General features: G+C 37.2%; 1 protein-coding gene across 1 annotated transcript; it reads right to left on the bottom strand.

Moving 5' to 3' along the window:
* Positions 1-4,973: 4,973 nt before the first annotated feature.
* LOC145992005 (uncharacterized) lies at positions 4,974-31,354 on the bottom strand. The gene is made up of 3 exons (XM_083128012.1): positions 31,226-31,354; positions 20,134-20,655; positions 4,974-10,797 (listed from the first exon to the last, which is right to left on the bottom strand). The coding sequence occupies exons 1-3, from the start codon at positions 31,267-31,269 to the stop codon at positions 8,376-8,378; spliced, it is 2,988 nt and encodes a 995-aa protein (XP_082984138.1). The 5' UTR covers positions 31,270-31,354; the 3' UTR covers positions 4,974-8,375.
* Positions 31,355-60,948: the final 29,594 nt, after the last annotated feature.

Raw genomic sequence — 60,948 nt, 5'->3', positions numbered from 1 at the left:
TTTATGGAGATTTCAAGATAATAAAAAGGTATTAGTCCAATAGAAAAAAAAAATACATATAGGTTGAATGAGACATGATCTGTAAGGATGGAGATTATTCATACTTGTCAAAGTAGAAGAAGAACACGAAAATGTAAGGTTGGAAATAGGAAACTGAAACCAGTTTATGTACAATCACTTCTGTATGCTGATGACACAGCATTAATAACATCAACAAAACAGGAACTACAAAATACAGTAATACAATGGACCAGCTCAATACAAGATAGAGAAATGATAGTGAACCCAAAGAAGAGTAAAGTAATGCATATATCAGAGCTCGGAAATGAAGAGACATTGGAAATAAAATGGGAAGGAGAACAGCTAGAAGAAGTGAATAGATATGAATATTTGGGAACAATAATAACAGCCGATGGAAAAGTAGAAGAAGAAATAAATAACAGGGTTCAAAAAACAAATAAAATATATTACCAAATAAGTAATACAATAGTAGGGGAAAAGGAGGTACAAGAAAATACTAAATTAAGGATTTACAAAACCATAATTATACCAACAATGTTCTATGGCATAGAAAGCTTAACGCTCCAAAATAAACATAAAAGTAGATTAACGGCAACAGAGATGAAATACCTCAGAAGAGTCGTAGGAAAAACCAGACAAGATAGAATCAGGAACACTAAAATCAGGGAACAGCTACAAGTAGAATCAATTGAAGAGATAATAGAGAGATGAACACTGGGCTGGTATGGCCATGTCATGAGAATGGGAGAAGAAAGAAATGAGAATGGGAGAAGAAAGAAAACCGAAACAAGTTATGGAAGCGAGACCAGAAGGAAGAAGAGGAAGAGGAAGACCTCAGATAGAATGGGAGCAATACCTGTCAGAGATGGTTACTAAAAGAGGAAAGGCACTAATGGAAGTTAAGAGAATGGCACAAGATAGGAAGAGTTTTAGCAGATGGCTGAAGGACCCCGACGCCTAACAGCACGAAGGGGAAGAAGAAGTAAGTAAGTCTAAATTGAGTCTCAAGGTGGTGTTGTTACAAGGGTTGGATAAAAAGTAATGGCAACACTGGTATAATTGGTACTTGACTGTATTGGCAGAGGAGCACGTGTTACATTCCTTCAAAGTGATCGCCCCTCATCTCTACGACCTTCTGTCACACGTATGGAAGGTGTTGTACTCCGTCAGCACGTCCATCTCTGTCGATGTACCACAGTGACCGCCCTATAGCACGTATGATGGCTTCGCGCGTGTCGTAGTGCTTCCCGCCCAGTGGTTCCTTCATTTTGACAAAACGGTCGTAATCACACGGTCTCATACCGGTAAATACGGCGGATGATCCAGTACCTCCCACTACCAGTTATGCAGGAGCGCCGTCACATTGTTCGCAGTATGACACCTTGCATTGTCAAGCAGGATGATGGGACACCGTGCCGTCGCTTCCTTCTTAATGCGAGACGAAGGTGGTGTTGCAAGAAGGTGCAGAAGTAGGCTGCGTTGACCGTCTGCCTGAGAGACATTGCTCTTCTTGCCTAAACATATTGTTAGGGCACTTGCACTCTCGTCCTCTGCTTCAGAGCACTGCTGTTTTTGACTGAATAACATACAATCGCTCCCACTCACTATACTTCCTCGTCTGACATTCCTTTATCAGCCACGAAATGCTTGTGGCGCTGTGACTCACCCCTTTCACGGGACAGCAGTGTTGCCATTACTTTTTATCCAACCCTTGTACATACTGGAAATCAGTTTTCATCCATTCCAGTCGGGAACACTGTATATATGAAAGAAACATACCACAACGTAAGACACCTGCTGACAGTCTACAATAAAGCAAGTACAGCTGGCATATCTGTGGTGACTTGAAGATAGTGCTGGGTTCACACATGAAATAGAAATGCACTGGGTGTCCTCAAAGTCCTGTTACCATTACAATCAAACATAACTCTGCTGAAACGACATGACATAGAGGTGGGCTTCTTCTTCTTCTTCTTATTTTTTTTAAATAATGTTCTACAGCTCAAAAAGTTTATATTTTGTTTCCATTTGTGTTCTAGGTCCATTTTTCTTTTTGGACGACAGCACTGCATGGATAATTAACTGCGATATGCTTGAACAGTATCTACTCCCTCAGGTGAAGAAGTTGCAGCCATCCATTATTTTCCAAGAAGACAAGCACATGCACATCGGTCTCATAATATCCGGGATATTCTGGACAGACATTTTCCTGGGAGATGAATAGGCCGTGGTGAACGAATTGCCTGTCCCCCAGTACTCTCTTGATGTCATCCCCTTGGATTTTTTTCATTTGAGGTAAATTAAGGCTTATGAATATCAAACAACCATTGTCTTGTTATACTTCGCAGAAGGATCATTGCAGCTGTGCAAATAGTTGATGCTGATATGAGGCCCAGTGTGTGGGTAGAAGTGGAACATTGCCTTGACATCCTAAGGACAACCAGAGGAGCACACATTGAGGTGTGCTGAAGTATAGTAAAAAATATATATATATATTTTTGAGCTGTAGAACATTTTGCAAAAAAAAAAAAAAATTAAAAAAATAGGTTTGGAAGTTAGCAAAGACAAAACTAAATATATGCTTACAGGCCGAAACCAAGTGTTAGGTAATAATCAAAATCTAATTACACTGGTCAACAGCCAAAATGTGACATGAGTGACATATACAATTTCTAGTCAATATTGGTCTCCTAAATACGAAACTGTAGATAAAAATCGCAATTGACTAATTATAATTGAGTTACAGGGCATTGTTGATTTGGAGAAGTTCCCTATGTATATGGTATTGCATAGCTGTAAGAAGTAAATGTTGAGTTTTTTTTTCTTACCTTATTTTTTTTATTTGTTGTAAGGAAAGGGGGAACTGTTCAACACCAGCCACAAAACCTCTTTATTCATTGTTTTGTGAGATGTTAATTTGTGCAGATGTGATTGTGGCTTTACAAAACTAGGTTGATTGTGTGCATTTATCGAAGATCATGTTTGCGTATTACGTGGTCCGTTTCTGGTAAGGTTGACATTTATTTTCTGGACAGCGGAGAAATATTACCCCTGCTGTAAGAACAGCCTACAATCTATATTTCGGTAAATACTGCAAATTCGGAGATGAAGATAAGACTTGGGCTCCACATTTCCGTTGTAAGACCTGCTACACAAATCTGCTGGACTGGATGAATCACAGAAGACCATTGATGCCATTTGCTATTCCCATGATTTGGCTGGAGCCCACTATTCATACAGACGATTGTTTATTTTTTTGTATGGTCCCATCAATACAACGTACGTCCAATACTAAAAAGAAGACAATTGTACTTCCAAATATTCGTTCTGCTTCTCGTCCTGTGGCGCATAGTAATGAACTACCTGTTCCAACACCCCATGAATCTTATTCCGTAGACTCACAAGACAAACCGTATGATCCACAACCTTCCACATCTACAGATCCGGACTTTGAGGGTGATGTTAAACTTACAGAACAGAACAAGGTTAGCCAAGGCAGAGCTATTAGCCTCCAGAGTTCAACAATGGAATTTTCTGGCTAGTAATGTGAGGGTGTCATTTTATCGTGACGGTCAAAAAATGTTAGAAGAATACTTTTCTACCGAAGGAGATCTGATATATTGCAATGATATTGATGGTTTATTGATGGCTATGGGCATTAAGCGCATCTGCGAAGAGTGGCGGTTGTTTATAGATGCATCGGTATAAAGTTTAAAAGCTGTACTGCTTCATAACAGCAATCAATTGACGTCAATCCTTATTGGTTATTCTGTGTAAAAGAAAGAATCGTATGATAGCCTAAAATTACTCCTTCAATCAATTAAATACCACAACTAGGTACATACCTATGGAAAATATGTGCAGATTTGAAAGTCATTGCTATTTTAACTGAACTCCAACAAGGCTATACCAAATATTGCTGTTTCCTCTGCGAATGGAATAGCAGAGACAGAGCTTCTCATTTTATTAAAAAGGATTGGCCATTACGTCAAAGTATGGAAACTGGAAATATGAATGTACATAATGAACCTCTCGTTGAATCTGAAAATATTATACTTCCTGCACTTCATATGAAGCTTGGACTGATCAAAAACTTTGTCAAAAAGTTGGATCGAAACTCTTTGATATTCAAATATCTACTTACAAAATTTCCAAAAATCAGTGAACAGAAGATCAAGGAGGGAATTTTTGTGGGCCCTCAAATTCGACAACTTAACCAGGACGAGATCTTCGAACACCTGCTAAGTGATGTTGAGAAAGGTGCATGGAGTTCTTTCGGAGAAGTCTCCAACAATTTTTTGGGAAACAAACGTGCTGAAGACTATGAAAAACTTTTAAATAATTTGGTTTCGTCGTATCAAAAAATGGGTTGCAATATGTTCCTTAAATTGCATTTTCTACTCTCATCTCGATTTCTTCCCGAAAAGTTGTGGGGAGGTAAGTGATGAACACAGTGAGCATTTCCACCAACAAATATCTGTAATGGAGAAAATATACCAAGGGAAATGGAGTAGAGGAATGCTTGCTGACTATTACTGGACAGTAACCAGGGATGATCCTGAACTTCATTACAAGAGGGAAGCCAAGAGGAGGCGGATTTAATCCCACGTAAGTAGTAAAGAACACACCATACAGTAGTATAGTAGAAAATATTTATTTTGTGATTAATGTAAAAACTTTGATTCATTACTTGGAAAGGCAAATGGAAATGTACCCATGTTTTGTACTGTTCGCATAATACAGTTCAAGCGTAAAAGTCACATGCACACCAAGCATAAGTCATTCCACTACGTTAGAACATTGGGAAACCCGACTTTTCGACAATACCTCGTATAATTCTTAAACCGGAAGTCGAGTGGCATTTTCATTGTCAGTTTCGTGTTCAGCATCATGGATTGATAAAGAAAAGTGAATTTTCATCCATGTCGCAAAAAAAAAAAAAAAAAAAAAAAATGTTGACCAGTGTTATTAATAACAACTCGTTTGAACCAGTTTCCAAATTCAAGTACTTAGGAGTAATTGTAACAAATTAAAATTATATTAAAGAGGAAACAAAAAGCAGGCTTAATTCAGGAAATGCATGTTATTTTTCTCTTCATATACTTTTGTCTTCTCGTTTAATATCTAAGAAACTAAAAGTTAATATATACAAAACAGTAATTTTGCCTGTAATATGACATGGATGCGAAACTTGGTCCCTTACATTGAAAGAGGAACATAAATTGAGAGTATTTGAAAATAAGATCCTTAGGAAAATATCTGCGCCTAAAAGGGATGAGGAGACAGGTGAGTGGAGAAGGTTACACAATTTAGAACTACATAATTTGTATTCATGTCCAGATATTATTAAAATGATTAAATCAAGACTACTTAGGTGGGCAGGCCATATGGCACGAATGGGAGAGGAAAGAAGAGTTTACAGGATTCTTGTTGGGAAACCTGATGGTAAGAGACCAGTAAGAAGACCAAGACGAAGATGGAGGGATAATGTTGAGATGGACCTAAAGGAAATTGGTAGGGATGGAAACGAGTATATAGATCTTGCTCAGGATAGGGACAGATTGAAGGCCTGTGTTGATGCAGCCATGAACCTTAGGGTTTAAGAAGGCTAGACAGTTAGTTAGTTAGAACATTTTGCAAAAGACCGGACTGTTCTACATTGTGTAGTTTCAGAGTTATGTTTGATTATAATGGTAACAGGACAGGACTTTTGGGACAACCTGTATTTTCTCTGAGTTTTCTAGAATCTTAAATTTTTTCCATAGTAGTCAATACACAGTGCAACACTATTTTGAACTTATTTTACAACTATATTTCCCTTGTGACCTTACCACCCTCACCCTCTTTATTATTAAATTTGATTTGACTCAATTTTGTTATTTAGCATCACTTTTCTGCCACTTTTGGATAATGCAATAATGATAATGAGTGATGATATGATGAAATTTTATGCCCAGGCCAGGATTTGAAACCGGGACCTCTATTAGAGATGGAAAATTTTAATTGTTACTCTATTGGTATTGGCATATCAGTGTACCAGTAATATTAGTGATAATTTTACCAACCTGATATATGACAGAGGTCGAGAAGAAGGTAAAGAAAATGTTAAGATGAACTGTGGATATTGCTATTTGGAGATAGATCTTTGTTTATGTCTTTTATGGAGTTTTTGTAACATGAAGTTATAAGTTACTATAAATTATGTTTAATGTACCATTTTGCCTCATTTGCGTTCACTACAATTGGTGACGAGGATAAAAAGGAAAGGTAACAAGGAAAATATGCATAAGAAGATTCATGATTTGCAATGTAATGCACATACACCCAACAACTATATCTCCAAGCTGTAACTATTGGGTGTCTATTGTAATTGTTATCATCAACAAGGAGTATACTGTAGTCCTTCAGATGTACTTCATTGGGACTCACTGACCAATTAGATGATATCTGGAGGTTGTAGAAACACACAAAATTTTGCTATTCCCCTACACATAAAACTCGGTCTGATGAAGATCTATGTCGAAGCCATTGACCAGACTGGTCTACCTTTCAGGTAACTGAAAGACAAACTATTAGTGAGAGTAGAATTAAAGAGGGAGTTTTATTGGTCCTTAGATCTGGAACCTCTTCAAAGATGGGTGTGTACTTGACAGTGTATGTATTACAGGGTGATGAGAGGAAAGTTTTGGACTAAACTTCCTTGGAAATGTCGGGGCAGAAAACTAGAAACAACTGATTGAGAAAATGTTGCTTCTGTACCAGAAACTTGAATGTCATATGACCATAAAGATACACATGATCCATTCCCACTTAAATATCCTACCCGATATCTCTGGCATGGTTAGTGATGAGCATAGAGAACATTTCCATCAGGCAATCACATTGATGGAGAAAAAGAACCAGGGAAAGTGGATCACTTCCATGCTGGTTGGTTACTGTTGGACGATACCTAAAAAAAATTCTCAGCAGCTATACAAGTGACAGGCAAAGCAACACAGGGAGAAGCAGACAAAAACAAATATATGTGGAAATACATATTGCTAAATTATAACCGCAACTATTGCATATCCGTCATAAATGGTAGCCAATTTTAAATTCTCATTGTCACTTTAGCATTCAGCAGCTCAAAATCTACAAGAATTAGTTGTTTACATTTCAGGGGCAAACATTTTGTTTAAATTTGTTGCCTACTGTTATCAAGACAGTATGCTTGGGACAGAATGCTATTCAATTCTGTACTATGTTGAAACAAAATGACACACAGTGTGTGAATATATGGTTGTACCTTGCAAGAAAGGAGAAGTGGTGGATTATTATGGTCTGGGTTTATTTAATTGAAATTAAACAAATAATAATATTAATTCTAAAGACGTGATTAAATTGATACTAAATTACATTTGAAAACTAACAAATATTTTTGTGCTGATATTAAATTATATTTTAGACAAACAAAATTAAATATAACAAGAGATATATCTGTGACAACACTCCTTGTGACACTATTTTACGCCACTCTCATGATACAGTTTCCCAGTACTCTCATATTAAATTTATAATACCAAGAAAATATATAACAGTTATTAGAAATCTGCATCTTCCATTGAAAAGGAAATTATGTCTAATACGACTTGTAATAAATATAGAAACAATGTCAATTATTTTTGTAGTGATTTGCAGTAAAAACGATGTTTGATGCATTTTTTATTTATTCCACTGAATTCATGGATTTGTAAATGACAAAACAAGTTTTTTTCTAGTTTTGAATGCTTTCTTGTAACGAGTACACAAAAAACGCTAAACATCATCATGATTTTGTAAATGAGAGGTCAAATTAGATTTGTGTTTAAAAACTTTGTTACAGTGAGCACACAAAAGGCCCATTACTGTCATGAATCCGTAAATGATGTCAAATTATCTTTGCGTGTGAATGCTTTGTTGCAGTGAGTACACACAAAGAGGCGAATTCTGTCATGAATTTGTCAATGAGTGGTAAAGTTACTTTTCTCTGTGAAGGCTTTGTAACAGTGAGTACACACAAAAGGCCAAATTCTGTCATGAATTCGAAAATGAGAGGTCAATCTACATTTGCTTGTGAATGCTTTGTTGCAGTGAGTGCACACAAATGGCTGAATACCATAATGAATTTGTAAATGAGCGGTCAAGTTATTTTTCTGTGTGAAGGCTTTGTTGCAGTGAGAACACACAAATTTCCGATTACCATCATGTATTTGTAAATGAGAGTTCAAGTCAGTTTTCTGTGTGAAGTTACTGTGCTGCAGTAATTACACATGAAAGGCCGAACACCATCATGATTTAGTAAATGAAAGATCAAACTACCTTTTTGTCGAAATGCTCTATTGCAGTGAGTACACACCATCATGAGTTCTTAAATGAGAGGTCAAACTCCCTTTGCAGGTGAATGCTTTGTTGCAGTGAGTACACACAAAAGGCCAAATACCGTCATGAATTCGTAAATGAGTGGTAAAGTGACCTTTCTGTGTGAAAGCCTTGTTGCAGTGAGTACACACAAAAGGCCGAATACCGTCATGAATTTGTAAATGAGTGGTAAAGTGACCTTTCTGTGTGAAAGACTTGTTACAGTGAGTACACACAAAAGGCCGAATATTGTCATGAATTCGTAAATGAGAGGTCAAACTAGATTTGAGTGTGAATGCTTTGTTGCAGTGAGTACACACAAAAGGCCGAATACCATCATGAATTTGTAAATGATAGGTCAAACTCCATTTGCATGTGAATGCTTTGTTGCAGTGAGTACACACAAAAGGCCGAATACCGTCATGAATTCGTAAATGAGAGGTCAAACTAGATTTTTGTGTAAATTCTTTGTTGCAGAGAGTACACACAAAAGAAGACCGAATATCATCATGAATTTGTAAATGCGAGTTCAAACTAGATTTGAGTGTAAATGCTTTGTTGCAGTGAGTACACACAAAAGGCCGAATACCATCATGAATTCGTGAATGATACTTCAAGCTACTTTTCCGTGTGAAGGCTTTGTTGCAGTGAGTACACGTGAAAGGTTGGACACCATCATGATTTAGTAAATGAGAGGTCAAACTATATTTTTGTGTAAATGCTTTGTTGCAATGAATACACACAAAAGGCCGAATACCATCATGAATTTGTAAATGAGTGGTCAAGTTACCTTTTGATGTAAAGGCTTTGTTGCAGTGAGCACACACAAAAGGATGAATACCATCATGAATTTGTAAATGAGAGTTCAAACTAGATTTGCGTCTGAATGCTTTGTTACAGTGAGTACACAAAAAAGGCCGAATATCATCATGAATTTGTAAATGAGAGGTCAAACTAGATTTGCATGTAAATGCCTTGTTGCAGTGAGTACACACAAAAGGCCGAATACCATCATGAATTTGTAAATGATGGGTCAAGTGAGATTTTAGTGTGAAGGCCTTGTTACAGTGAAAACACACAAAAGGCCGAATACTGTCATGAATTCGTAAATGAGAGGTCAAACTAGATTTGTGTGTAAACGCTTTGTTGCAGTGTGTACACACAAAAGGCCGAATACTTTTATGGATTCGTAAATGAGAATGCAAGTAAGTTTTATTTTTGAAGGCTTTGCTGCAGTGAGTACACACAAAAGGCCGAATACCATCATGAATTCGTAAATGAGAGGTCAAACTAGATTTGCGTTTAAATGCTTTGTTGCAGTGAGTACACACAAAAGGCCGAATACTGTCATGGATTCGTAAATGAGAGGTCAAACTAGATTTGAATGTAAATGCTTTGCTGCAGTGAGTACATGCAAAAGGCTGAATACCATCATGAATTCGTAAATGAGAGGTCAAACTAGATTTGAGTGTAAATGCTTTGTTGCAGTGAGGACATACAAAAGGCCGAATATTGTCATGAATTCGTAAATGAGAGGTCAAACTAGATTTTTGTGTAAATGCTTTGTTGCAGTGAGTACACACAAAAGGCCGAATACCATCATGAATTTGTAAATGAGCGGTCAAGTTACTTTTCCGTATGAAGGCTTTGTTGCAGTGATCACACACAAAAGGATGAATAGCATCATGAATTTGTAAATGAGTGGTCAAGTTACTTTTCTCTTTGAAGGATTTGTTGCAGTGAGTACACACGAGAGGTGGGATACCATTGGGAATTGGTAAGTAAGATGTTAACTGGCTTTTGTTTGTAGATGCCTTACTGCAATGAGTACAAAGGAGAGATTTCTTATTGTTACTCTTCAAATCTGTTTTCATTTTTAATGCTCTGCCACATTGATTACATTCAAATAAATATTTACCTTCATGGATTAGTGCATTAGAGGTTAAGTAACGTTTATGGGTGAAATATTTATTGGGTTGAGTAGTAACGAAAGGCCAAATATTATCATGAATTTTAACATTTGCATTCAAATTTACTTTCTGATTGACTGCCTCATTTGATGATTTAGATTTGAAAGGACTAAGATCCTCGTGAATTCTGAAATGTTTGATCAAGAGAATTCTTTTAGTGAAGGTTTTGTTGCAATGGTTACATTCATATAAGCGAATATCTTCATTAATTTTAGAATTGATATTAGTCTCTCTTGTCTGTCTGAACGCCTTATTGAATTGGCAACCTTTGGATACTGAATCATCTTTACATTTTCTCAAATGACTTTCCTTTTCATCCTTTGATTTATGTTGAATAACTTCCTCAGGTGGTCCAGGGAAGATATCTACGTCTCCCTCTAGAGTCCTCACGTCAAGAGGATCTACTGTAAAGTCCATTTCGTCCAACTTGCTGGAATGAGAAAAATATCTCTTGGAGTATTCATAGCATTAATGACTATATAATGTACAGTCATCGGCAATAAATATGAGGCACCTAGATTCTGAAATACTCACTTCCGTTCAAGGTGTTATGTGCGTTGCCTAACTCTATGATGGTTGTATTAGTTTCCATTGAAATTTTGCTATTAAAATCCACTTGTCACTGCAGAGGTAGGCAACACACATACTGCCAGGAAGAGAAGAGAGCATTTCAGGATCAAGGTGTCACATTTTTATTCCTGGTACTCTTTGTAACTTCTTAATTGACCACCCCAAAAGTATTCTAAGTCCTGAATTCATAAACATAACAACAGTGCACTTCAGCTCAAGCTGACAGTAGTCAATTTCGAGTTGGTCAAAGTTCATGAAAAATGCTGCAGTCAAAGGTTTTCAATTTTGCACATTCCATGAACTTAGAAACTATAAACCGCTAATATAACACACACACACACACTCAAACAGAAATGGTAAATTGGATCAAGAATTTTTACAATTCTGCTTGCTCGACTTGAAATCAGAGGTTTAAAACCCTGAATAGGGTTTTATTCCACCTGGAGGAAATCGCCATCAACCGCTTAGTCACGCCTGGAACTCGCTCCTCTGTAAAAACAAAGCTCCAGCCAATAACAACACCAGGATCCAGAGCGAGCCAATAAGAAGACAGAGCCCAAACTCTGCCCCATCATAGTCATATATTTAACCCTACACTGTTCTCCATTTCTACATTCCCTGATGCGCTCGAAACGTTGTAATCCAACATCGACTTAACCCGGCTGGTAACCTGAGAATACTTGTTTGAATCACGTCGCCACGAAAGCTACAATTCCAATTTTCTAATTACCATTTTCAAGATGGTAAATTCCCCACTGCTTCGCTTCCTAAATACTTGTCTTTTTTCAATAGAAAGTATTACATCTAAGAAACTTTCCACTAATTCACAATACAAGGTTTGGCTAGAAAAAAACCGGACTGTTGCTACAAAATCTTTTATTGGTTATTTTGTACAATATGAACATTATCCTCTTCAAAGAACTCCCCTGAACTATCGATACACCACTCCATATGAATCTTCCATTGCTGGAAGCAGGGCTGGAAAACATGTTCTGAAACCATGTTCATGACCCGTCGCTTTTGTTTTCACAGATTCTACGGTCGTAAATCTGGTTCCTTTCAGTGCTTATTTGACCTTTGGGAATAAAAAAAAGTCGCACGGAGTGATATTCGGCAAATAGGATGGATGTTCTAACACTGCGATCCCATGCTTGGTCAAAAAAGCCTTGACTGACAATGCCGTGTGGACAGGAGCATTGTCCTGATGAAGAATCCATGACTTGCTTTTCCACAAATCAGATCGTAGTCTTCTCAGTCGCTCACGAAGGGTCGTCAGCACCTTAATGTAATAATGTTGGTTGTTTTGCAATAGCTCGAATACTCAAGCAACGATCTTTTCGAATCAATTCACCGACATTTGCAATGTTTGATTCCATTTTTGACATGCAAGGCCATCCAGGATGCGAGTCATCACTCTCGTACCTCTTTAAACCTTTGAAACCACTCAAACACTTGCGTGCATGATAAACACTCATCTCCGTATACTTTCTTCAACAAACCATAAGTTTCTGTGGCGGATTTTCCAAGTTTCATAAGAGATTTCAAATTGGTATACTGTTCCACTTTCACATTTAACATTTTTCCGACTGAGCACAGATGTACGGTTCACTTCGTCCACAAGCTACAGCGGAACTGATCGCCGCGCACCCTGGAAAATCACACAGTCGATAGGCAGGATATCACGTTATACACTCGTGCACCGCTTGACCTTGACGCGCTTGCCGTTTGTTGACAGCAACATCAATCCGGTTTTTTCTAGCCACACCTCGTATTCAAAACAACCATCTCAGATTCAGCTCTAAGTAATTTGATTCTGCACATTCCACATGTCTGTTGTAAAGTCCGCGTGTTCATTATATCCCCAGTGGTTAACAAAGGGAGCGGTACTCTTTGTTAAAAGAAACACCCAAGCAGGCAGTTTGCTCTTGAAGTAGAAACCAACAACTGGAGTAGGAAATCGATGTTGCCAAATTGAAGAAGAGATAATGAGGAAAAGCAGAAGGAAATTGTAAAGAAAGAAAAAAAAAAAAGAAGAAAAATTAAACAATATGGAAAGAGAAAAGAAATACAGATAAAGATTAAAAAGGAAGTGTTTAAGGGTATTATCGAAAGGGGGGGGAGAGAGAGAAATATCCAACTCTTACATATTAGGCATTAATTGACACGAGGGTTCTGGGGGGATTCTGAATTAAACGTGTTTGTGTTAAATACTGAAAGTGAGTTTTATAAACCCACTCAAAAATACTATTTGTATGCATATTTACATATTTTAATTTACTACATTTAACCAATCAATGTGCTAGTTTTACGTTTTTTTCGAAAATCGAACAATTAAAAAATATGGACAATGTAACATGGTATTTCATTCAAATAAACAAACTATTACACATTCATCCAAACTATTTTCGAGGGATTATGATGAACGATTTGAGGGGTGGTCTTTAGTGATGGGCAACCCTGTTTAGGAAGGAGGGGCAGATCAAGTATAGTGTTCTGTAAAGCTAAGAAAAAAGTTGCTTTCGGTAGACACACTGTCGTAATTAAATACTTTGTGGCGATTACGATATGGTTTGAGGGTGCAAATGATGTTTTTTTTGGGGGGACACATGATATGATTTGGGGGATGCATGACATGATTTTGGGGGGGGCATGTGCCATTGGCTTTGGGGAGGATGGGCACCTCTGCTCTCCATGAAAGAAATAATATCCTGCAGTTTTGTCTTCATACTTGGGATTTTCACTAGCAGCTGTGAGTGATAACTTGCATTATGCAAAGTCTAAGAAATAAACAAAAAGCACAACACTATAACAAAGCAACAAAACAGCACCATAACACAACACAGCTAGTTAAAAAAATCAACCCCACACGTGGTTATGGCACACAAATAACGAGAGCCGCCTTGCAACTACAAGAAATGTAAAGAAAATGATGTTTTTTTTGGGGGGACACATGATATGATTTGGGGGATGCATGACATGATTTTGGGGGGGAATGTGCCATTAGCTTTGGGGAGGATGGGCACCTCTGCTCTCCATGAAAGAAATAATATCCTGCAGTTTTGTCTTCATACTTGGGATTTTCACTAGCAGCTGTGAGTGATAACTTGCATTATGCAAAGTCTAAGAAATAAACAAAAAGCACAACACTATAACAAAGCAACAAAACAGCACCATAACACAACACAACTAGTTAAAAAAATCAACCCCACACGTGGTTATGGCACACAAATAACGAGAGCCGCCTTGCAACTACAAGAAATGTAAAGAAAATGTGGCAACAACGTCTGAGTGCACGTGCTTATCGGGAGCAGTTTGGCTATTGTTAGCTATTGTTGCCAGTGTTAAGTTTCATGAAAGGGTTGCCGCTGGGAACATAATAAACGTGCGGACTTTACACTGTTGCACATCGAAATAACTTCCGGAAATGCTGGATCTTCCTTTCACCTCATGAAATACAGAGACAAATGTTAATTTCCTAGAATGGTCGATAAACTTTATGCCCAATGCTATACTCCTGGAAAAAAAATCTGTGGTTGTGGAAAATCAAACCTACCACCATCCTAGTCAGGAACAAGCACCCTACCTCTTCTCCAAGTAGCTCACATTAAAATTAGCTACAAGTTTGAAGAATCCAATGCACACACATGACGTTATGTCTATAATTTCCTCACGGCGATTTTTAAGTGGAAATGTAATCAGCAAGAATTGAGAAACACTGAAAGGGTTCCTTGTCACATTTTGTAAATGGCATGTAAATGCCGTATTTTGAACAAGTAAACTTTTAGTTACAAAGTTCTTTTCTTGTTTGTTGAAGGAGGATGTTGAACCAAACCCCGGTCGTCAAGGAACGTCAAGCTTTTTCTGCAGACTTTAGAATTCAGCACTTTATAAAGCCGGACAAATAAGATGTAGTACACTGTAAAAGCATGGTCTCACTAAAATGCAATCTTAATCTCTATATCACATGTATGTATGTATATTAATGGCAAAAAGGAAAAAAAGGGGGATAAAACAAAAACAACCACTTGTTAATATCATAACAGATAGGGCTGCAAATCTTAAATTTCAGTTCCAAACATAAAAATTATTACCTATATTATTTCAATCCTCCTATCTCCACTTTTGATAGCAATGGAACTGATCCGCCAAAGAACTTGTAGGTGGCAGATTAGTAGTTGTGTCCTTGTGCTTCAGACAGGCAACTAACTAACTCTCTAGCCTTCTTAAACCCTAAGGTTCATGGCTGCATCAACACAGGCCTTCCATCTGTACCTATCATGAGCAAGATCTATATAGTCTTTTCCATTCCTACCAAATTCCTTTAGGTCCATCTCAACATTATCCCTCAATCTTCATCTTCCTACTGGTCTCTTACCATCAGGTTTCCCAAAAAGAATCCTGTAAACTCATCTTTCCTCTCCCATTCGTGCCATATGGCCTGCCCACCTAAGTAGTCTTGATTTAACCATTCTAATAACATCTGGACATGAATACAAATTATGTACTTCTAAATTGTGTAACCTTCTCCACTCACCTGTCTCCTCATCCCTTTTAGGCCCAGATATTTTCCTAAGGATCTTATTTTCAAATACTCTCAATTTATGTTTCTCTTTCAATGTAAGGGACCAAGTTTCGCATCCATGTCATATTACAGGCAAAATTACTGTTTTGTATATATTAACTTTTAGTTTCTTAGATATTAAACGAGAAGACAAAAGTATATGAAGAGAAAAATAACATGTATTTCCTGAAATAAGTCTGCTTTTTATTACCTCTTTAATATAATTTTCATGTTACAATTTCTCGTAAGTACTTGAATTTGGAAACTGGTTCAAACGAGTTGTTATCAATAATTAGATTTTGATTATTACCTAACACTTGGTTTCGGCCTGTAGGCATATATTTAGTTTTCTCTTTGTTATCTTTCAAACCTATCTCTTTAGCTGCTTTGAAAAATATTTTAGTATTATTCTTAATTGTATTTACATCATCCCCCAGTAAGTCTACATCCTCTTCATATGCTAACAGCTGAGTCACACCATTTAATTTTAGTCCTTTGTTAGTTTCTTTTACCTTCCTAACAGCATATTCTAAGGCAAAATTAAAGAGCAATGGAGATAATGCTTCTCCTTGTTTTAACCCATCATGAATTGTAAATTTGTCACACATATTAATATCCACATGAATTTTACTTTCCGTTTCACTGGTGCATACTTTTATCATATTAACAAGCTTCTTAGGTATTCCAAACTCGATTAATATATTATATCATTTATCTCTTTTGACTGAATCATATGCTTTTATTAAATCAATGAATAGCTGATGGACATTTTGATTATATTCCCACTTTTTCTCAAGTGTCTGTCTGATGTGAAAAATTTGATCTGTTGTTGATCTGTTACATGTAAATCCACATTCATAATTACTTATAATTTCATTAGCATATGTGGTTAGTCTTGCTAAAAGAATCTTAGATAATGTTTGATATGTTGTTGAGAGTAGAGAAATTCCACGGTAATCATTAAAGTTCATTTTATTGCCCTTTTTAAACACAGGAACAGTTATGGATTCTTTCCTCTGTTGTTCTTCATCATTCCATATTAAAATATTAATTTATGAATTTGACATATTAAAGAATTCTCACCATATTTAATTAACTCTTCAAGCCGGTTCGACGTACACGTGTACGAACCCTCATAGTGCTTCTAGAGGCGGTTCGACGTACACATATACGTCCCCTGTAATAGTGACGAAAAGATGCATATTCTGCCATCTGTTGTTTTCCCACATGAACGAAAACGCATATAACTCAAGACTAGAGTGCAATGTGCTGCCATCTGTTGGTTTTCCTTCCAATTACATGAAATTATGTGCGATTGCATCACCTTATTACTTAAAAAAATAGCTGAGAAATGGCATCGCACGAGCGGGTAAAGGGCATCAAAGTGGACGAAATTTGTGCATTTTTAGAGGAAAGTGACAGTGAAGGTTCAATTTATTTATTTCTATCTACAAGTGAAAGTGAAGTAAACTATGCAGAACAGGAAGTATATAGTGTCAGTGATAATGAAAGCGAATTAGATGGCATTACATCCTCACCTGTTGCTTCATCGAATGTAACCTGAAACTGGAGAGAAGTTGATGACTCTTTCAAGGCAAATAAACTTGCGTTTTGTGGATTGTGCGGTCCCCAAAAAGCAGTCAATAATGTTCTTGATGCCATTTTGTTGTTTTTTTGACAAAGAAGTTGTAGAACTCATTGTCAGAGAAACTAACTTATATGCCGATACTTATATTGAACAATGCACATTGAAACCACATTCACGAATGCGCAAATGGCAACCAGTTACCGTGGAAAAAATATATATCTTGTTCTGGGAATATTTATGCTTATGGGTATAGTTCAAAAACCAACTATAAAGAGTTATTTTAGTAAAGATGCATCTGTTGAGACCCCAATATTTCCTAAAACGATATCAAGGGACAAGTTTGAACTCATATGTAAATTTGAAGACAGAAGGAGTACCTTGTAAGCGCAACATGTAAGTTTTTTTATTATTATTATGTTTGTTATTATAGTATAAATGTCATTATTTATACATTTTTGTGTAGTGTGAAGTTTCGTTTACAAGTACTGAAAATTTGATTGTAATTGAGCAAATGGTTTTTAAGATATGTTCAATTTTGTGACTTTATGCGAAAATTGCTGTTTTGGTGATTTACAATTACCGCCTCTCGCAGCGGCTGATGGGTATTTAACTCCCGGCTTGAAGGGTTAAGTCAGCTGGTATTAAATGAATGCCAGATGCTTTGTTATTCTTTAGCCTTTTAATAGCATCAGACAGGCAACTATTACCAAATTAAATATACAAAGAATTCATTGGTAATCATGCTGAAAGAAAATGGACAAAAATCTGATTTGGTTTCCCAGAAGTAAGTAAAAAGGTTCTGGGCTTTAAGGATAGGAGGAAAAAAGATTGGATGACTGAGCAGACCTAAAAAAGATTAAAGAATGAAAAATAATTAAGGTGGCAATGAAGTCCAAAGTATACAGAGAAGGATCAAGAAATAAAAAAATATTGTTCGTAAGGATCAAAGAAATTAGGTAGACAATCTGTCCCAACAGGCGGAGGAAGCAGCAAAAAATATAAATCTTAAAGAACTGCACAAGATCACAAAAGTTGTGTCAAGGAAACAGATGCAGAGAAATCAACCAGTGAGAAGTAAAGATGGTACCCTCCTTACGAATATTGAGGACCAACTGAAACGTTGGAAGGTGCACTTCTCTGCAACCCTTAATCGTCCCTTGGATGCTCAGATAGACCCGGGAGAAGAGGAAAATGGTAATGATGGTAAGAATTAGGATGGATGTTCCAACAGTAGGAGAAATTAAATAAGCTCTGAAAGAGAGACGTAATGGTAAAGCAGCGAGTGTTGAAAGCATACCACCGGAAGTGATGAAAAGTGACATAAACACCACGTCAACTGTTGCAGGCATTATTTGAGAAGATATGGATAGAGGGAGAGATGCTCAAGGACTGGAGGAGTGACCTGTTGGTGAAGCTACCAAAAAAGGAGGATACGAGTCATTCCATATGAAATCAACACAGCCCACAACCTGACCATCTCAGATTTTCATGACGTTTGGGGAGTTGAAACTATGCATGGAACTTAGTAACTATGAAAATTTTTAGTTTCGTTTGTCTTGCGATTGTTAAATTATTCAAGGTCAAAGTTTGCATAAATTGCCCTTTTTGAGCCCGCTTAGCTGTACTGAATGTGCTGTAACTCCGCCCCTATTTCGCCTACGAAACTCAAATACAGCTTATTGTACAGGGAATTGAACAAGCTTTCCAGTGATACACAACAAGCATATCTTTGGATAAAAATGTAATTTTGTCACGTGACCTTGACCTTTGACTTTGAATATCTCAAAATATGTCATCATCAAAAATCGTGAATAAAATATTTGGTTTCTCATGCCATACTCTAAAACATATCAAAAAATCATTCTTGGACTGCAATGGGATCAGAAGATACAAAATAATATGTGTAACTATGTGACTGATAAAAACCTCATTACATGAACTTTGACGAGTCAAATGTCCTTTAACACCGCCTACAAAATGTAAAGAAGTTATCCTGGGTATAATTGGTCATGAAAGAAATAGGTTAGGCACAGGGAGATCCCTAGCTGTGTGTCCAGCATATTGTTGACCGCCATATTGAATTCAAAGCAAAAATTTCAAAGGGAAGGGTGAATGTGATATATCAAATCAGGCTAGAATTTCACGAGAAATGAAGTGACGAAGGATTTTCCAACATATCTGTAGCCAGCAAAAAGTTATTACTGCATGCTTGTAACAATGTTCAGGCAAAACTGGTTCCAATGTGACCATACAATAATGCAAAAACGAATTACATTATGCAGCCAATGTGGAGGTGTCTTGATCAGTTTTTGAGAAATTGCAAAGGTTACAGTGTTTTTTTGTTTTTTTGCATTACTATAATAATAACAAATAGGACAGTTCCTATTATTTTAGGAAAGAAATAAATAAAGCCATGTCTATAAATTAATTAACATATTAAAAAATGAACATTATTTGCACTTTTCGTGAATATTTTGAAAATGTTATGTATTAGCAGATATATTGTAATTTCATAACTATTATGTAAGATTTGAGTCCAGGCTGTTGAAGTTATAACAATATGAAGTACAATTCAAGGTTGGAATCATAGTAAAATTATACTGAATATATTGGTATTGGTGGGTAACGGTGAGAGTATTGACATCAGTATCAGTTCAAAGTGGTATCGGCTCAGCCCTAATATAAATGAGAAAAAAAAATTGAATTGAAATATAATCAAGAAACTGACTGATGAAACCAGCTTAACCAAAGTACATGAATTTTGTTAGAAACCAGCCATCTACTAATTTTTAATATATAAATATTATTACGAGTCACTTTGTTGGAAACTGATGTGAATACGATACTGTAAACAAACCAGTAACTAGCAGGAAAAGGCATTGTGATGTGTAGTGTTATGTAGTATCCATTGATATCAATATAAGGAGATTTCAATCCTCACAGATTTAGTTTTTTGTATAATTTTATAACAGTTGCACAAGTATAGTGTAATTATACCTCCATTATCATGCTAGCTTATAATACGTGTTATACATAAAAATACATACCTCAGACATGGAGCTTCAAAATCATCTTCGATTTTCAAATCAAAAAGTTGGATAGTTTTATCTGTGATGGAAACTTCTTCACTCTTAATAGTATGAGCCTCATCTTCATATTCTCCATTAGGGCCTATCTCAACTATATCTAGCTCAGGTTTAATAGTTTCTGCTAAGGTAGTTTGAGAAGTGAGTTTGTGTTCTTCATTGCAGGTTGTTGAAAACTGTGTTTCAAATTTGAATTTTGGTTCAAAATCAGGATCTTTCAAACATTTCACGGATACACTTTTTTCTCTATCACACAAAAAGTTGTCTTTCACAGAATTTTTCACAACCAAATCAAATTCCTTTGACTCAGTACTCAGCAACGATTCAAGATTCATACTATCACTTCCTACACTCGTAGCCGAAATTTCTTTATATACAGTTGACAGTTCGTTGATTGTTTCAACATTTCCGTTGTCCAACAGAATAAAACGTTCAATAGATGTCTCATGTTCTGATTTGGAACTGGAATCTGGTAATTCAACACTAAAAATGAAAAGATATTTATAAATGATTTTTTGGTGATTAGAAAAAAATCATGCAAACAAGTAAATTTTCCTGTTTTAAAAACAAGAAAATCTTTTAATACATTCAATCCTGTCCATGTACATCAAAATTGTAGCTCTGGTAAGAATTCTTACTTGTTGGATCTTTCATGGAACAACACATACCTTAAGAGGAAAATGGAATTAAATATATTTTTTTACGTTTTAAATCATTTGTGGTACATTAAATGGTTTAAGAAACAACTTGACTTCAAATTAGTTCCTTCCTAGAACATAATAAAATTTTGAAACTAACATTATCTAGCTTTCAAAAATTATTTCAGCCTCCTTCAGCCTAAAAGTTGTTGTATCTTCTTACAACTCCTTGCTGCACGTAACCTGAAACGAAGTAAAAGAGCAGGCTTCTTGCACTATTTCTGAGGATGTTTTTAATCTCTCCTTATCTTTTGATGTGTTGTGCATGTCCTGTGCAAGCCCTTTAACCTTTATGAAGGGGATCTTTACACCCTAATATTAAGGGTTTTATATAAGAAAATATTTTCACTTGTACTTTGAAGAGTGTAAAATGGCATACACAGTCTGACAATTAAGTAGACTGATTTTATGCTGTCCCAGGTGTACATTCTATCTGTAAAGTAACATGTTCATGGTGCATTGTGGTCCACAATCTACAACATGCCAGTACATCATGCACTTGCAATGGCTATGCTGGGAGTTATGCCACTATGCCGGGAAACTGCTCACAGAAATAAATATTTCTTGAATTCCATTGTTGTGGAGGATGAAACATAGCATTTTGGCTGTGGTCCTCGTACGAAATGACAAAGTGCAGAATGCATGTTGCTAATTTTACAAAGGGGCAAGAAAATGCAGCTCCAAAAGTCAAGGATGAACCCAATATTGCATTTTATTGTGATAGCAAAGGCATTATTCATCATGTATATGTTGCAGAGGGTGAAACTGTATTTTCCTGTTATTATCAAGGTGTTGTACATGATCATGGAAGACGACTGTTCACTTCCGGCCTTATTATCCTGAACCAGGCAGTTAGCTTCTGTTCCACGACAATGTACAGTGCCATCAGCAGGTAATGGTTGTCCAGGCATTCTTTGCCAGAAAAAAAGTGAGTCAGTTGAATCATCCTCTCTACTCCTCAGATCTAGCTCTTGTTACTATTTTCTGTTTCTGAAAGTGAAGCTTATTCCAAAATTATGTACTTTTCATGCACACAGGAACATCCAACAGGCTGTGCTATCGAATCTTCAAGTCATACCTACCACATGAAAACCTGCAGATGTTGTTTCAATCATTGTTTCCTTTTCATTTCATAACAAAAGACTCATTATTAAATTGTCACATTGTTTATGTTACGACACACCCAAATATTTTAATTTATTCATTCATTTATGTTGAGAAATTGATGATTTCTTTCACATTCAACGTGTTAAACATAAAATGTGCTTCCAGCATTCACCACCCTAGGGACACTTCTTGACCAGAAGAAAACTCATGCTGGGCATTCGGACAAATAACCACTAAACACATGCTCTCAGATACAGACTTCACCAACTCTGAAATGGCCTTCATTTTAAAGATTTTCAGCAACCCACATATGTGCCTCTTCATGCACTAACTGATCGAGTTTATTTTTGTTCCATTGAGCTATTATTTGCCACATGTGTGTGTGCGGCATTTTACAATGAGCTGAATATAGTGAATTCTGAATTTAAATCTACCGGATAAAATTTCCTGTTTTGAAATTCTTCCATTAATTTATGTAACATGGATGTTAGAAAGAAAAAAAAACAGTTTACATGTTCAAAATATTTAAATAATTACACTGGTCGACATTGGTTTGGATGTCTCGCAGATGACTGTTGTGTCTATAATTTCAGCATACTGATTTTTTTTTCGATAAAAAGCTGGAAATTTTGGCTTTTTTCAATTACAGCTAACCGATTTCACTTGAAGTTACTGTTATGAGTTTACAGGTTTGTCGTGACATATTTTACAACTACCTAAAAAAATTTAAATAATATAGAAAGTCACGGGACAGATATTGGCCAATCCCAGGAGACACATGCATAGTGGTTCAGATACAATTTTAACCAATTTTAACCCTAGCTTACCGAGGGAGGAGGGCTTGCAGGCCCACCACCTCTATTTCTTAGATATTTCAACTGTGAAAAGTTTTATAAAAAATTGAAAATAAATTACATTGTTCGAAATATTTCTGTATTTTGTTCGTAAAAACATAAAGTAATGTAATTAGGAGGCAAAATGCATTTGGTGGAAATATCTGGCGGTAGCTTTGAATGCATCTCATTTGAGACACTCATGTCAATAACAGTGTACCAGGTGGTTATAATTAAAGTGATGGTGTTCAGAGTGGTACAGCACGGGCTGCAATGAGAGTAGCACTCTGAAACTTCGTAGATATGCTAATGAAGCAATGCGCTTGCGAATTATGCAGAACAAAAAATTAGTTCCAATTCTCGCCACCAGGGTAAAAAATGGCACTGTAAGCAGTTAAAACGTGGTATATTTACAGGAAAAAGGCAGGAAAGATCAAACACACGAGAACAATGGTTCTGGCATGTTTATTAGGAACTATGGTTACAAGAACTGTTCAATGTGGCCTCCCAATTCAGCAACATGCTGCATTCGTAACACGGCACGGTAGACGGTTGCTCGCAGATTGTCTGGTGAAATCTGAGCGACATGTCGTTGTATGCTAGCCTTCAGATCAGGCAGAGACCGGATATGTCCCTGATAGACACAATCTTTTAAATATCCCCACAGCCAGAAGTCACATGGATTAAGGTCGGGGGATCTGGAAGGCCATGCATCTGGAAACTGCCTAGAGATGATGCGGTCATTAGTGAATGTTTCTCGCAACAAATCTTTCACGTGGCGAGCAACATGTGGTGTTGCCCCATCTTGCATGAAAATGGTGGTTCTTCATCACATTCTTCAGCCCATTAATTGACATGGGCCCTCTTCTCAGCCCTTTCTGTTGGCGATATTTCTGCAGTGCAGCGTTGCTATTGCTCCCAACTTCACTAGCAGTTCACGGTCTTTCTTCGCAATAGCCATTGCTTTTTACACGGAAAAATTCAAACTTTTAATGTTCGGCGAACATTCACATCACTAAAGGAAAAAAGCAAAAAGCGTGACCAACAACAACCAGGGAGCTCACACAATGGTTAGGCAATACCACCAACTTTGACGTCAGAGTTACGGAAAATTCCACGTTTTGACTGCTTACAGCACCATTTTTTACCCTGGTGGCGAGAATTGGAACTATTTCTTTTTTGGCATAATTTGCGAGAGCATTGCTTCATTAGCATATCTACGAAGTTTCAGACTGCTACTCTCATTACAGCCTGTGCTGTACCACTCTGAACACAGTCACTTTAATTATAACCACCTGGTACAATTGGTTGATAATGATGGTAATTATTGTAATTATTATATTTAATAAACAACTGCACTTATACAAACAAAAAAGCATTAATTAAAAAATATTATAGATTTTGTGAGTTTGTGAATTATAAAATATTGGTGTGACACACACATGCATAATTGGTTGAGTTTTTTATTAATGATAGTAATTTTTGTAATTATTATAATTAATAAATAACTGTACATATATAATCAGCAAAGGAAGCAGTGAATCAGTAATAAAATGGTTTCTTAAATTTTAGTGACAAAAAAAGTGTGGCCTGTGAGTCGACCCCTGGTACGGGTAAGCTATGGTTAAAACTAAACCTCTAGTTCTGATGAGCACATCTGACCACGAAATGGACTTAAAACAAGCTTTTACATGTTTGTGTCTCAATTTAAATATTGATGTCATAAAATATGAAACAAATGTGAATATCAAAATATTTGATGTTTCAGGACAATTAAAAATCTTTACTGTTCACAACACACATGCAGAAGTATACGTATTACAGGAATGTGTGTATAGAGCGACCACAAGGAAAAAAAAACCTTGGACAAAAAGTCCCCGTGCACCTTTCCCTTCAGCTCGGGCCATAAGGAAGCATGGTCAACTCTCCCCCTCCCCTCCTCACCGGAGTACGGTGCACAGGAGTCGCGGGTCTGTGCAGGTTTTTTTCTTGTGATTCCACTATATATCCTGTTTAACGGAGCTTTGAGGTGGAAGCAACACGTGGCTCTTGGAAACCAACCCTTAGAAGTAAATTTAACCTTTCAAACAAAAGCAACATAAGCCTGTACAGTTTTCTCAGGAAACTTTCAGACCGAAGCAACAGGTAACATGTGTCACTTGGAAGCACACCGTCAGTAATCCATTCACCCTTGTGAAAAGTGCGACAACAAACTAAACATATCACTTGTATGTTGCTCGGTCTATATTGTTTTCTCAATAGCGTGCATTGTGCTGCTTTGGTCTGTTGTTCTTGGATACGCGGTGAATGTTTTGCTTTATCCTGAAAGAGACTGTCTCACTTGTCATTTGTTACTTCAGTTTGAAAGCTCCTTTAATGATGTGCATCATGTTGCCTTGGTCTTGCTTGTGCATGCGTGATGAATGCTTGCTTATGGACTGAAGGGGCCCATATCGCTTGTCACTTCAATGTGACACTGACACATTGTCATGTGTTGCTTCAGTCTGTAGCTACTTCATCAGAGAATAAGATTTAATTTAGCCTGTAAATCACAGAGAACAAATTGCAAGTACTGTTGTTAGAAAAAGGCCAGTTTTTTGATAGAAGTTCCTTTTATAATAATGAGTGGGCCTCTGGAGTGGAATAAAGTAATGCTGTTGCCTTTTAATAAGAAGGGGTCTGAGGTTCAATCCTCAGTGGAGGCAGAGTGCTTCAGATTTCATTTCAAACTGTAGGTCGAGTTCAGATTTCTTAAATAGTCTTTTTATTATTATTATTATTTTTATTTGTGGCCAATCTTATTTGCTTCTGTTTCAGTTTAACTGGCAGTGTTTCTTAACTGCCGGGCCACAAAAGGACCGTTGGACAACTAATTTACATTTAATTTTATATTTGACAAGTCTATACATAATTGAACTATGATTATGCCAAAGTTGATATATTAATATTAATTAAGGGTGCATATTAATTTCCATATAAACTTTTAAAGATCAAAAATGTATTTATTATGTAAATACATTTACTGGGCTGTAGTCTCACAAAGGTTGAGAACCACTGCAACAAGCAGACAAAATACATCACTAGAGTCGTTTTCATGTTCAGAAGAAACAATGGGCTCTTATGGGCAATGCTTTTCTTATGGGAAATACGAGCACGCTGTTGTGAAATTTCTGGATTTACAAATTTAGCTTAAGTAAAATCGGTACCTGCAGTTTTGCAGGAAATTTTGTAGAGAATACGATGGTGAACACAAAAAACTGGTAACTTGCTTACATAATTTTAGATAAATTAAAAACACAAATTTTCTGTGAAAACACAATTTTTACATTGTTTTCATTCCTAACATTGAAACATGCCGTAAAATTGAAGCATTCATTATTAAAAAAAATGACACTGTTTTTTAATTGTCATAGGTGATGGTGGTACTCAGAATTTATCAATAATTTAAAGCATATTTGCATGAAAAAATATCCAAATAAAGTATGTGGAGATTTTTTATATTCGTGCAGTAGAAAATGTCGTCGCTGGCCATTTCATGTTCTGTAATTCCAAGTAAAAACTTCCAGCGACAAAGTTGTGGAGAAAATAATGAAATTATTTTTTACAACCACTCAAAGGTTCCCAGAAATATTACTTCCATGCATTTGGAGTTTCTTTTTAATCCGAACCGTGCGCGAAGTAAGGAGACGTTGTCTGGCCATCTTGAGCTGGCTCACCGCAGCATTCCGGCTAATCACCACCAAGTTTTCGAGTTGTTATTTTATTTCCATTCAGTGAAAATATGAACTTCATGCAGTTTGTTATAATAGAATTCAAATTACTTAAATTTAATAATTGACAATTATTTCCAATGCTGCTGTTGTGAGCAACATTAGTGCTGTCTCAAATACACGTTGTTTTTATTTACATTACTGTCGACATTAATACTGAAATGAAGATGACCTTTCAGTTTCCAACGTACACATAAATTCATAGACACCATATTAACCTTTGAAAGGATTTCCAACACGTGACAAAATATGGGGCTTCAACATAGAAATATGACATGCCTTGCTTGAATCATTCACGTCTTATCAGTTCACGTGGGCCATAACTCATTTGTTTGTTTGGGTTGCAACTTGAATCTAACCCATGTGCCAGGTTCCCCTTACTTGAGTGAGAGATCTGCTTTGGTCTGTTTAGACTTTTTCCCTCTCTCGAAAAAGTGTTTTCAGTTGGTGAGCGCTCAGTGATTTTTAATTTTTTAAGTGATTTCTGAAGTGTCATATTCGTGCATTACACTCGCGTGTGTAGCGATCGCAATGGATCATAGTAAAAAGGATAACTGTAACGTTCACAGTATAATAATAATATTAATAATTACATATAATAATCATTATATATACAAAATATGTAACACCTTCATTGTGAAGGAAGATCATCATTTCCCGGCGACATGAACTAGCGCTGTATTTCTCCATAATCGCCGTTGTGTCTTCTGAACGTGAAAACAACAATAGTTGCTCTTTCACCAGGCTTAGCAGCCATTTAACCACATTATACATGATGTACTGGAAAGCCAGAATACAAATATATTGATTTTCAAAAGGTAGATCAGTATTTCATTTTTGCATCATCTATGTGTACGTATAACAAATTCAAACATTGAAAATCATATCATACTAATAGGTTCTATTAAAAACTCATACAAAGATACTCTAGTTAAGTGAATATATTTATACTACATATATATATTCAATAAGCCTACCAAAATATGAAGATAACGCTCGGAAAAAACAGCCCATTCAAAAAAGCTGTTTATGTCTAGCTACTAATTTCATATTGTAAATTGTATTTTATATTTAGAAATGAGTGTCTATTTTACAGTAGGGAGATAAATGAAAACCATGGAACAGGAAAAATACTGCCAACTCTTGTATTTTAATTGATTTGAGACACTTTTGTGAAAAAGTTGAAAAAAGCCCAAACAACAAGACATGGAAAGAACTCAGGTGTTTTTCCCCCAAAAAAGCAGATTTTTTTCAACCACTTCCAACTCTAAATATAAGTGAACATAGAATTGTAAACATTTAATCTACCTTTCACATTCATGTGATATCTTTGCATAAAAATTGAATGGACATTAGTTACGTAAGTTTTTATCTTTGAAATCTCACACAAAAATTTCCATCACAAAATGCCAAAAACTCAATGTTATAATATGGTAGTTTGAACTTTGTGAAGTAGGGAAAATCCTGACCTAGGGAAAGATACTGACGTGATGGTTAGAAATGGATGTAATTTTTGTGATCAGCATTCAAAATACTTCCAGAATCACCTATTGGCTTGGATTTCGTAAGAAGGTAAGTTTTCTACGTAAGGTTTTTACTAGTTTTGTGTTGTTTCAAAACAAATTTCAATACTTTATTATTGTCTTAGAGCCATTTTCTGAGCTTCCTAGTCTGTTGCGGCAGACAAAGGTTGTTCACGTAACAAAATAAGGGGGGTGTCAAACATATGAGCACAAATCATGGATGGTGCACCAAATTTCGACAAGTGTCGAACCTTATTAAAAAATACACAATGTTGGGTTTTGATGTGCATTGAAAGGCATGTTGTTTACCATTCACAAAAATACCTGTTTCATAGCCCTACGGCAATTGCAACATTAATCCGACAGGGGGGTGTCGAAGTTTGGTGCCGTGCATGTCGAATTTTGGGACATTCCCTGAAATGTCATTTCTGGGCTTTTTACACACTTTTTCTCTCTTCTGTCATTGCTATTTCCATGAAATCACTCTTTCTTCCTCCGTCACGAAATGTGAGGGACCTGAACTATACAAAATTGCAATAATTATACCAAAAAATGTCACGTTATAATTACATGTTTACATTGGTTTAATGTGATAAACTGAACTAAAATTCCATGCAAATTAAATTGCCGAATGATGAAAATTTTGTCTTATGTACGATTTTTTAATGTTCTTGACAATTCTGTGAAAATGTTGCAAAATTGGCCTGATTAATGATAAATATTACACTGAACTAAAATTTGGCCTCATACAGTACACAATTTTCTTTGTTCTATGATTTTGTGAAAAATGTAGGAGTGTGTGGGACAGAATTTTTTGAGTCGGGGTGGGAAATGTTTAAAATTTCCCGAAGCTCTGGAAATCTCGAATTCTACACGTCATTTTCACTTTAAGTGATTGTTTTTGCATTTCTGGTACAAAAACTAACAATTTTCGATAAGTTCTAGCCATTTACAATGCAGAAAATATGGAGAATTAACAACTTTTAAAAATGTCCATTCGGTATTTCCCAACTGCTCGGAATCCCAAAAAGTCGGGAATCAGTTCCCAGCCCTGACTTTTCGGGATCCTGCACACCCCTAGAAAAATGTTGCAAAAATGAGAATAAAAGTAAGCTTAATTTTAATTTATTCTCTGATTAAAATCAGTTTTTCGTGATCCTCACAATGAGTAAGAAGGGGACAAGCTTGCTTCTTTCTGAATCCTAAAGGAGGCAAATTCTTGCCCAGCGAGGAACAAAGGTTGTACACCGGAGCCGCTTGATAATTAATTTACATTAAACTCAGCCTTATTTGTTCCTTACTTTAGTTTCTTTTGGCCAAGTCCAAACACCTCCAAGAAAGCAAAGAGAAAGACTGCCTGCTGTGATTACATCTTCTTAAATGATCAAATACTTTACAAAGGAGGAGGATTGATTTGGTGTTTTAAGTCCACCTCATGTACAGTAAGGCTAATCGGGACTGGACCTACAGCGTTTAGTGGGATCCGAACCACTATGTGCCTGCTTCGGGGATCGAACACGGGACCCCTTGATTACAAGGCGATGACGCTACCACTGCTAACAAAGGAGGAGAAAAAGTGTCAAGTAGAGGAGGCAAAGGAGCTAGAGAGCTGAAGAAACTTGCTGCACAGAACGAGAAGACAAAGAGTTAGGAAAGAAGGGAAAGAAATGGGTTGAAATGAGTGACTCAGAATCTTCAGATGAAAGTGCACTGTCATTGAAAGAAAGTGATTCTGACTGGCAAGAGGAGCAGTCAGATGAAATGACATAAGAGATTGTCAGTGAAAGTGATGTAAGAGAAGGGGGATTTCATTCTTGTGGAATTTTTAGGGGGGAAAAGAAATGCATCAAAATTTACTTACTTACTTACTCTGTGTTTTTCAGGAGATCCTGGAAGATGTAATAAAAGTGATTGGACTTAAGTGTGTTGATGTGGCCAAGAAGGAATTTGTCACCAATGAAAGTGATGTTTCATTCATATCAGACCGTCAAATTATTGGTCATGTTGAGTTGCCAGATTTGGTAATTAAGGGGGAAAGGGTCACATATGTTTTCAAAAAGTAAATGTCTAATAGAGTTAGGTTTGATTTTGAGGACTCGCACCTAACTTCAGACAGAAAGTTGTTTTGCATTTGTTTAAAGTTTATGTTAATTAAATATTAGTGTTATATATAATGTTACCAATATCCCAGATACCAACAGCAATTGTTCCTTAGCATCTAGGCTTGGCTAAGTAAATGTTATAATTAGTCCTCAAAATTTTTTCTTGTTTTTGATGCACCATTGGGAATCACCCTGTAAAACTATGTTTCAAAGCTGTAATATAAACGCAATCAACATTTTCAGGGTTTTATTTGCTTTGATGTATCTAGCCTTTGGCATGGTAAGTAATTCATGTTAATATTTAAAATTTTGTTGAGCATAAAAGAGGAGGGGGGGTAAACAACAAATCTTTTTTTGTTCAGTTCATGCCCTGATAAATTTGTAAATTCAGTTGAATATAATGAAATGCCAATAGAAGGACATGTGCAGTTATTGGTATTATTAACATCTGCATATTTAGTGTCTGATGTTGAGATATAAGGGGATGTCGAATTTTAGTACACAAACTGTTGAACTTAAGGACAAGGTGTCGAACTTAGGGACATATTGTAGGATTCACTTTCTGATTTTTTAATGATCATGTAACGTAACTGTTGGAATGCAAAATACTTTTTGGGTGAAGGTAGAATCTTTAAACTTTCAGGCAAAAAAAAGATTACTCGCATTTATGAAATACGAAAGCCACTACAAGCAATTAACTGCAAAAATTTTCCTTAACCTGTCGAACTTAGGGACGTTTACCTTATTGATTTGAATCTCTATTTTCCAAAATACACGGCAGTGTTACCATTTTATTTTTCTTTCTACAAAATATGTGTTTCCGACCAAATGAGTCCACTTTATGCACAGAAAGGCTAATCAGGACTGGACCTACAGTAAAATGTAGGATCTGAACTACTATGTGCCTCCACTGGGTATCGAAACCAGGACACCAAGGTGCCAACGTTACCACTACGCCCTTCAGACAAAATATAAAGCATCACATAGCAAAATATAGAAAGCCATCATTCAATAACTTACCATTTATCTGATTCAGCAGTCTTGGCACAAGTGACGTGTGACATTTTGGTAAATAATTCATTTGTTAAAATCTTTGATTTGATTTTATTTCAACATTTGGCATCTCTGCTTCTTCACAATTTATTTTAGTCAACTGAAATTAAGAAAGAAGAAATTGGTCATGCGGATACGATGTAAGCAAGAGCAACCAAATATCACAGAGAACAGGACAATACTCACAAATATTTTAATTTATTTTATTGTTAGTACAAATGGATGTCCTAAGATAGAGATAAGAATGATGAAAATATGTACTCCAACAAATTGATAATTACTGCAAATATCTTCAATCTACCACACAATGGTAATAAATAGTGCAATGATCAAAATATTTGTTTATTAATTTACTTATTACTGTCATTATTTCTGGCTAAATTAACTTTGAAACCAGATTTTCGTTAATAATGAACAACGGCAGTTTCGAGCATTCCTTGCTGAACCGAGAGATGACAAAAAGAGAAGACCTGGGCAGGGTGTTAGATCTTCAGGGCACAGATGATAATGTTGTTCAGGAGTTATTGAAGAGAGGAAATGATAGCAACACGGATCATCAAACTCCTTGTGAAGATGAGTCTTTTTTTACGTGTTCTTTTCCCTCAATATATTGGGTAGAATGAAACTACGAAGTGGAATGTACATCTCTCTCGTCAACACATAACGAATTATTGAAATTATTACTAATGTTGCGCCAATAAGTTAACAGCAAAAGTAAATTCCAAATAAAATTATAAATGTGTTGTTTTCTGTGATAAATTGTCTCTTACATTAGGTAATCAGTAATATTGCAATAAAAGAATATCATTTTGTTATTATGTAATAAATAAGATAAATTTTAACATGTGATATATGTTAGGCAATATATATTTATAAACTATATTTAATGTGATAAATGTAAAACGATATTCGACAAAAGGCCAAAAAACATGAAATTCTTATGTGAGCACCATGCTCACACGTATACCAACCGCGTTACTCTGAAACACTTATACCAATGGAGACTTAAATACTGTAGTACTGTACTTGTGCTTTGATTTGGTTTATAGTACTTTGTTTCTGCCACTTTTGGCTAATCACAAATATAAGGATGACTCATGATATAATGAAATTGATGAAAAGACACTCACAAACAACAGCCATGCCCAGGCTGGGATTATAGCATGCTCTGCTAATCACTCTACCATGGAAGTCGGCTGTACATGTTATTTGTAACACAAAATGATTACTAACAAATCTTAAAATACAATCTGTTAAGTAAACAAAAATGTACATGGAAAAATCAGTGAACTTTTCTACGAACTATTAAAATATCTTGAATACATGCAGCAAGACGATATAAAAAATTCAAGTCTTCTCTCTGTGCGAGACAAAGAAGAAAAGAGTGAGATACAAACAAGGAACACCTTTTCTCCTTGCCTCCTCTCCTTTCACTTTGTTACAGGATTACTGTTAATAGTTTTAGTAATACTGATAATAACACTAAAAATATTTTTGAAAAACTAGGAAAAAATACTTTGAGCAAGAAAGTATTCTGGAGCTGTTTCGACCTCCAAGGGCCTCTTTTGATGTGTCGCGAACGTTTTCCACGTGCTCTTGAATTAGTGTCATTTGCAGAACAGTGGTTTTGCAGTCATATTTCCATCTGAGGTTTCAACTGATCAACTGGTAGTTCTTATCAACATTATGTTTCCGATCACGTGAAACCAGAAGTATTTGACAGTAATAAGGTCACTGGAGTAATAACCAAATTACATAAATAAGTATAAACAAATATAAATATAATGTATACGCATCGGAGAAGAAGATATACATTAATGAGTATTGCTAGGAAGTTGATGAAAATTTTTTATTTTCCTTTCTGGGCCTTGAAGACCATGCTAAGCCTGATAGTAGTAAATTTCCCTTTGGTTACAACCAGAAAACATTGTTTTTTTTTTTATTTATTTTGCATTTTCTGGTCCTTTTTTTTTTGCTATTAATTCATGTTTCAATATTTTCAGTCATTTTTGTTGCATGCTTATCATTTTTGAGGTTGAGGTTTCACCTTGCTCCTTCCACGTTGTTTCGTGAAATTTAATTACATTTGCTAGGATATTTACATTTCCTAACTATGCCATTAATTAAACATATGGTCAATTTGAAAGCACAATATAATTTTTAACTGATATCTTTATTAAATAATTAATTGCGGTAAATTCATTTTTCCTCCAGTAAACTAAAACTACTTTGAGGTCCCATTGTTACCTCTACAGAACTATATTTTCAGATGCTGCCTCCTACTGAAACATGCAATGTGCACCTAAAAAAGACTTAGGCTATACAAAAAAACCTTTAGGTGTATTTTATGTATACTTGAAGTTAAAATAAAGAAAACTACATTAGCACTTAACACCGCAGTTAATGCACTCCATTCATGAACATAATTACAAACACGGGCAGTGTTGCGCTCCCTGAGATATAATCACAAATATTGTATGTATTAATTTTTCAGCAACAATATTTTATTTTCTCATTTTATACACCACTGAACATTAGGATAAACATCTGTAATGTTTGCTGTATATTTTTATAATAATTACCGTTGTTGTGTTCAGAAAATGAATGTTGTGTGGTCTGCACCACCATGCCTGCTATTTTTCCATAACGCTATTACACGCACAGACAGCATGGTATTCATTGAAATATTTACTTAAAATTATTAGTTTTCAGCAATATATGTATGATTATGTGTGGAAATATAAGTGCAGATTGTTGTTCTCTTTGGAATAGTTTGGCACAGAACTCCTTCATATGTAAATACGATGGCATCAGAGAGAAGATATTATCAAAAGCAGGGCTCGAAAAATCAGAGTCGCCAGGTCGGCATGGCAACTAAAAATATCAGCCTGGGGACTGTCATCTTTTGCTGTAATATTGCCATTATTTTAAGTTTGCATGTACAAAATTTTGAAGAATTTATGTTTGAATTTCAGTACAACGTAAGTTAGCAAATGATTTTTTTGAAAAACTCAATATGGTGACCAAGGCAGAAATTTATTTCATTCTAAAACATAAACTAAACGTAACGTTTCAGCCTTCTAGAAAGGTCTTTTGTACTTGGTACAGAGTCTGAAGAAGACCTTGCTAGAAGGCTGAAACGTTACGTTTAGTTTAGGTTTTAAAATAAAATAAATTTCTGCCTTGGTCAGCATATTGAGTTTTTCATATCATGGAAACAAGGTGTAATGGTGTTATGATTTTTTTTCTCAACATTGTGAACATTTCATAGAATCAGTAACTATTCCTCACTCTTTGTCCCCCAACCCCTAATTTTCTGCCTAGCTCTGATGAAGATTTTTCGAGCACTTATTGTAAGTAGTTTAATAATATATTATGTACTTATAACAACAGCGAACCTCGGCAATGAACATTCCGTAACACAAAAACAATGCACGCGTGGGCAGTATGGAGCTGCATGCACAGAAACTCTGACATCTTGACAGTAGCGCAGCTAAAGCAAATGGGCATTGTAACAATTTGGAGAGAGCACTGGGGCAAGATAATTTCTGAAAGAACAGATCCATCCAACAAAAGTGTGCATTACTATGATAATTAGTTCTGTCTGAACAGCGTTACTCCAACCGTGCATGTATTGCGTTGTTAATTCAGGATCCTCACATGAACTCCAAATGCATTTTCCATGAGATTTCAACGAGTTTTCCATAATTCTCAATTTTTTTCCAGACTACTCAATAGACAGTACATTACTATTTTCAATACGTACACAATGTGTCCCATAATTTTCCAGACTGATGTCGTAGTGCATTTACATATTGCAAGATTTGGAAAAACACGCTCTACAATTACCCTCATGTTTTTTTCTCTCTGGCCGGTAAATTTGAAAGTTACAGTAACACACCCTAGGTCAACATGCCGGAAACAATGTAACCAAACAAAGTGCCAGAGTTTGGTGTAGAAGAGCCAAAGGTCCCCAAATACCAAGAAAGTTCACTTGCAGAAGTCCCAAATCAAGACAATGCTCATCACGTTCTTCGACTCCATGGGTATCATTCATAGATAATTTGTTCCTAATGGACAGAAGGTCACAGGGGAGGTTTTGTAGCATCTGTGGGCACAGATTCGACGGGTACGCCCACAATACCAACAACAGAGTACATGGTGTATTTTGATTGACAATGCACCAAGTCACCAGTTTGTGCTTGTTCATCAGTTTTTGGCCTCAAAGGGGATTGTTTTCTTGATCATCCCCCCCCCCCAAAATTCTCCTGTTCTGTCCCCTTTCCCGAACCTGAAATCGCATCACACATGTACAATAGATGGCAGCAGCAGTCAGTATCGGAATTAAACAAGGCCGTGACAATTTTCACCATCATATAAGAATAGCATCATATAAGGCTATTTTCACCAGGTGCTGAGAACAGCTTATGGGGAGGGGGGCTATTTTCACCAGCAAGTTTCGATTTACGTCTGTTAACACATACTGCGGAGTTTTAGCGATTACTTAAGATATTGTTCAATGTATACTTTCGTAGTAATGTTAGGCGGGCCAGGTTTGGTTCTCTTAGCATTAAAATAAAGTCCCTAAATCAGGGCATGAAATTTCAAGTTTGAAATCAGTCGCCGGACTAAAATCTTTGGTCGCCACTATTTTATATTGATAAATAATAAAAATATGAGAAATTATTAAAAAGTTAGGAATTAATGTTTGTGTAGCGCTGTCGTTCTGCACTGAAGTACCACTTATCAATTGCAGTTGCTGGGTCAAACTCTGACAGGGAGGATGGAGGGGGGGTCCATTTACGGAAACTCTGAGCAAATCATCCAGTGCCTCAGTCTTCAGAGAGTTCCTGTAAGTAGTCTTGAGTCTGTTGTGACAGCTGAAACCTCCCTCACATGAGGCTGCGCTCACTGGTAGAACAGCACAATTTTCTCATTAAAAAGGCTCGGGTTCAAGTATATGTAGAGCTTCTTTATTTCTTCTATCCCAAACTGAAGAATATTTTCTTTGGGAGGCCAACCCAAGGTGTCAAAAACATGCAGATATGCAATCGCATCGGTTGACATAGACGGCAATGTTTCTGTGATGTACAGTCACAGACACTGCTGGGTTGTAACAATTCCATTCAAAGTCAATTCATTCATTACAACCCACCATGACTATACACCTTCGCATTGTTAATTAAGTTTCCTCTAACAGTCTGAAACTCTTGCACATCCTTGATCTTCCCTGAAATGGATACATGGTCCAAGAAATCTTGTTCGCTTGGTCCAACATTAGATTCCAGGTCAGCCAAAACTGAAATACAGTGTTCAATTCTTATTTTGTAGTGCCACGCTTAAAGGGTTCTATTTCCCATAGAAATCCAAAAGGAAGTACGGAAGCTTAATAAATTTAAATTGCTTCAAACTTTTCAGCAAATCCTTAGCTTTAGTGCCATCATTGTCTTTTCTATGGTCCACCTGTTCAAGATGGGTCACAACAGCTTTCCATGATTGTAAGAGAGCTTTTATTGCACGTTCTTTGCTGGCTAACCACTTAATAGTGTGAATATCACTCAGTTTTAGAATTTCTTCTATAACTTCTGCCATTTCTCTCAAGAGGTGAAGTCTTGAGGTGTGTTTGACACACATTTAAAACAACAAAATTTTAGTCGCCAGCCCAAAACTTTTGGTCGCCAAAGGCAACCTGGCGACCGGAAATTTCGCACCCTGCCCTAAATGCATTCTTCTAAGCTTCCGATTTACTTCTACATTAATTCCAACTAGTCTACAATATGTACAGTTGCTTGACAATGGAAAATACATTGTGCATGGGAGTAAGGTAAGTTTTAAGTTGTTTTATCAAAATAAATAACTTTTTTTTTTTTTATTTTTTTTTTTTGTCGAAATTCAAAGTGTGCTTACTACGTTAATGAAGGTTCAAATTTCGTGTGATGATTGCCAAAATTCTATGATAATTAGTCTTCCTGCTGGAGAATTTGAAAAAAAAATCATAAAACAATCAGAAACCGTTACCCACATTGTAATCAAGGACTCCTAAGTTCAATAACCGGTGGAGATGCATTGTGGTTCGGGGCTTCCCCCATGGCACAGTGGTAGCATCATTGCCTTGTAATCAAGGGGTCCCAGGTTCGATACCCAGTGGAGGCACAAGTGGTTAGGATCCCACTTTAAACTATAGGTCCAGTCCCAATTAGCCTTACTTTGCATAAAGTGAACTTAAAACAGCAACTCAAACCAAAGCATTGTGGTTCGGATCCCATTTTAAAATGTAGGACCACTCCCGATTAGCCTAAATGTGCATAGAGTGGACTTAAAATCTCACTGGGATTAGTACTTAAGCTACTGCTATGGAGTTAATTTAAATTAAAAATTGGTGCAACTACTACTGTGGAGCAGAAAAATTGGTAACAGTTCGTTATATCGGAGACACATTTAAATCTGATATTTTGTGTTTCCCATGGTTCATACTTACCAATTGTATATTGCGTAACATAGTTCAAGGTGCCATTATGCTTTTTACACGAAAACAAACACAATTTTTCACATAAAGAGTGCTTCCGGAACACACAATATGGGGGGCACATTTTGACTCACGTTGTGGGTATGCAGTGCCTCAACCTTCACCGAAAAATACCTACTATCGTGTTCGTCACCGGTGGAAATTATACATTATGCACGGGTAGCTGACGGATAGCACCACGAACCATTCACGGATAGCTCCACGAACCATTATGCACGGTAGCTGATGGATAGCCCCAACGAACCATTTCCATAAGGTTAGGTTAGGTTTGGTTGGGTTAGGCAAGCAAAGTAAAAAAAAAAAAAAGGAGTTTCAAACACTGACAGTGGGTTACGTCATCGAACGTGCGGAGCATGCAGTTCACGTACGGGAAGCACGTCAATTGTGCGTCAGTGGGATATATTTTTGCGTGTTCAGGAAGCAAGAAAAGAACCAACAATAATTACTCAATATGTCGACAACAGATACTAATTTCGTTGAAAAAAGCTAAATCCATTATTAAACAATCTTTCACAATGCAGAATAGGTAAGTACAAATGTAAAAAAGTAGAGAATAAACGAGTTAGAACGATTTCCCGCATATGACAGTTTTACCGATACTAATTTTGTTAAAAAAAAGCTAAATCCCTTGTTAAACAATCTTTAGCAATGCAGAATAAGTAAGTACGAATGTCAACAATTACAGAATAAACGAGTTACAGCTGATTCCCGGCTTTGACAGTTTTACCAAATAAGACATTGTGTACATTGCTGAATACCTATATAACTTTATACCGATGCTCTAAATATTTTGTTGGTAATTCAATAAACACACATGTACATATAAATGAAGTTTTCGGAATCAGCCATTTTGGGTAATTATGTGATATAGCCCGAACACCTCCCACTTGTTTATTTCGTGCACTTTAGCATTGCGGAAGATTCTTTGAGGTGAAGTTATGCCTTTTTCCTTAAAATAGTGTCAACTTTTCATATTATTTTTCATTATTTGCCTTCCTTGTTCCGCTTGGGTAACAGACAATATGGCATGCACTCATCATGGATCATCGCACGTCGTGCTTGTGTTTTGTCAATTTGGAGTGGGTATGCAGTGTTTCAACCTTCCTCACCAAAAAATACCTACTTTCGTCTTCATTATATCATCACAAACCATTGACGGATAGCCCCAAAAACCATTCACGATAGCCCCAAAAACCACTGACGGATAGCCCCAAAAACCATTCACGATAGCCCCACGGACCATTTCCGGCAAGGTTAGGTTAGGTAAGCATAGTTATAAAAAAAAAGAAAAAAATTCTCGTAAAAAAAGGCACATTTGGAAACACTGGCGAGACCATGTGACTTTCTACGCTCGCGCCATCTGCAGGTACATAATGGAAACAACAGTAAAATGTTGTCGCTTTATAGAAAATGCAAGTTCCTTACATAAAAAGTGATTATTTCTTGGGTAAATATGCGATAACGCTCGGACACCTTTAACTCATTTATTTCCTTAATTTTACCACTGGCACTTACCTTTTCTGCATTGCGGAACATTCTTTAAGGTGAAGTTATGCCTTTTTCCATAAAATAGTGTCAACTTTTCACATTACGAGTGATTATTTATCTTCCTTGTTCCACTTAGGTAACAGACAATATGGCATGCACTCGTCATGGATCATCGCGCCGTGCTTGTGTTTTGGAGTGGCGTATGCAGTGTTTCAACCTTCTAAACCGAAAAATACCTACTTTCGTGTTCATGATGTCATCACAAACCACTGACGGATAGTCCCAAAAAACCATTGCCGGATAGCCCCAAAAACCATTCACGATAGCCCCAAAAACCATTTCTGGCAAGGTTAGGATAGGTTTGGGTTAGGTTAGGTAAGCATAGTTAAAAAGAAAAGAAAACAAAATTCTCGTAAAAAAATGCACGTTTGGAAACACTGGTAACACTTTAACATACCGGAGACGGATTTCTTCAAATTTACAGGAGAAAGTACTTATGCAAATCATTTTCTGTAGCATTGTTGATGTTCGGGAATGTAGTTTTGATCCATTTTAATGTGAATGCATTTGGTTTTCTACGAAAATTTATATCCGACGCGCTATTGCTGCTGCCGCCAATTGCTTTCTGCACGAGAGCACAATACAATTTCACCTAAAGAAATGTTCTGCAATGCAGAATAGTACGTTAACAATGTAAAAAATTGCAAAATAAATCATTGATAGGTGTCTCCGGTATAGTAAAGTAGTACCGACACACTGACGAGACCGTGTGACTTTCGAGACGCTCTCGCCATTCTTACGTAAAAAGTGATTCATTCTTGTTCGGCAGCATTCAAATACGAAGTTTTTAGTTTCCCGTGAAAGAAAATACCTCCAAGAACGTCCAGAATGCTAAAGAAACTCATTTCAGTAAGTACTTTCTCCTGTTAATTTGAAGAAATCCGTCCGGGCGATATCGCATATTTACCATTTCTTGTTCTGCAGCATTCTAAGGTGAAGTTTTCAGTTTCCGCGAAACAAAATACCTCGAAGAACTTCGACAATGCTACAGAAACTGATTTCAGTAAGTAGTTTCTCCTGTAAATTTGAAGAAATCCGTTTGGGCTATATCGCATATTTACCACGGTGGGCTTTCATCTGAAGGTTACATACACATTTTTTTCTAATTTGGTTTATTTTACTTCGTATTTCTTCCACTTCTGGCTAATCGCGAAGATGAGGATGACTGTCGACATTATGAAATGAAAACGCGACACTCACAATGAATACCCATGCCCAAGCTGGGATTCAAACCTGGGACCCCTGGCGTCGTAGCTCGAGGTTACATATACACGCAGTGGGATCCATGAGTATTACCCTGCAAATTGTCCATCACTATGTTCACGCACTTTATTTGACCTAATAAGAGCTTCAAGAATTAAAAGAAAACTCAAAACAAGCTGTTGATAACTTCTGCAATATCATACATAAAAATCCATTTAATGAAAATAGTCATGGACAATTTACACGATAATACTCATGGATCCCACTAGAGTCCAGCGCAGATAATTCTGCCGTGCTATGCGCGAAACAACTAAAGAAGCAGTGTTGCTAATGGAGCAGATAGAAAAATCGCTGCAGTGCGCCGATGCACAGCTGTTACGTACAACAATAAAATTAGAGAATTCAGGTCTATCTAACGTTGAGTTTTAAACGTCATGCATTATACCAGGACTAGGATTAATATGTACTAACAAGTGGCTTTGTATGTAGCTACATACATATGGACTAAAAATTCGCAAAATATGAACTAACACATAAGTAAAATTACCAAAAATGCTGCAAAGAAGACTTCTTCATACGATTCCTTATTTGAGTGATTTCAAACAAAATAAAAATATATATATATTATTTTTCATTGCATTAATGCACTGGTGGCGTTCTAACTTTTCACTCCCAAAACCCGTATACACTGGTATGGAACTGCAACGGCAGATAATAACATGCCAACGTGTTAAACCGCTACAATTGCACCATAACACTCCTCCTGAAGCAGTATTATTATTTCCTCTCTTAGATCGGCGACAGTCGGTTGCCTTTGTTGTACATTTACAAAGGATGCCGGCTTCCACAACAATAACAAGTACATATACTGCCACTAGACGATAAGCTGCGCGGCTTTTTCTTTTGTTATGAACCAGGGCCGGCGCTAGTCATTTTGCCTCCCTGGGAGGTGGCGGCAGATTTCGACCCCCCCCCCCCCCCCCCGGTCATTACGCAGCAACGGAAAATTGAAAATCAATATATTCCTAAATAAAACATCAAAATATAAAATAAATAATGAGACTTCTTATGCTATTTCAATACTATTCAGCGCAAAAGAATATCTCGCTCGATCACAGTTTTCAATAGGCTTATTTTTTTCTTCTCTTCAAATTTTGCCGCTCTGGGCGATGGGACGGTTCGCCCTCCCCTTCCGCCGGCCCTGCTATGAACTTGGTCACCCATCAAAGCATGGCAATTTTAACACAGAAAACAATATGTATCGCATTAAGCAGCAAAAATGACAGCCTCCTCTATGCAATTTCTACAAGAACACGTGCCGGAGCCAGAGTTGAAATGATGTTGGAGCCACATAATTTATTTATTTTGAATAATTCCAAAATTATGAAATATGAACAATTTGTTGCTGCTGTTCGCTGCTCTCTTGCCAAAATGCTTTATTGGGATGCTAACACAATGACTGGCTTCCTCCTTCATGAACTCGTGCACGTTGCTTAGCATTTCCCGAGCTTGGCTATGCAAGGTTTTTGATTTCAACTTCGACAGAACTGGAGGCATTATGGAATTTAACGTTCATTAGCAAACACACACTTTTACATACACACACGCAATACACGCACACAACGTCAAACCGGTCAAATACTTAGTATAAAATAAAAATATGGTGCTTCCAATCCAACAAAACTCACCGCCACTTTACCTGCCTTTTCCCCTTCCGTGACAGAAATAGTGCTTCATTATTACAGTTGGCAACACTAGTTACTAGCTAGCCAATGAACATGCACTGCATAAAAGAAGCAAGCACTACGCCGTGCTATATTGCCACATTAGCGTCCCTACCGAACGGTGGGAACCGCGAGATGGAGCGCTATTCAATTGTTTTCAATTATGTTTGCGCGAGTGTGTCCCGGAATGGAATGACAATGTGGCAACAATAGCGAAGGTTTTCGAGCAGGGTAGAACACGTGATGCTAAGAGAGAGGGAGACGAAACGAAAATTCGTTTCTACGCAACGGCAAATTTACGTGTGTGGCACTCTACCACAGATCATTTATCATATGTTTTGCTTATGGATTATTTGTTGTATACTAAGAAAAATCTTCAGATATTACCTAACTATTTAAGGTTAAAAACAGACTAGGCCATTCGCGATTAAAATTACCACATTAGTGCTAGTGTCGCTTCAAATCCAAAATGGCCGCTCTATTAAGCGTAGATACAGCGCCTTGAATAACGTAGTGTGGAAAACGACCCAAGAAACTGGTTCCCCGAGACGATGACAAGTAGATGGCAGTGCGTAGACCCAGGTGCTAATTTTGTTATGAAAGTAATGCGGCTTAGTTAGTTTTTGGAATATATTGTGTAGATTTGTTTCTCTAGAAAGGCGGTAAGTGAATTGATGGAAACAGTTATATTTGTGGAGTGATTTGCAGTCACGAAATGGCATTAATTTGGAAAGAAAAGTAAAATAAAATTAATAAATAAATAGCATGCGTAACACAAGAAGAAACATCGCAATGTGATTCCGGACGTCAGGTCTTGGACTGTGTATTAGAGTTTATTTTTCTATGTTATTAGAATATAAATAGTATCCTGAGAGATATTTCATACCGAGGCGACAAACCACGAATGTCGCTTGAAAGCGAGCAGTCGGAAATCAATGCAGCCTTTCGAACCGTAGGGACAAAAGCTCTGACTGCACCGTTTCCTCGAGATTTTACACCAAAGCGACACGCGACAAACGATACGAGGATTTCACACCAAAGCGACACGGGTCATTCGGTCCAAGGCAACTTTCATACCGAAGCGACACATGTTGCTTGGAAAGGAGCCAATCAAGAGCAACATTTCACATCGTAGCGGCATGACGGGAAGCACAGGCCAGCGTTCGGTTGGTGAAATCCTCAAGCGATAAGTGTCGCGTGCCGCTTGTCGCTTTGGTGCGCAATCTCACTAAAGCAAGACACTCATTGCATCGCGTATGCGCGAACAACAGACCACGGCAACATGTTGCAAGCTATTGAGGAAATGGCCCAGTTTGAGCGACGTAGAAGCGACAAAGCGACACGTGTGGCTTATCGTGTCGCCTAGATCTGTTGTTGTAATGTGCGGTTTATCGTGTCGCCTAGATCTGTTGTTGTAATGTGCGGTTTATCGTGTCGCCTATCTGTTGTTCGCAAGCAACGCTTGCTAATAGACTGAAGGCACCATGTTGCTTGTCACTTAGTTGGGAACTCCCCCTGTAGCGCGTCGTTTCGGTCTCAGCACACTTCCTTTAAGGAGCTTTCCGACCGAAGTAACAAGTAGCACGCGAATACGCCATATGAACGTGTCGTTTGCTGTTTGGACCCTCATGTGCAATGAATGCTATTTTACAGTCTGGAAGTGTGTGTCACTAGTGTGACAGTGTGAACATCCCGTGTCGCTTGTCCCATTGGTTTGAAAGTTGCCTTACACTCATGTCGATGCCACTAAGAAAGTTTTGTGGGGTTCCCCTTGTTTCATGGAATCATCATTATTATCATCGCCGCGATTAGTTTAAATCGGAAGAAAAGAGACAGTAAATATCCAAAATACAAATGCTTCAGTGTGTATATCTTTAAAAGAAATGATGATGATGATGATAATAATAATGAACCTAATTCATACACACAAAAATTTAGTTGCCAAGAACATTCCACGCGTATTTTTTCTCCCGCATTATTAACGAAAGTATGACGATAACAGGACGTGGTCGACTGTCTAGAATGTTCGTTAATATCTTCGCGACCACTGTACCAAATATCATAGCAATTATCACATTCATAGAAATGCTTCATCTAAAAGAATCAGACGTTGCAGCGAAAACTCCATTTACTTCCATTATAAGCAGTCGAACACCAAGCACAGGGCTCAACAACAGCGCCTGTAGCGGATCATTTTCGAGTGGAACCAACCAGAGAGCGCAGAAGCATGCCGTTTTCCACACTACGTTATTCTAGGCGCTGTAGCGTAGATAAAGGTATCACTTATCGCAAAACACTTGAGGACCCTTATGTTCTGACGTCACGGGACGAGACTATTAAATTTTACGTTAGATGCCTACGTTGTCAGCTTAGGCTAGCTAGGTTTAGTTCTCTTGGCCTAAATAATAATTTTTCAATGTATTTATGCAAATAGAACCTAACCTAACAGGCCTAACCTAATCTCGTAGGCATTTATCGTCTCACGTCAGAACACAAGGTAGCAAAACTGTTGTGCGGAGAGTCCCGTACGATAAATCTTTCTTTACATTCAGCAGCAGTGTTGCCACATGAAGGGAAATTTCACTTTTGCAGGGAAATGAGGAGAGAATTTTTAATCAAAAGAGAAGGAGGGAATTTCGATCAAAAATACCACAATTTCAGGGAAATTTTAAAACATCTGACATTATTACAGTTTATTAGGGGTGTGAGGGATCCAGAAAAGTCGGACCGGGATCGGGAAAGGAAATTGCCGTCCCGATCCCGACTTCGGGAAGTGACTTCCCGACTTTTCGAGATCCCGAGCAGTCGGGAAATAAAGAATGGTCATTTTAAAAAGTTGTTAATTCTCGACGTTTCCTGCACTACAAGTGTCTGGAACCTATCGGAAATTTGTTTGTATTCTAGAGAAGCAAAAACAATCGCTTAAATTGAAAATGGCTTGTAGAATTCATTTTCAGAGCTTCGGGAAATTTCGAACATTTCCCGTCCCGAAAATTTCCCGAGAGAGGGTGCGTTCCGAAAGTCTTAACGAAACGAAGGCATTCAACAAAAATAACTGGGGTCGTGAATCTGGTGAAACCAGTTATTTTACAGACTTATGGGACACTCTAGGCGAAAGCGCAGGCGCACCGTTTTGTTTAGAGAAAGTTTCCGCATGGCGTCAGCAGAAGGAATGTCCTTATGGCAAAAATAAACTCTACTGTGGACACTGTTGCTCATTTTAATCACATTCTAAGAACGGTCAAGGCATACTCATCTTGTGCACATTGCTTCATATCGGTCTCTGTTAAAATTATAATACATTTTCCGAACTATTGCAGTTTGAATTCATCAGCACGCGCTTTGTCTGCAAGGAGCAGACGATTCTCACGGAACAAACCACCCTCCTGGCCCGTGGGTTTGTTGAATCTCGTTCTTGCACTAAACGCACGGAAAGCGACTTTTGGAACATCATAATGAAACTCACGAAACGCACGGAAGCACTTATGGGACAGCCAGTTGTCATAACTCGTTTAACGCGTTGAACTCGTGCGACTTTTGGAACGGGCCCTTTGTCGGGAAATTTCGAATTTTTCCCGTCCTGAATTTCGGGATTTAAAAAAAAATTCCCGTCCCGACCTAAAAAATTCTGTCCCGCACGCCCCTGCAGTTTATATTAATTTCAATTTCACATTCACATTATTAGTGTTTTTTGTTCCTTTTTATTTCTGCTCCCTTCAATATAAGCCTGTATCTATGTATTTTTCTGTTAAATTTATTGTATGTAGCTTTTCTGCATCTTTGGATTATAGTAACAATGAGAATTAACTATTGAATGGATTCCTGACCAGGATTCAAACCTGGGACATCAGCGATGAAGCTGACATGTATGTTAAAAATTAGTTTCTGTATTCATACGAACATGGACCAGCTACTACCACCACCACCACCACTAATAATAATAATAATAATTATAATTACAGTCACTGCTACTGCTGTTGCTGCTGCTAATTATTACTAATTATTATTATTATTATTATTATTTGTTTAGGTGAAGGGAGAAATAGGTCCAAAAAGGAAAATTTTGCCCCTTGGAAAGGGAAATTACTTCCTCATATTGTGGCAACACTGCAGTATTAAGTATTTATTGCATCTCATGTGCGAGCCATCGGCCGTGCGCACTACATCTATTCTTATTACATAACTATGATTTTCCCTATAGACTACAGTTTCCATTACATTCCGTATAGGTGTTAAATAGGAGTTCTGGTTGTTAAAATTATACCCTGTCCCAGTTAACTGTGAAGCAGGGCCGCGCATAGTGGCAGAGGAGGAAGAGGGAAATCGAGTGGTGCAAGCGCAGCGTTGCCATCCAAACGGTCCTGACCGTAAATGTACGGAAATTTCATGGAATGTACGGACGTACGGTCCAGACCTTATTCCGTACGCTAAATGCACAGTTTGTCAAAATTTGCACTTGCTGTTGTATCCCTAATATTTCCCTAAGAAATTCTTAAACCAAGCTTTCGGACAAAAATACGGCCCGTTTGCCATGTGCGTACGGTATTGTGGCTTTCAAAAGTTTGCAACGCCTGCAAAGTGAAGCGGGAAATCGGGTAACTCCAGTCACCCATTACACAATCTTTCTTTCTCTCAGCAGAGACTTGCTCTCGTTCGCCTGGTCTACAATTAGCTGCAGGGTGCGAAACCCCGGGGGGGGGGGGGGGGACAGGGATAATTCGATCTTGTCCTAACAGCCAACTCCCACCAAACATTTCCGGGGGGGGGAGAGTTTTTGTTCTAACAACAAAGATAAACATTAAAAGTTTAGTATCCCCGAAACGTCTGAAATTCCTTTATTTTCTTCTTTTTTACATTGGTACTTACGTATTCTGCATTTCTAAGGATTCTTGAAGGTGTCATTTCGTTTTTTTCACGCAAATAATATCAATTTTCGACATATCGAGTAATTTTTGTTTGCCCGTTTTCGCCCCACGAACCATGCACGGCAAGGTTAGGTTAGGTTCGGTTAGGTTAGGCAAACATAGTTGAAATTGTCATTTTCAATATTGTCATGTTCTTGGAAAACAACGGTGTGGCTGGAAACACTGACCGGGGGATTACATTATCGAACGCACGCAACATTTGATTCACGTAGTGGAAGGACATAGAGGCAACAGCTTTCGTGCATTGGAGAGACATTAATCTTCAAAAATACATGATTTACCGTCGAAGTAAATTAAGCAATGGGAAAAAAAAACACTTCCACTACCTTTGAAAAGTGTACGGAAAGTCAGTTCGGTAAGTACTTTCTCCTGTATAATTGAAGAAATACGTTTCGGGTATACTAAAATTTTACCAGATATACAATTATTTATGAAGTTGAATAAATTTTACTGGAACAATATCGAAAACGCACAAAAAGAACTAACAACAAGGACACCGAGGCCACTAAAACCCAGAACAAAGAAATTAGTGCGGCTTGTCAATTCTTCTCCATGTCTCATCACCTTTCGTCAGCTACAGCAAAGTAAAAAATGTAATAGCATTTAGATGTGAATTTTATATCGGAAACTATTATCTTCTTAATGTCTCTTAATTTTCGCACCTCCCCCTAGTCACACAAATCACCGTTCATAGCATTAGTAGAAAATTAAAATCTTCAATTTGCAATCGAATTTTGAATGAAGAACAATCCATATAATATATTGTATATTTTATATCTTAATTATTTAGGCATATATTTATTGACACCCTGGTTAGCTGGTATGGACTGTAACACTTATTCCTCTTCTTTATCCCGTCTCTGTACAACACTTCTTTTCCCCTATTATCTATCTCTCAAGACTGGAGTCCGTTGCAATTTTCTCGTAGCAGACTGCAATTGACCTTGTGATGCTAGGTCACCCACCATCGACAACCACAAACCTTACGACCCTCTGTAAACAAACCGTCTCACTTCGAGTAACGTATCACTCCGCGTCAACTGTTCGTCAACACATCATCGCCGGTTAATGTGAAAGCAAAACAGACACTTCCAAAGCGCAAGATCATGGCAACTGTGTTTTGGGACCGGCAGGGTGTTTTGTTAGTTGACATTTTGCTGCAAGGGACAACAATTAACTCAGCTTCTTACTGTAAGACCCTAAGAAAACTTCGTCGAGCAATCCAGAACAAACGGAGTGGAACGCTGTCAGCCGGTGTCTTACTGATTCACGACAATGCAAGGCCACATGCTGCAGCTCAAACTCAAAATCTGATCGAATCTTTTGGCTGGGAGGTATTCGATCATCCGCCATACAGTCCAGACCTTGCGCCTATGTAAATTCAGAGAATAAATGTTTTTTGAAAAACATTTTCTTACTTCGTTTTTATTGCAAAACAGACCTTACTTAAAAATTAACCCTCGTATAAGATGCGTAATGTGAGCGGCTCTAACATAGAATCTTAGCCTGGCGCAATCAGGTTTTGGGGTTAAAGGCGCATCCACATCAAAGTCCAAAAAAGGAGTCCTTAGTACCTTTTAATCAATTTCCAGAAACAGTATTTATACATGTGCATTATATGTAACCTAATTGTTTTTTTAAAAAAACGTTTCGAGCCAAAAATACAAATGATCACGAGCAAAATATTTGGGTTTGTGAAGCCTCCCCCCTCCTCCAAAAATTGATCCTGTCTGTGCCACTGAAAGAGAAAATTTTCTAACTTCTTCATTGAGCCATTCATCAGAGATTTAGACCATCTTGATTTAGTTCCGAGAAACTAGTACACTGATATATAGCCTATGCGGATGACAAAAAATGGGAAGGCAGGGGTATTTTCGGTAAAAGTTAATTTGATTTAAACGCGGTGGGGGGGGGGGGGGGTACCTAACTAATGTTATTGTACGTCTAGATATTTTTTTCACTAAGGGGCCACAATATTATACTTGCAGGGGGCCCCATAGAACTGCGCTACGCCACTGATCACTGGCATACCTTCATTCCCAGCATACAGGACACACCTTCATGTTTTTAGATAAGCTATATTGTGCTTGAGATAGAGCGGTGGGCTCTGCTGAACACAGATGCAATATTTTACCTCTTTCAATTATTCAGAAATATAGCGAATGTGTAACTTATTATCATTTCTTAAAGGACCAACCTCTGACTCCACATGTTCATGTTATATCGGCGTCAGGTGTGGACGCGCGTGGGCAACTGCCCACTCAAACTAAGTCTTATTTTCAGAAGATGTGTTCTGGTTTTGATTTCATGCGTAATATCCTTGCGAATGTTGTCGATTCAAAAAATGTTCACAACAGGCAGCTTCGCTGTCCTTTGATGCAGGAATAGTTTACTAAGAAAGGTTACGAAAATCGTTGCAAATATCCTGAAGCTTAAAACATGTGAAATGGAATTAATTTACACTTTTTTCAACTTCCTTAATTTTATTATTGGCCAGCAGATAGTATTTTCAGTGCATTTACAACAAAAGAATTAATATTTACATGAATAGAAGCAATGCAAAATCTAGTAACGGGCTGAAGCTGTAGCTAAGATCTTTTCTTTTTCTTAAAAATATGACAAAAATAATCCGCGCACAAATAACTAGACGAGCAGGCCCGTAGGCAGGCAGGCCTACGCCCCCCCCCCCCGACACTGCCATCACCCCCCTTGACATTAGGTTATTAGGTAAAACTAGTATTTTGTATAATTTGTTTGCAGTGAAAAGTGAAAATGCAGACAGCAGCTATTACATTCATTCATCTTGTTTATGAGCCGAAGTCTAGGTAGAAGATTTTCTACACTTTAGAAAAATTTTAAAAAAGAGGTAGTATTTGCATGATATTTCTAATTTTAACTTGATGACCCCTCCCCCCCCCCCCACACACACATACAGACACACACACACACACACACATAATTTACCTTCATTTAATACTGTTAAACTTTCGAGAATGGACTTGGTCTACAAAGCCCCCCCTCTCTTGAGATCAATTCTAGCTACGGGCCTGTAGACGATGGGTGTAAGGGGTGACCCTTCCACGGAGTACATGCAGTTGTCAACCTCACTTCCACGTAGTACACCCTGGATTGCATTTTGCAGGCCCTGGCGTCTGGACCTGCGGCCAGTATAATCTTCATAGGGCTGTGTGTGTGTGTGTGTGTGTGTGTGTGTGTGTGTGTGTGTGTGTGTGTGTGTGTGTGTGTGTGTGTGTGTGTGTGTGTGTGTGTGTGTGTGTGTGTGTGTGTGTGTGTGCGTTGTCCTACCGTGAAAAAGCAGGAACCAAATCGGTTTTAACACCAACACTTGTGGGAACTTTTCGAAACGAGGAACTTTTCGTGGTTCCTCGTTTTGAACTAATTAATTTTTCGTAATCTACAGGCTAAATTACACCAGAAAAATTTAATTTTAACGCAGTTTAGTTTCGGGGTTACAGACCGGTCAAAGCCACACACTCGTGTGAAAGGTTCCAAATTTCGATGTTTGGCACCAGTCAGCATAAACACTTTGTGTTTAACAACACGACGGTGGCGACATCTGAGTGTGTGAAACCCGCTGCGAACTAAAAATCACGTGACGGATGACTCATCGAAACAATGTGCAACAAAATTTCCAGCAGGAGACCAACCAAACGAGGAACCTCAGGCGACTGATTTACCACAAGATTTTATGTTAAAACCAAGTCTACAATGAAAGTATGAAATATATATATAATTAAATTAACTAAAAAGCAATATGCTGCTAGTTTATGTTACCTTGGGTATATTAATATGGCGAAACGATAAGTAAGGGAAAGACGACCATGTTGAAGTTATTTATTACTGAAACCTGTACATTCATAATAGCTATGAAGCTTTCTATTCTTAATATGAACTCGTTCAAATATGCGAGTTAAAAAACAAAAACGGAAATGGATAGTCGCCATATTGAACTTCTACACCTCTGCAAGTAGTAAACTGGTTAAAACAGGTCCGTGCCGAGTGGCATGGGCAAGGATATATTTAGAAGGGGGTCCAGGTGATCCGGACACCCCTAAAGATTTATGAAATTCTAAAATTAAAGAGTGAAAATAAACCTATTTAATATTTGTTGTTTAGTCAATGGTTATTTCCGCCGAACTTTTTGGAAGGCGAGTATTATATTGGGATCATAACTTTGAATGACAGTACCAAAGAAAATATATGCACAATACTATTCATAATAATATGCATAAAATATTGATCATGGTACATGCCTGGCAAGGGGAAAATGCAATCCTCTCGAACTATGGAAATCTATATAATCCCACTAAGGTAATACAGGCATTTATATTTTAAAAAAATATTTAATTTTTTTTTAATTTTTAGATTTTGAAAGAATTTCTATTTGTATAAATCAATGGGTTTGTTGTGGAGAGAAACAAGCACCTGAACTCTGCAGTATGCGATATTGAGTTATTTTAGTTTTATAACCATTGATGCAACGTCACGATTTAGTTGAGTTTGAATTTTTTTTTTAATCTCTGTCCAGACTTCTTGGAACCTTAGTATATATGTATATATTTTTTTATTTTGTTTAATTCAAATTTATGTATGTTCTTTGTTTTAATAATAGTTCCTAATACGTATCATTTAATTTCTAAATACAGATTGAACCAAAAGTAGGTGCACAGGAAATAATAATTTTCAGCATGATCTCGCTCGCTACTGTCTGGATCATCCTCCAATCTGCCATGAATTAGCCGTGGACGATAAGGTTTCAACCCAATAGATTTCAGGATTCGTATAATAGAAGTTTGTGAAATACTCAATTCTCTTGTTGTAGACTTACTCTCCACCTACTTTTGGTTCACTCTGTATATTATTTTTAAAACATGGAATTATCATGGTTTTTCGGTTTTTAAGAAAATTAAAGGAAATTGAAAACATTGTTATACTCTTCGAATAGAGAATCCGAGAAATAAATGTATACAGTAAGCACCAAGCTGTACGCTCTGTGACAGCGTTTGTCTGCAAGCGACTATGTTGCCGATTGTCGGATCGGAATGGATGTTGATTTTTTTTCTATACTTTGGACCATAATATTTCAACTTTATACTTGTGCGTTTAGGTGCAACACTACTCCATTCTTGGTGGTCGCATCAAATGTTCCAACAGCATTTCACTGACCACCGTGACGAGTGTTAGCACAGCGCGCTATGACTCCAGTGGTCCCGGGTTCGAATTCCGGCCTGAACATTGGCGGGCATTCTTTGTAAGTGTCCCTTCATCATTTTCATCAGATCACCCTCTCTCATCGTCGCCATTAACAAAAAGTGTCAGAGAAGCAACGTAAAATAACGTACTTCAATCAATTCAGCAGCATTTAGATTATATTGTTTGTTCCATATTTTCTGATCTGCACCGCCCGTGAAAAAAATAAATCCTGCGTACAGCCTGTATTCAAGCTTGCCTTGATTATATTATAGATTGATTGAGTTGGTATTTTAAGTCCACTTTATGCACAATAAAGCTAATCGGGACTGGACCTACAATTTAAATTGGGATCCGAACCACTATCTGTATCCACCGGGTATCGAGCCTGGGATCCCTTGATGAAAGATGACGACGATACCACTACGTTTCTGACTATTTCATTCTGCTTACTACATAGTCTATAGAGTCGCGGTCGTCTAGACGGTAGGGCGTCTCACATCCACGCGGAAAAACCGGGTTCAATTCCCGGGGTGGGTGATCAAAGGTTGGAATTTGTCAGGCCTTTTCCCCGCACAAAGCGGCCCTGGGGTCCACCTAGCCTTATATCTATGGGTACCGGGGACAACCTTATGTGTTGCTGATTGCATCACCTTCAAAGTGGCCGGGAGAATGTGGGGCTAGGACCAAATTTCGTAAATGTGTCTTCATGGCACGGGGAACTGTGGCTCAGCCTTGCAATGCATAGTCTTAGAATGAACGAACTCTGGTATACTGTTCAGTGGGATTTGCCGTAATAAAAACTACTCGAACTTCTCTACTTCTGAAAGTTGTATGCTGATAATCGGGTTAGAGCTTTATTATATTGATACAAACTTGTTGAAATAAAGAAGTTTAAGAAAATAGAAATAGACTGAACGCGCTCTTGAACTTCTTTTTTCTGACGTATTTGGGGTGATAATGGGTACCATGTTTGTTCATACTGATATGAACGTACAGAAATAACCAAATTGGAGCAAACTGGAGGTGGACCGTCGTCTGATTGAATTTTTATATTTGACAAGGTAATAAACTGATATTCCATATGATATTACAAGTTTCCTGAAATAAGTGTAATAAAACTGAAAAGAGGGCATCGACCTATTAAGCTTGATTCACAAACTAATTTCAAGTAACGCTCAGATCACACTCCTCTCACCGTGTAGTCAAATATTGTTGAATGATTTTAAAATAGAAGCATTCAGACCTCCTGTATTGAAGAAGTTTTACTATCTTTTCTTCTTTTCTCAAAAAACTATTGACTTATTACTTGCTTGTTTTAATTTTAAAATTTTGTAATAACAAAGTTCAAAAAGTAGCTACATGGGAAACACACAAATCAGCCTGAAAATTTTAAAGGTGCTTTCGGTTTCTTATTATCCTTGTTTTCCTTTGGAAGTTTTAGTGCTGTTTCATTTACATAACTGACAGTTAATGCTGTATTGCTCTAAAAACTCATAGTTATGCGGATGTTTGTAAGTATATTACATGTCAGATACTGTTGTGTAGTAAGACAATAGGACGTATAAAGTCCTCTCTTGGAATGACGATGTTTGAGAATGTTCTGTGTTTTACTCCTTGAATATCACTGTCACTTTTCCTGTTTTAGGGTTAATTTAACTACATAAATTCAAAACAAACTAAACAAAATGTAAAAATGGCTGTAGAATCGTCTGCTTTCTCTGAGCTGAATATGTCAAAGTAGAAGCAGTCGAACCTTGTCTTGAAATTGAAATAATCTGGATAGGGGGAGGGCGAATATTTACTAGCTCGTTTCTCAAGCAAAATAAGCAAGGAGCTTACATAATTGACAACGGTTGATTTTCATTTGATTTATTTTACATCGAACCGAATAACTATGTGCGTCCACAAGGTATCGAAACCTCGAAACCGGTACCTCTTGATTACACGGTGGCGATGTTATAACCAGGGCCCGGATTTTGATGACCTAAAAAAATCTGAAATATGACCTATAAAATGACCTAAATATCAAGAAAATGACATAAAAAATGACTTAAAAATTTGTCTATATTTCAAGGTATGATAGTTATAAAGTGAAAAAGTGACTTAATTTTTTTTTTATTAATTTCAGGGTATGGCAGTACAAAAAATACTTACAATTTTTCTCTGTTTCAACGTATGACAGTGTACGGCACGGCACAATTCTTACTTCTGTAATTGAATTTTAGATAAAAAAAATCTTACTTATTCAGAGTTATTGCAGTACTTAACAATGAGCATGCGAAGGTTCTCTAAAGTAAGTGAACGCCTGTTGTCGGACAGCACATTTTTGTATTTGGAGAAACTCCTTTCCACATCTGCCGACACTACAGGAGCGTACTTGAAATGCACTAAATCGGTGGCAGTGAGTTCTTCAATGCACGAAGTATCAAATGAATCACCGGCCAACACCTGAGAAATGCGACACAAAGTTTTGTATCCAGAGTTTTTGTCAAGAACGCTTTCCACTTTCTTCGATACGCTTCTACCAACTTCTCCTCCTACACTTTGCAAATGAGATGCAATTTTTCTAACTGCAGTTAGAGAACTTTAGAGGCTTGCACCTTGCTCCCGTACACTTGCGATCCCATGTGTTAAGGAACTGAAATTTGCCTTTATGAAGGCTAGCTGTCCTTCAATTTCACCGTTTGAAAATAGTGTTTTAGCGGCTTGGAAATTATCGCAATAATAAATTGCTGAATCTATCCAGGTACCCCACCGAGTGATGACAGGTTCTCGAGGGAGTGGAACACCGGAAGCCATGGACTTGAACAGCACTTTCTTCGTCTTTCACACAAGGGCATCCACTTCAGGAAAATTTGCTCTAACTTCCTCTGCCACCCTATGCATAGCATGTGCTAAGCAAGTAATGTGCACCATTTTCGAGTAAAAAGCCTTTATTGACTTCCCAGCTTTCACAAAGTATGGCGCGGCGTCAGTCACAAAAAGCAAGACGTCATCATATCTGATACCCTCAGGTCGTAACAAAAACATACACTTTTCAAACAGTCTACATATTGTGGAGTGATTGACAGTTTCTAACACTTCACTCGTGAGCAGAAAGACTTCACCTGGTCCGTCGATCTCCAACGTACCAATGACAACGTTAGCCACGCAACGATTTTCTACGTCATTTGTTTCATCGATGGATATGAAGATCTTCTTCCCATGTACTTTTCCCCGTATCTTGTTCATGGTGCTGTCGTAACATTGTACCAGGTAGTTCTTCCGAAGAGTTGATTCGTTTGGGATAGGACGTCCGAAATGCATTTCGAGAAAGCTCTTAAATTTAGCATTGTTTACTGTCCAAAACGGGATGTTAGCAGAAACTAGAGCTTCACAAAAGTCTCTGTTAAAATCGGACGATTTATTCACCTTCATGGATGTACTCTGTTGCAGTAACAATTGCGTGGATTTCTTCTTACTTGCGAGTTGCACTGCCCGTATATGCTTATCGAAATTAAATTTGAGCGTAAGTACGTTTTTTTGAATATGGAATAATTATATTGTGAGTGAAACGCGAAAAATGACCAAAAAATGACCTAAAACTTGCAGAAATGACCTAAAACTTAAAACATGGAAAATATGACGAAAAAATGCATAATAAAAATCGCATTTTTGTAACCTGGGCGTCACATCTAGAATTTTCCTACTAAAGAGCAATGCATACTACACAAGGAAAAAAAGATGACATGTCATCAAAATCCGGGCCCTGTTTATAACTAAACCATCGGGGAGGTTGCGATGCCTTGTAATCAAAGGGTGATGAGGGAGACTTCACTATTACACATGGACAGGGCACACAAACTCCACAGAGGACTTCATCCACACGCCAGTGTGTTGTTCGCTTGCGAAATCTTAAGTATAAAACGTATGAGGATTAAGGTTAGTGATTTATTGTACGCGTAAATTGCAATGACGATAACGAATGATTGTTAAATTCGTAACGGATTTATCAGAACCCTTGCAGCTGCGTTGTTTCCTCGCTGCAGTAAACTGATGTGCCCTTTAAATGGAAGTCTCTACCAAAGACCCCATGACCGTTATGAGGCGCCAAAGCGTTTGGAATCCTTTCGCCCAGAATTGTGTGCTGGATCTCTGAGAGCTCGCTTTTCGGGTTCTCTTCCAAACAAGAGCAGCAACAGTGAAATTCACGGGAGCAGTTGGTGGCGACCTAAGTACTTCCAGTTTGGTTCAAGGTCGCTGTACAAATAATTAACGTCAACTGCAAGGAAAAACGGCAAAATTGTGTCGCTGCTGTCTCGATTGCTCCGGATGGCGAATTGTTAATGCGGCTCAGTGTCGCTGACGTTTAGAAAACATTGGCAGGGGCTCAAACACTTCGGTTACAACTTCGCGGAAAAAAATATCTTTTCTGAGAATATTCTTTGCGACACCGGAAGGTTTCATGGCTGAATTTTCTTAAATCATGTTTTCGGTTGGAAAAAGACAGTAGAAATTAAACAAAGGATCTCTTTCCTTTGATGCAAAACTCAATGGTTTTTGATCATTAGCTTTCTTGCATACTTTACACAACGCCACTTCTACATTTTCATCATAAAAACTCCACGGATTTTTGCCCTACCATGAATTTTGAAATTATTTCCACCATCAATTCTTTGAAAAACTCAAGATGCTGACCAAGGCAGACATTTATTTTATTTTAAAAAAATAAATTAAACGTAACGTTTCAACCTTCTAGCAAGGTCTTCATCAGACTCTGTATCAAGCACAAATTAATAAAAAAAATTGTACATGATACAGAGTCTGATGAAGACTTTGCTAGAAGGTTGAAACGTTACGTTTAATTTATTTTTTTAAAATAAAATAAATTTCTGCCTTGGTCAGCATCTTGAGTTTTTCATATAATGGAAACAAGGCTTAATGGCGTTATAATCAATTCTTTGTTTCCCGTTCATTTGATAGTTTATGTAATAAAATCAATATATTTTATTATCAAAATAATAAAGATAAACGGGTTTTCTAATGCACGCAAGCACCAGACATGAGTAGCTATGGCAATGTTCTTTGGAACTAAAATCTTTTTTCGAGCGTTTCGGGAATGAATATTGATTGATTTATTTGCTTTATTTTACTTCGCTTTTTGTGCCATTTTTGGCTAATTTGCAAAGATGGGGATGAGTGAATATGTTTATTCCTCTTGAGCGAGAATGCTATTCAACTATTGTTGAAACAATAAATTATTGTTGTTATTATTAAATTTTAAGAAAATGTGATTTCGTGCCTATTTTTCCTTCAATTCCTAGAGTTCGTAGGATCTTGACTTAAATATAAGAAATATTTTTTTTTCGGAATAACAAACGTTTTCAGTATGATATAAAAGTGACTACAACTCGTTCCGTGCTTGAACCCTAGATATTACAGAAATAAGAAATTTCTTGTGCTTGTGTAAGCTAAAAAAAATATCAAGATATACATATGTTTGTTAATATTTTCCCACCCATTTTATCTATTATTATCTTCATGACAGTTACGAAGACTAAACTCTGTAGGGAAACAGCATTTGAATAAGGGAGGCCTGCCAATCTGTTTTATCGTGGTTGACACGTGGCCAGCACATCACATCTCATTGTCGCTGTTATCTGGTTATCTCCACAACTAGTATTGCTTTCACGTATTTCCCCTATTGCCTTGAAGAAACAATAATCTTCCAGCTACCACCGGTAAGGGAACCTGTGATTGCTCGAACCGAAAGGCGTGAGCGCTAACTTGAATTTTATTTTAAGTCTGCTTCAAGCACAGATGGGCTAATTAGAACTGACATACAATTTAAAGTGGAATCCGAACCATTACGTGCCTCCACCGGGTATCGAAAAGGGATTTCCTTGATTATAAGGCAACGACGTTACAACTGTAGTATACTCCATATATGGAAGACCCTATGAGTGAGCGCTAACCATTCGGCTAGTTGGAAGCTCCAACCATAACATGGAACTTGCAAATTATGGGTTAAGTACGGAAATAATGATGATAAAGTTAGCACAGTCACAGCAGTAAATGTTTGCAGTAAACAATTACTAGTAAACCTCTTTATTTATTTATACTGTATCAGAAATTGAACATGTAATACAGATATAGACTAATACCCAGTTATTGCGTTCATTATACACTAGTTAAGATACCATTATTGAATAATTGCACAGATCAATGTAATATAATAAAATATATAGACAAACAACACATTAAGCAAACATACACGTCTAAGGTTCCATCGTAATTTATGTAATTTTAATATTTTTCTTTTCAATATTGGAGTTTTCTGTTTTCATTTTCATTTATATCATTAAATGTTTTACACATATTTCGAATTGGGGATATTGCCAGTGGGTTGGTTCTACTTCATTGGAGGATGAAGAGTTTCTAAATATTTGAGGCCTCCCCAATTGCTCAGTGGTAGCGTCTTCGGGTTCTAATCAAGGGGTTCCAGGTTCGATACCCGGTGGAGGTACAAGTGCTTCGGATCCCACTTTAAACTGTAGGTCTAGTCCCGATTAGCCTTACTGTGCATAAAGTGGACATAAAACACAAAATCAATCAATCGATCGAACCAAATATCTTGAAATGCTGAGATGGAGAGCACTAGATTCAACAGCGTGTGAATTTGAGTATCTATCCACATCCCATAAGTATGTAAGGCGGAATTTTATCGGAACCAGTAGATTTTCGGCTTAAGATTTTTTATGGCATCTTCGATATTTTTAAGACTAATATCTGACAGGTTTAGTTTACCAATTTCACTGTAAGATTGAATATTCAGCATCTTATTTTTTCCATCATCCTGCTGGTACACAGATTTAAAATATTTAGCAAACGGTGTTGTTACTTGTAGAGTGCCAGAAAGTATTTTACTTTGGTATTTAATGGTTCTGTTCTTGTTTTGTTTTTGAAAAAGCAATTGCAATGAAACATGAGAATCGATTCGATAGGTCGTGTTGTCACTCTAATTTCATAATATTGAGGTGTGCGATTGTAATTGCAAAGACAACGAATGATTTGAATTATCGGGAACTATCACACTGATTAAACAATAGTTCCGCTCGAAAGAACAGTGCTGTACCTGCCAAAGAAAACTTTCGCATATATACCCTGTCACCCCCTCTCTGATCTCTGAATGGTGTATCAAACGTTCCTCTTTGTTACATTTTTAATATCAAACCTTTCACTCTGTCTGCAGTCGACCACCCGAAAACAGTTCTTGTATTTCACGTAACAAGTACATCATGATTAACTCAATATAGTTCTGCGAAATGAAAGAAGAAAGCGATTCTTATTGTTTTCTTGAAGGGAGAGAGGGGGAGAGCAGAAACGTTCTTAATTCTCTTAATAGTCTGTACACCAGGCATGATTTTCCTGCATAGACTTGAAAGGCGAAAACGCTTTATCAGCAGCGAAGGAAGGAAATAAGTATATTTGCCTAGATGTGATTAGACGTTCAGCTCCACCTAAGAAAAATAGATATAATGATTTTGATGTTACGGCTTGACCAAGATGAGATAAATCAATTAGCGCTGTGTATAATTTTTAACAGTAATCCGGCGGTTGGGGCGTGGGCGATGCAATCAGCTGTTTTCCATGCCATCGTCCTTACTTACAAAAAAAATCCCACAGTAAGAAATTTAACTCTCAGTTCTGACTGCTGGCAAAAGTGTAAGGAAGTCATCATTGCTAAATATTGTTAACACCAAAACCATTGGGTTCGAATCGCTATACCAGTTTCATCCATCTATTAATTAAATACTCATCTGCCTAATGAGGTGAATAAGTAATGAAATATAAGAGAGAAATGAAACATACAATTTTAAGGGGGGGGAGCTGGAATACTGCTTTCATTTACACACGGAATGTACAGCAGAGAAGCTAATTGCTTTGCAACACATCAGGAGTTAACGGAAAGCGAACGCTGTTTATTCGTTTTGTTCAGCCCCGCTTCAGTACTCTGCTATTTTGTGTCGTTAATTTTAGCGTAAAAGTGAATTCTTTCACTCGGCGAAAGAAGAATCATAATAAATTTCCGAATAATAATGGCCATGTTTTATTACATATTATGCGAATGCCATTAACTATTATTTTGTTACATCTTGCTTGCAACCTGCAGCGAAATATAGATACCAGTCAAATACTTTGTAGCAACCAAACCAGTGGAACAAGGGCTTTAGATTACTGAATCAGATAACAACGTTCACATGCTGAAAGCAGGAAAAGCGCTCTGCAGTTGTTATATCGAAATTAGGCATTTGTAGAGCTTGTTATGATGCAAGAAAGGACAAGTACAAAACATGCTCATCTGGAATTCGAACCCTGAAACCACCCTTGAGCGCAAGGACTGAAAGTAAAATTTAGATCTGGCATTTTTTGTTAATCAGGCTCAACAGTACATGACGAAGAGAAATACTTGTGTTATAATTTTTAGTTGAAGTTTGTTGTAAGGGAGAGCTTTGGAAGCACTCATGTGGTGCGTGGGAAATGATAATTCTGTATTAGGGAAAGGAACAT

The sequence above is a fragment of the Lepisma saccharinum genome, chromosome 9, assembly GCF_977018435.1.
Source record: "Lepisma saccharinum chromosome 9, izLepSacc3.1, whole genome shotgun sequence".
Lineage (NCBI taxonomy): Eukaryota > Metazoa > Arthropoda > Insecta > Zygentoma > Lepismatidae > Lepisma > Lepisma saccharinum.
The sequence above is the reverse complement of the archived record's forward strand: the minus strand, read 5'-3'. Positions and strand labels throughout refer to the sequence as shown.

Bases quoted from the DNA above. Each gene is read 5' to 3' on its own strand.
- LOC145992005 (XM_083128012.1), bottom strand. From the start codon at position 31,269: ATGTCACACGTCACTTGTGCCAAGACTGCTGAATCAGATAAATG. The intron at 20,656-31,225 runs GTAAGTTATTGA...TTTCATTTTTAG, and splicing joins ACTGCTGAATCAGATAAATG to TGTTGAATTACCAGATTCCA. The intron at 10,798-20,133 runs GTATGTATTTTT...TTCTCATTCCAG, and splicing joins TTTGAAGCTCCATGTCTGAG to CAAGTTGGACGAAATGGACT.